The 72,089-nt window shown below is 35.7% G+C and overlaps 2 protein-coding genes across 2 annotated transcripts; one reads left to right on the top strand and one right to left on the bottom strand.

Moving 5' to 3' along the window:
• Window positions 1–17,337: 17,337 nt before the first annotated feature.
• LOC131949052 (sex peptide receptor-related protein 2-like) lies at window positions 17,338–57,370 on the bottom strand. The gene is made up of 9 exons (XM_059310816.1): window positions 57,227–57,370; window positions 40,016–40,136; window positions 29,348–29,463; window positions 28,148–28,262; window positions 26,672–26,769; window positions 26,051–26,228; window positions 21,400–21,606; window positions 20,885–21,046; window positions 17,338–17,627 (listed from the first exon to the last, which is right to left on the bottom strand). Exons 2-9 carry the CDS (start codon window positions 40,124–40,126, stop codon window positions 17,379–17,381), a joined length of 1,236 nt encoding a protein of 411 aa, XP_059166799.1. The 5' UTR covers window positions 40,127–40,136; window positions 57,227–57,370; the 3' UTR covers window positions 17,338–17,378.
• LOC131949048 (putative PE-PGRS family protein PE_PGRS54) lies at window positions 45,182–46,973 on the top strand. The gene is made up of 2 exons (XM_059310811.1): window positions 45,182–45,220; window positions 45,567–46,973. Exons 1-2 carry the CDS (start codon window positions 45,182–45,184, stop codon window positions 46,971–46,973), a joined length of 1,446 nt encoding a protein of 481 aa, XP_059166794.1.
• Window positions 57,371–72,089: the final 14,719 nt, after the last annotated feature.

Below are 72,089 nucleotides of genomic sequence, written 5' to 3'. Positions count from 1 at the left end.
TTTATTATAGAGAAAACACAAGCAAAATTTAACAAAAAATCAGAGTAATACGGAAAACTAAACATGACGTCACGTGGGACATATAGTAGGAAATAATCTAAAGCCGAGAAAGTACACACAATAGTATGGCGTCATTGATTCTCGAGTAAAAAATCAATTAAAAAGCCAATGCTGAAACAATACACAATAGTAATGAAGTCATCGAAACTCCATAATAAAAACACTGTCATTCCCGCCTAATTCTTTTGTCGAATCTTAAAAGAGTTTTTCTTTCATGCATCTCTTCGGGTAGGGGGGAAACCCCTTTCCCGGTAGAAACGTCTAATCCCCCCCACCCCCCACAAAAAGAAACATAATTTATATAGAACATATATGCTTTTACCTCCACCGCCCCGGATAATTCTATTCGCTATTGACTATGATATAAAAAATCATAAAAATACAAGTAATTTTAAATTGTATTAACTGTTAATTTATAGTATGCTTTATTTAATATAATAGTATTCAGTGCATAAAATTCACTCACACGTACATTATTTTCATATTTTCATATTTTTAATGTATTCCATTATTATTTGCAACTAACATTTTGATATATCACTAGAGTCCCATGGTTGCAGTGTAAATTGTATGTTGTTAATCTATGTAGTATGACACAAAGAAATTATATATATTCTCTCAATACAAATATGTCTAAATGATGTTAATAGTGATATGAATTTTTTCTATTTAAAATGAGACAACTTAGCTGTATTAACATCCTCAATTTTTTTTTGTTTAGTTTGACCATAAAGTATTTAAAAAGTAATTCAAAATGGATTAAAAATCATGTCTATTATTGTCATGTGCTATCTCCCGCAGTGTTGTATAAGAATATTCGAGATAACTTAGGGGTGATTACTTCGGTTTATTTTGTTTTAGTTAAGAATAAAATTATTTTTTTAAATAAACCGGGAGTGATCTTCCCTAAACTTTCTCGAATATTCTTATATTACACTACGAGGAATGGCAACTCGGGATATAGACTCTATTTTTAAGCTATTTTTATTTACCCGAACGTTTTAAAATAGAATAGAATTTCGTAGAAAAAAGAATTGCGTAGAAAGTGAACGCCATATGACACCAAACAAAATGTGTATAAAAGTGCGGAATATTATTAGTACTTTATACATTCACATGCATTTTTTGAGAAATCGAAAGAAAGAAAAAATACTACTTGCGGTCAACGGAAATTACTCAAAATTTGAAAGAAAGCAGAGAATAAGTTTTTTTACTTACTTGTGAAATTTCATTTACCTATCTGAAATAGTACTCAAGTTATCGGCTTTTGAGAAATTCAAAGTAAAAAAGTTCCACTCCCGATTACCAGAAATCGCTCAAAAGTTGATACGGATCTACGATTTTGATAAAATAATTATATTTGAAATTTCATCAACCTAGCTGTAACGGTACTCAAGTTAAAGTAATTAAAATTGGATTGAAAATGTGTATATCCCGAGTTGCAATCCCCCGTAGTGTTATATAAGAATATTTGAGAAAGTTTAAGGGAGATCACTTCCGGATTATTTTTTAAAGTATTTAAAGTGTCTAAATAAACAGCAAAATGACTAACATGAAAATGTTACAACAATTATAATTATACAGTTTCATCACACAATTAATTTCGTGTAAATCATTAAGCATTATCTTCTTTAGAGTAGCTGACTGTAATGTCAATGTTCTGTCTTGTACGACGCCACGGACGCCATGTTTTTATTCTCTCTCTCACGTCGTCAAAACACAGCCACGACAAGGGGAGTAAGCACGGGAAAGCGTCTTGTAATGCTTCATCCGCCATAAGAAATCTTAAACTGAAAATAAGCACATAATTTTGACCTAAATAAAATAAAAAATTATAAAGTCTGTGCTAAAGTAGAGAGAAGATAATTTGAGGATGGACATTAGAAAATATGTCAAATTGCAGAGTTTCTTATCTGCATCAGGTATATCATCACGCTATATGACCAGTGTTTCTTCCAGACATTTTTCTCCGGGTGGGGGGGGGGGGGCACTTGAAATTTTCGGGGGGGGGGGGGCTGTAGACTTTCTTCGGGGGGGGGGGGGGAGCGGACACTGTTAAAAGTATATATTTTCTATATAAATTATATAAATTTCATTTCGTTCGGGGGGGGGGGGGCGGTAAAAATTTATTTTGGGGGGGGGGCTAAGCCCCCCCGAAGAGATACCTGGAAGAAACTCTGTATATGGCTAGACATAATTAACATTTGCCTCTAACATTATCAGGACGAACATAACATAAGGGCTCTCACAGATGTGAACTATCAGGTACGGATAGTAGGATTTGCACATTGGATCGAAAATTCAGTGGAGCTGTAAAGTGTCCTTTTTCCTTTTATTTTATCTTTCTTCACTGACATCACTAGCTAAGCAGGTGTTTGTCATTAGTCAGGTAGACCTCAACACGTGCCAACTTGTTATGCGCCATTGAAGTCATCGATTTTCAGCCTGCTTTTTTTTTGGATTTGCTTCCATAGCCTTCGTTCAACCAAGAACAAACTACAAGGCAGCAGATGTTTGATTCTGGAGTTGACTCACCTTGATGAATTGCTGTCCCCAGCTATCGAGCCTCATTTGCCCTTAGGTTCAAACCATGAGCTTAACCAACCCGACATCACCGACCTCTTAGGGACGATGATACAATGTCCATTTTAATTGTCCCTCTAATTAAATCCATGAGTTTTATGTCGACACGTTATTTATTAGGAAATCACTGACAGGTTAGGATACGTAGAAGAACGTCCGGAAAACGTACCAGATAAGGACATGTACAGCATGCATGCCCCTATTGCCTGCAACTAGCCAGTGATACATATTTTTTTTTCGATAAGGCAATCCAAATATATATATATATATATATATATATATATATATATATATATATATATATATATATATATATATATATATATATATATATATATATATATATATATATATATATATATTGCGAATTTAAACTTTTAAACATAAATTATTAAACAGACAATACTTACGTTTCCACTATTGAACTCGATGAGTCCTTAAAATCAGAAATGACCTGTAGAGCGTAGCAAACCACACACAGACACACTGCTACAATGTAAGCCACAGGCTTGTCCACTACGGTGCCACGGTCCATTAGTTCCACACCAGCAGACTGACCAAATAGTCCCAGTTTAAATCGCCGTCGATAGCTCACAATGGCAACAACTAACAGCACAATAGCAGATAGAAGAGGGGCTATTGCGGTGATTACATCTAACTTTTGCACATCTTCTTGTGTAGTTCTTACGCAATGATAAGGATTTATCGGATTTTGGTTACTTAATATATGAATTGTTGGTGGTATTATAATGACTGCTAATAGTAATGGAAGCGACAAAACAACAACTGTTCCTATCTTAAGACTTTTATTATTTAATAATCTTCTTGGATCCAAATCTTTGAGCTTTCCAATATAAACAATTAGCAGCGCAACAATGTACCATGTGATGATAAAATCAACTAACATATGAATATGAAATCCAAAATTTATCAAATCGCAATTGATCATTGTTTCATACGACCAAGTAAAAATATATATAGCCCAACTTCTTTCGACTACGACCTCAACGAGAAAGCAAACACTGGTGATCGCTATAATTTGGTTTCTTAGCTTCAGCCGTAAAGTTGAAGACATAAGGATGGCTATTAAAATAAAAATGTTAACTGGAATCCCCAGAACCAGACCTGATATGTTAGAGCCAAGAATCACTCGATTGAATAATTCAAGCACTGGTCCGATTTCTGTATAGTCATATGTATTGTTTTCTGATTTTAATGAAAGGTTAGATTCTGTCATTGTTTCACAATTTTCTATCTGAAAAGAAAGTATAAAATAGTATATTAATGGCATACTAACGTAAACTGTACTTTTTAGTATCCCATTATGTATATTAATACACATGTAGATACTTTTTGTCGACAGCATAAATGCCTTTAAAAAACAAGTTTTACCTAGACTAAATTTTTTTACGTTTTTGTAAAGTTTATGTGCATGTTTTAATCATATAATTAATGTTTTTTATTGGTGTCTTTGTGTAAAATATAGCACATAGCCGTACACTTTTAATGAACGTGCTCATCTTTTTGTAAATTATTATTTATTTATTATTATTATTATTTAAATATGACGCAAATCTGAGGTAATAATTTAATTTAATTTATATATATATATATATATATATATATATATATATATATATATATATATATATATATATATATATATATGTATATATATATATATATGTATGTATATATATATATTTATTTATTTATTAATTTATTTATTTATTGATATATTAAAATACGCATAATAAGTTTTAAAAGTTTACATCTTAAGACGAATATCCTTACTTTCTCACTTTGTGAACTATCAAGGTGGTTCAAACGTTTCTTGTTGTATTATGTAAAACAGTTCTGCAATGAGGACGAAATTGTGTATCAGTCCAAATATAGATCGAGACAATCTCTTGGCTCTGTTCGTTCCAGCTTGTGCTGACGTCCAAAAGCCACCGCCCCCAAATATGACCTGTTATTTACTTGGCCCATTACGCAAGATTGCGCCATGGATTCTCAAATGTGGGGTAGCTATTATCATGTTTCATAAATTCATACTTGGACATCTTTTCTAGTAAACTACATTTAGTGTTTAGGTTAATAATTTTAAAAAAAATTCAATATTTTGAGAAAACACAGTGCAAACAGTTAACGAACTCAAGACCTACGGGTTAGCAATCCAGCTCTCTACCGCTAGGCCACTCCGTCCCACATTTGACCTCTTGGTTATTGTTAAAATAAACTGGGAATTATCTCCCCTCAATTTTGTCGAATATTCTTATATCACACTGCGGGGCAAGGCATCTCGGGATATAGAAACTATTTTTTAATTCATTTTTAATTACTTAAACTTTTTAAAATAGAATAAAATCTCGTAGAAAAAAGAATTGCGCACCAAGTGAACGCAAAATAAAATGTGCATAATAGTGCGGAATATTATTAGTACTTTATAAATTCACATGCTTTTTTGAGAAATCGGAAATTGCGTTAATTATTACTTCAGGCTAAAAAAAATTACTCAAAATTTGACAGAAGGCAGAGAATTAGATATTTTACTTATATTTTGAAATTTTGTTAATCTATCTGAAACGGTTATCAAGATATAGGCTTTCGAAAAATTAAAAGTAGAATAAGTTCCACTTCCGTTTATCGAAAATCGCTGAAAAGTTAATATCGAACTATAAATTTGATATAAAACCTATATATTAACGTAACTGTAACGGTACTTAAATTATCGTGTTTACACACACACTTAGACACACACACACACCCACACATCAGACATACGGACAAAATTGCAAAACTATGTTTTTCCGACTTCATCTGCCATATACATTCCTAATCTGAAAAAAAAATCATTTCTATATTATTTTTAATAGTACCTTGTTTGGTTTTGTCAATGTCATAAATACTAATATAACCCTCAGCACCATTTTAACTACGAAAAAACAGAGATCTCAATATATGTTTTAAGATGCTCTTCAAAAGATTTTTCTCTATACTTGTAATGTAATCAAATAATGTTTAGCACAAACACGAATAGCTCGGGATGATAATTTACTGTCTGGAAAATTCAATACATTTTTTTTTATTAATTTATTGTTTTTTTAAGGTATACTTAAAGAAACTGGTCAGTCATATTTTCATATTTCTTCAAAACAAAAATTATTTCAGGCGAGTTGCAAACTACGCATACAGACATAGCTAGTATGTAAATTACAGGACTGTCCACTGCCGATTCTGGTCTTTCTAGACTATCTGACTGATTTAAACTGCCTTTTCTAAATCAATGACAGTATAAGAACAGGGATATAAATAACAATAGGAAGGCAATGAGTATAGGAACTATGATGTCTATGGTTCTTATGCTTTTTAAATCTTTTTTGTCTATCAGCGTGCAGAAGGTACCGTTAGACTGCTCAGTTGAATTTTTTATAATGGGTGTTGGTATAATAACAGCCAACAGAACAGGAAGAAGCAATACAACAGCAGCTCCAAATTTACCAAACGACAAGACTAAATTTTTGTTGGGATCGATATTCTTAAGTTGAGCTATACAGACAGCGAATAGCAAAACAAAATACCATGTTGATATAAAATCCAACATATAATGTAAGTATTTGAACATTTCTATTAGCACACAGTAGTTTATATGTGTGCTAAGCTCCATCAAGCCCACACTGCATTCTACTGAAATTTCTACCAGAAAACAAACATAACTACTATAATTTGGTTCCTCAGTCTTTGTCGTAAACATGGCGATGACAAAATATAAACTAAAAGAAAAATATTCACGACACTCCCGATGACTTCACATGCTATAATAAAAGTGATGAAGAGTAGACATATACTCTAAAATGCGACACTCTCAAAAACGTGCATATTGTCAACCTTAATAATGTTGTCGTTATAGGAATCGTTCGTTGAGTAGTTATCATTATATATATGGTTTTCATAAGTTGTGAGACTATAGTCATCATAATGGTCGTTGTAAGAAACGTTCTCTGTCTCGTAGCTATCGTACTATTCGTTATATTCCTCCATTCTTGTTTACATTATCTAGAAGAGGCGCAAAATGATTTGTTATATATATACATATATGTATATACATATATAATTATATATATATACATATATATACATATATATACATATATATACATATATATACATATATATATATATATATATATATATATATATATATATATATATATATATATATATACACATATATATATAGGCCTGTATATATATATATAAAGGCCGATATATATATATATATATATATATATATATATATATATATATATATATATATATATATATATATGTGTTTGTGTGTGTGTGTGATGGCGCTAGTTTAGGTCGGATAGGTCTAGTGTCGAATTCACAATTTATGAATTGTTGATAAGTAGAAAATAAAACAACTAGATAGCGGCGTATGCTACGTCGCGGTTCAGCTCGTATTTACAATATTTTAAATACGTTTTAATTTTTAGAGTTTAAGAAGTTGGTACCCCTGTGAGCGGTTTTCATTACGCCCCCCCCATACCCCTACACAAAATCTACCCACTAAATGAATAAATTAACTATTTATACAATAACTTGTATTTGTAAATATTGAAATCATATAAGCGATCAAATTATAATATAGTACGATAAATAACCCTTACTGAGGTTTGTGTCTTTATGTGTTTCAGTGTATATTAGTGCGTTCTTGTTAGTGTGTGTGTATGTTTTTACATGTTAACTAAAGCATTAATTTAAAACAACGTACGGTTCCAAAGTTCGATACTTGTATACAGTATATCCCCTTTTAATCTGGCTACAACTATACCGCCTATCCCTTTTTTCTGGCTACACCTTTGAGAGGTAAAAGTACAGGGGGCGTTGCTAGTCGGACGAGCAAAACGTTTTACGTTGTTGTACATTTGTTTGCTTATCATCAATGTCAGTTTGATGGGACAACGAGGTCGAATAGTAGACCGTACGACTGCTAAAAGAAAAGTCTCGTCTTGGGAACGCAGGCTTTATTAAGTAGACATCCCTATGTTTTACTTATGTAAGCGGCTGTTAATAATGCTGACCTTATAATCCACTCAAATGTACATGTAAAACACACGTGAACCCAATTTTAAAATCATATCAGTCTGTGCCAGACACTCTAATCTACTAAGTCAAACGAACGACAACTCAAACATTGAAAAAAAAGTAGGCGATTCCAGTAGAAATTTGAGTTCGTTCCACTTTCAGTACATGAAGTGTTTTTGTTTACTATTGCTCAAACGAAATAAGTAGGTACAAGCTTTAGACAATTCATAACCGGTTTATAAAGTAAAAAACAATCCCTGACCTAATGCGTTTTACCCACATTGCTTATTTAAAATTGTAGAAGTTGGTGTTTTTGAATATTCCTTTTAAGTTTAATACAGAGTTCTGAATAAAATCTCGTAGAAAAAAGAATTGCACACCAAGTGAACGCCAAATAAAATGTGCATAATACTGCGCAATATTATTAGTAATTTACAAATTTACATTAGTTTTTTTTTCTGGTCAAGGGAAATTACTCAAACTTTGACAGAAGGCAGAGAATTAGATCTTTTACTTACATGTGAAATTTTGTTTATCTATCTGAAATAGTACTCAAGTTATAGGATCTTGAGTAAAAAATAAAATAAAATACTTATATACGAAATTTCATCGACCTAGCTGTAACGGTACTCAAGTTATCGTGTTTACACACACACACACACACACACACACACATACGCACACAGACATACGGACAAGATTGCAAAATTATGTTTTTCCGATTCAGGGAGGTGCAGAACGCGAGAATCTAAAATTGAGTGTTATTTGCATGTTGGCCGTTGTAAAGGCCATTGTAAAGGCCGTTGTAAAGCCCATTGTAAAGGCCATTGGCGTTACTAATCATGGCATTATCTAGTGCTGTAAAACAGGGTCTCATCTCGCAGACACACACGCAATATATATATATATATATATATATATATATATATATATATATATATATATATATATATATATATATATACTATACGTATATAGAACGTGATAAAAATTCTGCGCCTTTTTTGCTCTTTTCGCTCCCCCTACAACGAAAACCTGGATACGCCTCTGATATATATATATATATATATATATATATATATATATATATATATATATATATATATATATGTATATATAATATTCGTTAATAAATAATTTTAAAAAATATAAATACAATATAAGTAAAAATTAGAGTACACTTTTCAACTGTAAATGAGGAGTCTCTAATCTTTTTCCTGAGAAATTGTTTAAATAATGTGTTCCTTGTTTTGTGGACACCTCTATATATAAAATGTTAATAATTTGAACTGGATGTTAATTATCTTTAGTAGATGTATATTTAAGCAATTTTCGTTTCAGTTGAAAAAAAAAACAAACGAGGATGAAATTGAAGGAAAAAAATAAATGTTGTTTTGACCCAAGGAGTACTAGGTCAGCCGTTGAAAACTCTTTGGTCATTGTAACCTGACCTCAATCTGTGTCATTGCACTCGTTCTATGATCACAAAAGGGCTTGTAGGTCTACGTTCTCGAAGTCTACTAGCTGGCAAGTATGAGAACGAGAAGTTGTGACCTACTTACAAGGCCAATTATTGCACACACATCGACAGACACAGTCGTGCACATATCAAGTTACACACGCAGAAGACATGTCACACCGAGCCGCAAATACAATGTGACACAATCAGATTTTTTACACAAACACACAAGAAACACAGGCACACACAAGAAACACACACACACACGTTTAAAGAAAATGTCTCAGAGGGGTTAAATCACACATAGACACACACACACACACAGTCACATACATGAATATAAGCAGTCACAGTGTGGCACGCACACACACACACGCAGACATCTAACTTTTATAAGCTTAGTTGTATAATATATATATTTATTTTTACAGCATCATATTTTAAACAGGATTAAATGCACCGCGAAATTCTTGATATTAAAATTTGTTGAAATTAAATTAAATCAAAATTAAAATAAGATGAATTTGTTTACATTTCATTTAAGTTATTTACAAACATCTAACTTAAACAAAAATGATTAGTTCCCTTTCAGGACCACAAGGATTACAGGCATAATTTTAAATATCTGTGCACATATTTAGTAGTAAAATGACACGTAGATTTCAAAAATGTTAACGGTTTTACGATATCTTAAATAGTTTTTGAGATACAGCATGGGACATATGTGTCCCTACGGTCCTCAAAGGAAAATTATCGAAAATAGGTTATGTTGTGAGTTATGTCAATATCTTTATCCTAAAAGTGATCTAACTTGTGTTAGTTGTTCTGGTACATTCGAAATTGAAAATATCAGTATTGAGAACACATTTATGTCCTTTATGAGTGTATAGTCATCTATGAATGGAGCTTATAGAAGCACTTACGTGATGTTATATAACATACACGAACATGGTAGATATAATACCTATTGTCCGCTCTGTTCTCAATCTTTTCTGTTACACATTGTGCATAACTCCTGCGTTTTTCTTTCTTTGATTTATCAACTTCTGGTGGGGTTGAAGTGAAATTCTTGCCTCTACGAACAGGTCTTGAGGTGATATCTCTTTGATGTAGTCCCTAAATGTGAGCTCTTGCTATAATTTGCCTATATTCAAGCTTGGTTTTACATTGTAGCCAGCGTTGAATTCTTGTCAAATATAGGTATAAATGGCTTTTTGACTCCAAATCATTATCTTGGCAACAAATTATCAATGTATGAAACATGGATTTAGTTGCCTAAAATCATTAAAATGTTCATTTCAATCAACATCTATTGTCAATTTCCTATAACCATAGTCAATAACTTTTATTGGAAACTGTGTTTTCAGAAGCCTCTAGTTGAGAATAATATCTTGCTCCATTCTCCTTTTTCAATTATCACAAAAACGTTTGGTTTTTCATGTTTTGGGCAAGTCTAGTTCTATTGATGATAATGATATGTGTCAGCTTCGGGTCTAGGACATTACCACCCCGTCCAAATTCCCCTTCACCCCCTACCCCCCCCCCCCACCGATGCTGAAGACCCCTGATCTTAACCCCAAACTCCAAGCCTATAGCTAACCCCAACAAAACCCATAGCTCCAACTCTAAATCTACATTTAACCCTAAAACTAACCCTTACCCTAACCTTACCCTAGTCCTAACTTATCCATAACTGGACAAAAGGGGTAATTGCTCGGAGGTGGTAATATCGGGTAGGGGAATGTTGGAGGGGTAATTGTAACTATTAACGCTCCCTCTCAGGGGAAAACTCTAGTGTACATCGTATATTTTTTATGCGCGGTGTTCTAAAAATCTCATACAAGGTAACAAGTATTTTACAAAATGACAGCGCGGCATTTTCACAAATACTGCGCGGATCATGCAGATTTGAGGGAATATTAGTCACTATAGCATGTTACATTGACGATGTATGCAATGTATGCAAACCAGAATGACTAGAATAAGGTGTAGGCCTTATCGTAGTAGTGACAATCTGCTCTGGGACTTGAACAAGTCGTTCGATTATAGCTTCTACACTTACTTTGTCGGCATATTTCTACAGAAAATTCACATCTTTTTCATAAAGAAGCAAGTTGTTTTCATCGTCTTTATTGTAAATAAACAGTATTTGCACAGCATTTTGTTCAGTTATCGTAAATAAAAGCGTTGCAACTATTTGTATTCTAATGCCAAAACTCATGCTTAGCAACATTGTAAAAAAAGTTAGCTCCCTTCCGGACCGTAGGGACATATATGTCCCAAGCAAAAAAAATTACTTTTTAAAAAAAACAAGCAAAGCTATTAGGAAAAACAAATGTAAATGTAATACCTAAATAGTAAACCTTTGAAAAACCGCCAGTAATTTATTTCTGTTACAGTTAGTATTTTTTATTTAAAAATGTAAACTGTAGCTTTGCGAGTGGTCTAAAAATGCAAAGTTCCCATAATTATGACAACAAAACTTTCTCATATATACTGAAAGCAACTTTATTTATATTAAGTCTATCATGTAATAAATGTTTTAAATCAAATTCAACAACTCTATGTTATTCCAATTTCATTTGGTGATAATCTGAAAATTTGGGACACCGGTGTCCCTTGGTTCTGAAAGGGCTAAGAATAGCAATATTTTAAAAATCACAAACATTAAAACTTCTCAAAACTAGTCTCAGATATTATCTTTAGACATGAAACAAATGATTAAATAGTATTTTGAAATTATTGCACGCCAGTTTATGTACGATATAATATGATTAAAATAAAGTATATTTACAGTATTTTACAGTTAAATAACAAAACAATGGTGCAGCAAAAACTAAACACGACAGAAATTTTCAATATAAAAATAACACATGAGAACAAATCAGTGGTATTTCGAGAATTAAAATAGTGCGTTAAAATGTGAATTAATGTATTCCTAAATGATGTCATCTTCCTACATGGGATGTGGTGAACTCTGACCTTTGTGATGATAAGCCTAGTCTGGGGGGGGGGGGGGGGGGCAGAGTGGAGATTGTTTATATCAATATGTAATTTAAATCTCGCAAAGTTGAAAACAAAATGTTATGAAAATATTTCCGTTGTCGGAGAATTGGTCTTGGTTGTTTAATCAGGAGCGATTTTTCGGATTCATGGGTCGTATATGTATGGCGGTCAGTCACGAGTGATTGGTCTGACTACACGACATATGTATGTATAGCGGTCTATCAGGGGTGATTGGTCAAACTCCACGAGTCATATGAATAAATATATATATATATATATATATATATATATATATATATATATATATATATATATAACGATCACTGCATTTCTACGAAGTTAAACTATGTTTGCCTTTATTAAACGATAGCTTCTTATCACTGCTCAATCTTTTCATCATCATCTTGTCTATTTGAAGACTGGCGTCCATCTGTCATTAACGGTTACCGCATAGTTACAATGATTTATAATTGAAGAGAGTTGATGAAATCTTTTTGTCAACAAATGTATACCAGTTTGTACATTGCCCATCATATGTTTGAGAAAACTACTGAAGTGTATGTGTCAGTGAGTTTTTATCTAAAGTTACATTGTGCATCTCAGTGAGAGAGGGACTATGTAGATTTGGACATGATAGCATGTTCTTTAATGAACATTCAACAATTTGAACAAAAGCTTATACGTTTAATTATTAATGTATTTAAATATAATATACATTTCCTTGAAATACGTCTTAAACATTCCAATAATTTCAAGAATTTATATTTATAATGCCCCAAACAGAATTTCTTAAAAACACTAAACTTCATTTAAGGGCATTTAAATATAATGGGTATAATTTACTTCAATATTCAATTTTTTTAAAGAAAAATAATGCCTGAATCAAAAGATTGATGCCATTACACAACAACTTAGATAATGTTGAGCCTTCTTCATTGTTGTAAATTATACAAAGTCATATATGTTAATTTATCGCTAAAATTCCCAGTACAATAATGCTCGATAACAAACAGTTAACATTGCGTTTAAAAAGTTTTGAATAATTAGACATGTTTAGCCCACGCTCATAGTGTATAAAATCAGTTTACCTTCCTTAAGATAATTATCCCTTGTATGTTAGTTTCATCCCCACCATATACACATTTTACACGAAAGTCAGCGACATTATTACACAATAATTTTTGAAGTGTGTAAATGCCGCTTAAAAATCATATTTTATTAAAAAACTAACGCAACACTCACAATCAGCTACAAAATATATAAACTTATATATTCAGCTCATGTACCATAACTAGAAAATAATTGCAGAGATTTATATATTCTCTCCAACATAACACTACTATATTTAACCTAACACCAAGCAGGTACTACCGCCATTTTCATGTTACAAATTATCTCCACGACTCAATAAATCCGTGAGTGAAACAAAACTCAACATGTAAAATCATATAATATATGTTATGAGTCACAGTATCCGGAATTAAAATCAAAACGAAAGCGGCGACTAAAACTAGGTGTGATAACTTTACGCATTACAAGACACCAAAAGCTAGATTTACATTCAGGGGACAAATATTGATATTAGTAGGAAATACGGATGATTAAAAAAACTGGAACATCTTTCTGTATAACGATAGTATAAATAACGTAACATGCATTTTTAAAAAATGGGAAGGGTTAGAAAAACTGGAAAATCTTTCTGTATAACGACGGTATAAATAACGTAACAAGCATTTAAAAATAACTTGTAATTTACATTAAACATTGCTTTTGTTACAAGTTATTTGGTCTGTAATTGAGTCTTTATAATAATGTACGTTAATCCGACAAAAATAAACAACACAGAATAATCAGAGATATTCCTACTGATAATAGATTAATTCGGAACTTTGTAGAGCTTTCCGATGTCCAGAACGATAAAGACAACTAAAATTAACCAGTCTTGTATTCCGTGAATAAGGTGCAGTAAAATTTATAAAAGCCTTTATTTTCAACTCATTTAAAATTTTTATTAAACAGTACAATTATAAAAAGCAGTATAGTTTAATAATGTTTGATAACAGTAACCTTAATGTATCTAAAAAGGAAGGAATAAAGTTTAGTTACATCCCTTATACACATACAAATGTGTTATACACATTTACAATATTTTGTAGCAGAATCATAAATAACACATTTCAATTCCCTATACAACACATACAATTATCCTTTATTTCAAATTCTGGCAGTCACGCTGATCTTCCACTGAAATAATAACATAATCATGTATTGTTGTATCTCTTTAGTTACACAGAAAGCTTTGAGTCATCTATTATGAAGGTTTAATGAAAATCACCAGTATATTACCGAATAATTATTTTTTAAATATCGTAATGTGTTTGCACTTATTTATCAATTTATAGAGTAAACAATTAAGTTCATTTTGTTAATTAATATTAAATACGGTTTAAGATATTTTTTAAATTTGTGCGATTCGTGATTTGAAAATACTTAATTCGAATAAACAATGTTTATTCAAATTACATTTATGTTTAAAATCAGTGGTAATAGATATCTCTATACTTGCAGCAGATTCGAATTTTGTGCTTATTTGAAAATTTAAAAAAGAAATACTTTTCAAAGAAAGAAAGCAGTTTGGCATTAAAAACTAAATAACGACTAAAGTGTTTATACTAGTACATCTTTAAGAATTAATTGAATACCTAAAAAACGCCACGTAGCCGATAACATATAACCACGTATTAAATTACAAATATTCCACTACACATAACCGATAACACACGGCGACATATAGTCCATCACATATAACTGATAAGACGCAGCTACACAATGGCGTCACTAGGTCAGGTGTCACCGGTAAGGTATCTTAGGGTTGTCACCCCCCGTCACTCCAACTTTTTTGCATCTTCGTTTAGGTGTCACCCCACCTTTTTTAAAAAAAATCATAACTTGATAAAACATTGTTTTAACAGAAAATGTCATGATTTTTTCGGCATGATGTCACGCCATACATAGTGTCATTCGGTGCGGACCAGAACCCCCCCCCCACCCACACACACACCCCAGCCTTATGACGCCACTACCCACACATAACCCATCATACATAACCCATCACACATAACCCATCACACATAACCGATAACAAAAAGCCTCAGTCAACCCTCACGCGAACAGCTTGGTTGAGATATGAAGAAGATATTATACAGTTGTATCACAGTTTTTGCAATGTCAGTATCGTTAAAAGCTGGGTTCACGGGACATCTAAAAATAGACACAGGGATTACATAGGGTAGCAGCAATATAGGTGCGCTAGAAAGGTATTGGCATGCATACTCTGACACTCGAAACATAACTACAATGTAAGCCTTGTAGTATACAATGTTTTTAATACCCTTGTAAAATGTAACTTATTGTTATTTAAAATGGGGTTTATATTACTCTTTTGTCTATGGCCCAATAAAAAAAAATAGTATTGATGATTAAATTCCTGATTACATTTACCTGACAAAAATAACATTCTTGATGAAAAATTCATCTTTTTGAAAACTGAAATGAAAGCTAAGGGTACGATTCAAAATGAATACACAGCTAACACCGAAAGTTTTGTTACAATTCGGAATATTTAGAAATTGATTACTTTTTGTTCTTACTGAGTAAAAATCATAACTGTGTTTAAGATAGAATGTAAATAGAAGAATAAATGTTAACAAAGTACTATGCTTTTTCTTATCTTTTTAAAATTAAGATATAAAGAAAATGTACCAATATTGAATATCCTTTAATTATTTTTCGCAATAAATTGAAGTTTTATATTCTAATTACAATATTCCTTTTTCAATTAAAATCTATAACTTTAATATCAAAGTAGTGTAAAATTAAGTAAAAAGATGTACTACATGAATATTAAACCACAGTATTAGATTTACAAAGTGGGGTTGTTGCCCCTTAAAATGATCACACTTTTAAAGTGCAACAAGGAACATATATTAATCAAGTAGTTATGGTGTTGAGGTCTTTACAGTTTGCCTACACTCACCTAGGTAAACAATCTATTGCTTAAAAACTTAACATACAAACAATGTAATGTTAACACATTTTGCACTTGAAATACTGATCCTATGGTGCCCCTTAAGTCAAACAATTACAAAACAAAAACATTAAATAATACAATATTTAAGTCACAGCATTTGATTACATAGCATATGATTATGTTTAAATCAAAATTACATTTTTAAAATATGAAATTTAGATAGAAATGGTGATATAACAATTGAACAAAATTAATTTTGTATTTTTTTTCTTTTTAAAATGACATATAGTATGAACACATTTTCGAATTCAATTCAACTGTGTTATGATTTATCACTAAAATCTTTCATTTATATATATATGTATATATATATATATATATATATATATATATATATATATATATATATATATATATATATATATATATATATATATATAAAATAAAACCTTTTCTAAAGAGAAATTGTTATAGTCAAGGTAGGTAATCAAAGATAGTGCCAGTTCTCTTATATACTGAATTACTTCCCATCCGCCAATACAATGAAACATATCTGGTCAAAAAGTAGCATCGTTATTCAGTGTACCATTTTAAACATTGACGTTTTTAGTATACGCTGAATTAGTCAGCAATGTTTCCGCCTATATAAACTTGCCATGGGACTTACGGTGGGGAATTACCTTACGCTGCTAGGTTAGTTTTAGTTTTACTGCTCTTGTATCACACAATATGAATAACAAACACCACGGTAAAACTTAAGCAACGTTCCTACATTTTCTTACTCTTACTTTAGCTTCAACTTTCTGCAGAAGCGGAACAAAATTGACGCTCTCCAGCGAATACCTCACACATTTTAGATGCCTACAGACCTTGATTTATATTTTCAACAAGCCGTGAACAATCTTTTCAATATTATGAACCCCGAATGATTCTTTTCCTGGGGTTCATGTTACCCAGGGACCCCATGTATTCTGGAAACGCCCCTGCAAGCTTCAATAGCTCGTATTGAGTTATGGACCCTGATGCCTATCTACACAGGTGGCATTAAACTTAAAACGCCTTACCAGCATTAAAAAACACGTTGTATTTTTTTAGACAGGGGGTTATCTACCAGGGGCCCCTCTTAAGCTGAAAACGCCCCTGCTAGCCTCAAGAACATGTGTTGTTGTTTTCCTTAGCAACCGTGGGACTGTTCTCTATCAGCGCAGTCTGGTCCTCGTTTTTGTTGTCCAATTCCTCCAGTCGGACTGTGGACATGGCGGTCATCTCACTACAACCAGGGGGTGGGGAGCGACGAAAACAATACGGGAAGTAGGTCTCCTTGAACTGTTTCCGGAAACTGTCCCCGCAGGTCAGGTAGATGCCCAGGTTAACAGCAAAGCTCAGGTAGAAAATTAGCTGTGGAGAATTGGCGAACTATTAGGAAGTTACCGAAAAACAAGTTACATAAAAGTGCAAAGGAAATGAAAATTTTGAAGGAAGTTTATAAAATCAATGTAAAAATAACATGTGGATAAATATTCGGACACTTGTGAGACGACCTATATAACAATGTAAACGAAATGAAAATGTTTATGTTTCTTAAAATTCTTTTTTTTTAAAGTGAAGAAATACTGAAACATTCTTGAACTTTGAAAAGCAGCTTTTTAAAAATGTAAATGAAGTAAGAGTGTTTATAGAATTAAAAATATATATAACAATGTAAACGAAATGAAAATGTTGTTTATGTTTCTTAAAACTCATTTTTTTTTTTAATTGAAGAAATACGGAAACATTATCGAACTTTGAAAGGCAGCTTTTTAAAAATGTAAACGAAGTAAGAGTGTTTATAGAATTAAAAAAATATATAATGTAGGCCTACATAAAATGTAAAAGAAAAATAGGAAAACAGGAAAATTGAAAATGTCAAGAAACTTGTTAGAAAATGTGCTGTGTGATGCGGAAATGTCATGAAATTAAAGTTCACATTTGATTTAATATTGATGGGTAAAACGCAGGTAGAACGAAGAATGAAAGACAATTATAGACAATTTAAAGCTTAATAAAACATACTGGTTGGTATTTTTTTGCGGTCAAAAATTAATAATTAATAAATAGTTAGTATAAATTAATCTTCGAGGAATTGAGTACATTTATATGCAATTTATATTTATGTTAAAATATAATGAGGTTAAATAAAGAAAAGCTAGCTAAAGGTCAGGTTGTTGGACACTATAGAGATATTAGAAGGGGAAAGGGTGGGGGGATTGTCATCGTAGCTTTATCTTAATGTCTTTCTTACCTACCTATATTTATATAGTTAAATAATAAAAACGTAACGTTTAATGTAAAACTATCTTTATCTTATCAGAAAGGTTATAATCGAGGTAGAAATAAGGATATTAAAATATCCTAGTTCTATCCCATTCTTGATAGGATATTACAAGCTAATTTTATATTGTATACTTTTTGCTTTTTGTGTTAACTATCGTATTATTCAGCCTGCATATTCTATTTCCATTTTGCTCTTGAAAAGCGATCAATAAATCCATACTACTAAAACATTAAATGATTATTGAGCTAGTTATATCAAACGTCTAGTATTTTTGTCAATTGATGTATAATCCTCTTAATCCACGCAAAAGCAAGTTCAGAGATATTGTTCTGAGTTAATCAAAAGAAGTGTTGTGTATCTGACTAATGCATTTGATTGATTTTATGTATTGATTTGTGATCGAATCAAACTATACCAAGGAACAAACATCGATAAAATCAACTGCTCAAATGAAGTGAAAGAAGAGTTTTTATTTTTAAAAAAACCATAATCGAGACCAAAGTTACAGCAGCGCTTATTAACTTTAATCTTTTACTCATGTGAGAAGCGATGAAAAATATCTTGTCATAATACAGTTAAAATCCGTCAAAGAAAACTTTTGGTTCTACTGCGGCTTCGTCGTGTCCATCAATAACCGAACGTACCCGAACCTGACGTCTATGAATATTTTGTCAGCAACTTGTGTGTGGGCACTACGAATGGTTAATCAGGTGATTGGAAAATTGCGCAACGGAAAAATGCGCAACGGAAAAATGCGCAACGGAAAACTGAGCAACTTAAAACTGTGCTAAAAAAGTACACAATGGCATTTTAGTTTTCTTATATCGAGTATTATTGAAATTACAATGAAGGACTTCATGTAAGCAGTAGTATAATGAAATATGACACAATTAAAGCGTTTAGTATAATTAGTTTGCATTTGCGCATTTTTCTGTTTGCCCTGTTTTCCGAATGCGCATTTTTCTGGGAACCGGTTATCAAATACCACGTGATATAGTGCAGAAAATCTACTCCGCTAAATGCTGTAAGGACCATATAGACGCATACGTTTTATTTTTTTCTATTATAGTTATTGTATTCACATTGATATATAGTTAGGTTAGGTTAGGTTAGGTTAGGTTAGGTTAGGTTAGGTTAGGTTAGGTTAGGTTAGGTTAGGTTAGGTTAGGTTAGGTTAGGTTAGGTTAGGTTAGGTTAGGTTAGGTTAGGTTAGGTTAGGTTAGGTTAGGTTAGGTTAGGTTAGGTTAGGTTAGGTTAGGTTAGGTTAGGTTAGGTTAGGTTAGGTTAGGTTAGGTTATGTTGCAGTGAGGAAATCAATACATGGTCACAAAGTCACTGTTAAAGTAAACAAATTCGCAAATGTTTTTGAAAACACTAGTATAATAAACAGTATCGATATAAAAAATCAAAGGAACACATGTTTGATTTTATTCTGGTCAACACATTAACCCTGTGTCTAAAGTCGTTTTACCGCCCTTTTTTCGGGTTGGGGGGGGGGTGTTCCCTGCCAACACTTTCCTCCAGGTCATAACCTTTCCTTGACCCCAGACTTAATAACGTCATCAATATAGTCCAGTACTTTGATATAGCCGGCAGCTGGCTCATACATTAAACACATGGCAGCGCCTTATTATGGTCCACGACTATTAATTACATTACTCACACAGACGAGTAAGTAATTATCTTAGCTGGGCCAAGAGGTAATTTAAATTTTATAGCGCTCGAGGAAAATCGATGAATAATTAGGCACATTTATACGGCTGGCCGCTAGCGCTAAAGTTGTGGGATTATTTTTTTTTTTTACTTTTAGGTTTGGGTTAGGTTAAGTTGGGTTTGGGTTGGGTTGGGTTGGGTTAAGTTAGGTTAGGTTAGGTTAGGTTAGGCTAGGCTAGGCTAGGCTAGGCTAGGCTAGGCTAGGCTAGGCTAGGCTAGGCTAGGCTAGGCTAGGCTAGGCTAAGCTAGGCTAGGCTAGGCTGGGCTAGGCTAGGCAAGGCTGGGCTAGGCTAGGCTAGGTTAAGCTAGGCTATGCTAGGCTAGGCTAGGCTATGCTAGGCTAGGCTAGGCTAGGCTAGGTTAGGTTAGGCTAGGCTAGGCTAGGCTAGGCTAGGCTAGGCTAGGCTAGGCTAGGCTAGGCTAGGCTAGGCTAGGCTAGGCTAGGCTAGGCTAGGCTAGGCTAGGCTTGGCTAGGCTAGGCTAGGCTAGGCTAGGTTAGGGCTGGGTTGGGTTGGGTATCATCTCATCTCTTTATAAATATAACATATGTATATTTAATTTCCTAGAGCAATTGAATTACAGTGCAGAAATTCTATGCTGTTCAGGTCGTAAAAGAGAAGAGTCTTACATTGAAGATTAACTGCACCTGCTGCTCAATGGATGCAGCAGTTGGCAATTCGGTTGTTGTCGGGTAGCTGTAGGTTATGATGATGTGTTGCATGCGGATAATGTGGCTTGGTCCGTTGAGCAAGATGAAAAAAAACGATACAGCAAACAGCATCCTAGTCACCTGAAATATACAAAATAATGCATATAATAATGTATATAATAAATAAATATATATATATATATATATATATATATATATATATATATATAATTAGAAAGAGAGAGAGAGAGGAGAGAGGGAGAGAAATTAGGCCATTGTACCTACAAGAATATGATAACTACTTTTATTATAGCCGGATGTATTTTAATAGCTTGATGTGAAAAGTTAACCATACCTATATCGTACACCACTTTCTGGGCTGAATTCAGCTAGACACTTATTTTTTTTTTAAAGCTTAAAATGGAACTGTTTGCATGTTCGAGGAATACAACATTACACTTACAACTGGTTGAAACAAGAAGTGATCCACGTACCTTAGCTTGTGGCGATGTGTTGGATCGGTGTGACCTTGCACTTCCGGTCGGCTGACCGTTAGTTCCAGCATTCCTGGACGCCCCGCCCTGAAGCCGAGACTGTCGCTTGAGGCTCTTGATGAGGCTGAACGTGATAGCGATCATGAGGATTATGATGGCCATGGAGGGAACGAACATGGTGACCACGTTATCAGCCAGGGATACCCACTGAAAGGTTAACATATCAGTCAGTCGTTTTTACTAAAGAAACCGGAGAGATTTATTTAGAAATAGTTCTTATAAGAAGTAATTATTGGTATAATTTACTTTTTAGAAAAATATATTTTACAAAAGAAATAAACACAATTTTTTTAAGAAACACATATTTTAAAAATGAAATAAGGCAACATTTCTTAGTAATGATTTTTACAAAAGAAATATTGGCGAGATTATTTTTTTTTAAGATCTTTAAAAACAATAAGTGTAATACTTTTTAAAGATATTTTACAAAATAAATTGGCGAATTACAAAAAAAAAACTTTTAGTAAACAAATTTGCTGAAACTATTTTTAAAAAAGTTTAAAAAAAAAAACGTTGGAGTTATTTGTCTGTTTAAAAAAATTCCATGCTTTTTAATAATTGAATTCTTTATTTAGGTGTTACCTATCTCATAGTAACATATATATGGCAATATAAGATCATCCTCTCTGTTATGTTACTAGTGAGTGTATGTGTATGTGAGTGTATGTGTATGTGTATGTGTATGTGTATGTGAGTGTATGTGTATGTGTATGTGAGTGTATGTGTATGTGAGTGTATGTGTATGTGAGTGTATGTGTATGTGAGTGTATGTGTATGTGTATGTGTATTTGAGTGTACGTGTATGTGAGTGTATGTGATAGGCTAACTAAGGCATGACTATGACACTAGTTATTAGTGTCGGTATTTCAAGAAAAATACCCACGCAAATTATAATTGGAATTATCGGTATCGGAATGGTCAAATGTGGTTCTGGTATGACTTGAAATTGGGGAATTGCGTGATGTAGGAGTAGAACATGCGCTGGGTAACATGATATTCCACTGTCTGGTACTGGGGAGAGAGGGAGGGGGTGACAGATAGGAGAGTGGGGACAGGGAGAGAGGGGCATATGGAGAGAGGGAGAGAGGTAGCAGATTGAGTGGAGAGAGGGGTGGAGAGAAAGAGAGAGGGGCATATGGAGAGAGGGAGAGAGGTAGCAGATTGAGTGGAGAGAGGGGTGGAGAGAAAGAGAGATGGGCATATGGAGAGAGGGAGAGGGTGGCAGATTGGGTGGAGAGAGGGGTGGAGAGAAAGAGAGAGGGGCATTTGGAGAGAGGAAGAGGGTGATAGAGAGCAGTGGAGAGAAAGAGAGGGGGGGCATACGGAGAGAGGAAGAAGATGACAGAGAGGAGATTGGAGGCAGGAAGAGAGGGACATATGGAGAAAGGGAGTGGATGATAGAGAGGGGAGTGGAGTATAAAGACAGAGTGTAAGAGATAGCTTGTATTCAGAGCATCGCTGTACTTTGGTATTCCTGGTTTAGAAAACGCAAGTTTGGAGGGGGGGGGGTACAAGCAAGAATCCACTCATAAGAAAAAAACACTTTTATTTCAACGTATAGAAATAGCAACACAGTCAATAAGCCAAAGAAACGTTGGATTTTTTATCGAATTATTGATAAAATCGTGAAATCTGAATCTTTAAAACGGCTGGATCGAAGAGGAATCATTTCTTATGGCATCAGTTCCATCATTCGGTGCAATGAGAAAAAAAAACTGGCTTGGATTGAGTTGCCAGAAATGCCCATCTCACTATCCTATGCCAGGCTATCTACAGCAAGAATTCCAAATTCATTATTTACATCAATTTGTTTTTAATAAATTCGGGAAAAACATATATCTAAAACCGAAAAGCTGTACTTAATTCTACTTTCAATTTCTCAAGAATCTTCAGAATGTCTTCTTCTTCTTCTGCGTTCTTAATTTCGTTTATGCTGAAGGATTTAACAACAAGCCCAACTTTGTGTATGAACTGGACTGTGGTCTCCAGATCAGCGGGTGCCCCATACAGTTTTCCCTTGAGTGGGGTGTATAGGGGCCAGTGTTTGGATCGCCCCTGGCTATATAAGGAACAGTCCTGAAGGACGTGTTCCGTATTCTCCGGGGCCATGCCACATGGGCAAATTTCGCCTTACTCAATTTTAAGTTTTTTATGCATGTGCTGTTTGAGTCAGAATGTGATTATCTGTAATGTATTCGTATAAAGCTGTGTAAGAACTTGTTGGCTGTATGTATTTCCTCGAAACACGAGAGCTTTAAACACATAGCCTCCATATATCCCGGTTCTATTGGAAGTACCAACACTACTCATTCTTAGATTAAAGAATATTTGAGAAAGACTAAGACAACTCACTTCACGCTTTATTAAAATGTTTGTCATTAAATTGCATAATCTTTTGCTTTAATCATCAAGTTTTTCTGTACATTATGTTTATAGCAAAAATCAAAAGTTATTTGGAAAAGTTAACTTTTTAAACGTAAGAAAGAAATATTACAATTGTAAATCTGTATCAGTTCTCACAAGCCGATGATGAAAACTGTAATACTTAAGCGAACATGCAAGGCAAACTGACGCTGTAAATTACATGTCTGAGGCGAAAAAAAAGAAAGAAAAAAATATTTGGAAAAGTACATTCTTTTTTGTCTAATAAACTTTTGATCCTATTTAAAAAAAAATTTAAAAAGTTGAATAGGCGAGACAATCTAATTCTCGACAGAATTAACACATCTAAAATGTAGTTAACTCCGTTCTTGTCTCGTTTAACTTTTTATATCCCTCATCCCCCACCTTCCTAAGATTCCATCGTATCTCATTTTATCTCATCGTATCTCACTTGACATCTTAAGACGATCTCACTGACGCTGATGACCCGGCTCATCATCGCCACGCGACGGCCCTATCACGTGATTATTGACACGCAGGGTGTAGACTGGGGTTTCATAAGCCATCCATCCATCAAGCCTGTTCATATTTATACATCGCGGCAACATAAAAAACCCAAAGAAAATACACAGCGGGCTATCTTATTTCCCATAACACAGCCACTTATCAGAATAAATCTCATCTTTTTTTTTATGAAGACCTCATAATATTACATACCGAGTTTGATTATTTCGAAATTAAGCAATTTAGTCCATGAGAAACCAAGTTTACATTTCAGTAAAACAAACGTTATCCCTCAAGAAATCATAACCTACTTTATTTAACACTCACATTACTTTTCTTTTTAATTGTTCTCTCCCAAAAAAACATACATTTTTTTTTCTACAAAAGCACACTTTTTTGTATACAAAAACTACATCTTTCTTATCACAAAAAATACTGAAAAATTACACAAAATACACAATTTCCTTCAAACATATGGTTACCCCCCCCCCCCCCCCCCCCACACACACGCAGGTTATTTCGGCCACCTATTTAGCTTAACCAGTACTGAACCCCAATATATTTCAATACCATCTATATGAACTTAGTACACCAGACAGTCGAACCCACGCGAACTATACAAGTATATTGTAAAGTTAACCTTATGTTGAATAACGTAGTTCACACATTTTAAAAAAATTCCACCAAAGGCAACATCGTACTTTACAAGAACCAACAATTAATTCAACAACCTAAAAAGCATGTGAAGTATACTCACACTGTCTATATAAAAGGGCAGTCTGTGTTAATAATTGTGTAATATTTAACTCATCGAACGAGAGTGAGCATTTTTCTTGTTGAGAGTTGCGTCAAATGTCAGGTTAGTTAAATACAAGGAAATCTACGTTAGCTTTTTAGTGAATGGTCTTTAATGAATAGTTCAGTTTTGAGAATACAGAAACACTAAGACTAGAGGTTTATAGTAGACAGAGTGGAAGATATTGAACGCACAAAACATTTATTCGGCGAGCTGATAAAGAAAGGCACCAAGTTTCGACGTAAGTTATGTAGCGTTTATGGCTATATAAATAATAAACCGGGGCAGATGAAGTAGATTTCATCTGTTTCAATGACCTCTGAATACAAGACGATTGTGTATGCAAAGCCGCCATTGTTTCAGAGAGATACTCATCAGAGCTGGTTAGACTTCTTGAATTCCAACCCGGGATCCGAACACAAGACTTTGAGCTAAGCAGTTGTTAGCTCTACCATTCTACAATATATATATATATATATATATATAAATATATATATATATAAATATATATATATATATTTATTTATTTATTTATTTATTTATTTATTTATTTATATATATATATATATATATATATATATATATATATATATATATATATATATATATATATTTATATATATATATATATATATATATATATATATATATATATATATATATATATATATATAAATAAATATTTCATCATCTTCATTCACTACATCCCCTACATACGCCTCTGTGCAATCCCTCATTATTTGCTTGTGCCATAAATCTTGGAATACTACAAAATTAAACAGCTTTATTTTGTGTTAAAACGTCTCTAACAAAAATACACCTCTTCCCAACTGTTCCCAATGATGAGACAACTCAATCCAGCACTCCGACATCCAGATTTAACTGATACTAAAAAGAGAAACAACTGACCTTATCCAGCATGGCATATTCTAGCTTTGTTAAGCAAACGGCTGTGGTCGTGTTGTTGCCTCTAGTAGCGTACGTCACCTTGGTGATCCAAATATGGAAGTTGTTGAAGGCTATACTAATGATAAACAGGCCCACGATAGCTCGCTTTGCTATAATAGTATTGCAAAACTTTTGGACGCTACAGAGAAAATGAAAAAAATATTAAAAGATATGAAACATAAACATATATATATATATATATATATATATATATATATATATATATATATATATATATATATATATATATATACATATATATATATATATATATATATATATATATATATATATAAAATATACATATATACATATCAATGTACTTATGCTACGTGATTTGGACAAGCCGAATTTATTAAATGTGAGTGTCGGTATTCAAGGACTTTTATACACGTATGATTACTATAGACAGGTAAACATTTATCTTTATGATTCAAGGTTTAATGAACTTATATTAAAAAAAAAATCAACACCTGTAAAATGAACCAATGGCGAAATATTAAAATTACACTGACAAAAGGAATTCGAATAAAACGGTCCCCAAAAATTAAAGTTTAAGTAAAAACAATTTAAATGAGGTACCTAAATGGCCGGCATATTCTGATGTAGTTCTCCACTGTAACCACCACAGTCAGCCACACAGAGATGAACGCAAAGAAGAAGCTCATGAAGATTATTGTCTGCAGACAATAAGAAAACACATCAAACCAGAATTGATTGCAAGGGAAACAATACATTTTAAATAATTTCAACACATATTTATAAACAAAACAAAACGATTGTTCTTTTTTTTTCAAATTTCTACATTTAGAAATAATGCATTTTTAAAAACTATTTAAAAATTTTTAAAACCATAATCTACTAGATTAAATAGTCAGAAGTCTTACGGTTTATCCGACGGTTAGTAGTAGTTTAAAATATAAAAACAATGCCTTCTTCTTGTGCTAGCCTTAAGGAGATAACAAAATAGTTAATTTTATATTCATTTGGAGACGAAAGTCTCGAGTTGGAATCCTGGACTGGCAACCTTAGACGATCTTTGAGCCAATCCAGCTCTTTTGGGTACCTAGACTACCTCAGGGAAAATAAAGGCGGTTGGCTATAATGTAGAACAGATTGACTCTTCTGATGCTGATATTGTAGACACGGATAAATTCTATATAACCTTCTCCATGAACCGTAATGTTAAAGTGATACTTAACTTTTTCTCATCCATTTCTCGTGTGTAGTTTATAGAATGATTGTCATTACGGATGACTGTCTGTAGTGTTCATGGTCAGTGGCGTAGCCAGGATCGTCTCAAGGGGGTTTCCAATTTTTACCCGGGGACAAACTTTCGATTTGCACCCCCCCCCTCAAACTTTCGATTTGCACCCCCCCCCCCTCAAACTTTCGATTTGCACCCCCCCCCCCTCAAACTTTCGATTTGCACCCCCCCTCTTACTTTTTCTATATACCGAGGGGTCTATGGGGGGGGGGCGTGGGTTTATGACCCCCCCTAACCTCCCCTGCCACTGTTCATAGTATTAGGTGATGTGGTAGATAATAAAAAAACAACAGCTGACACTATTCGGTTTAACACGAATTCTCTTGTATTTTATTTGATTCACTGTGTCTTGAGTCCGTGTGATGATTGATCATTTTTTAAACTAACTCAACATTACAACGAAGGGCACTAATTTGATGATAATAATATAGCCCATGGCTGCTGTGTTTTACCCCCCCCCCCACCTCCCCCATGTATATCTTGACATTCTACAGTGCAGATGACGTCTAACTTAACACATCCCTATGACGCCATCGATTCACAAGACAAAATCCTGTGAGACCATTAACTGACCTCGCACATCCCGCTGTCGTCATCAACTGACCTGACAAATCAATATGACGTCATCGTCGAACCTGGCACAACACTATGACGTCACCAACCGACCTGACACGTGATTATGACGTCATCAACTGACCTGACTCATCCTTATGACGTCATCAACCGACGTGACATATCCCTATGACTTTCATCAACTGACCTGACATATCTCTATGACATCATCAACTGACCTGGCATATCCCGTCGACATGGAAGTAGCCGAGCCTGAAGACGTCAGAGAGCCACCCCAGCAGATAGAAGACCAGGAACCCACCGTCAGACACCGACCTTGCTGCCAGGTACCAGCTGAAACGTGGAGGGGGCGGGGGTTTGGGGAGGGGGGGTGACCGAAATTACTTCAAATACATATTTTTTTAAATTATTAGTTTTCATTTTTTTTTTTTATGTTATGAGTTGTGAATAATGAAATTAACTCTTATCGGCAAATATTGTAGCTTAGATTTAACTTTTGTTTAGATAATACTCAATGTCAACGCAATAGTCGGTGCTTAATCGGGACATTGATAAATTGTTAAAACTTAATTTTCCAGTCATTGTAAATAACTTATCTGGACAGTGCATTGAAAGTAACTTCGCAAATTTGAACTAGCCACTTATTCATGCTTAAGTATCTGCGTTATGATGCTTCCAGATAGTAAGTGATATCTGGTGTGGTGTACTCATTCAGCCCCCCCCCCCCACATACACACATGTGACGCTATTGCTTTCCGATTTTTTTCTTATTTTTATACCTGTAGCAAAAAGTGCGTCATGATTTGTCAAGTTTATTACGACTCATTGAAAAAAGTAAGCCTATATATTCGCGAAAAACTCGAAAGTTGCTTATGAAAGATAACAATTTATTTGAACTTGTATGCAACACGTTGAAGTAAGCAAATGATAGTATATAGCCCAGTAAGCTAAATTAATGCTATTCATTTATAGGTTGGAGTTACCTATGTTATCTATGTGCATCATCGTTCTAGTTAACATTATCTTTACAGTGCATCGAAATATAAATGTGCATGAACAATTCCGTCATTTCATATTAAGATAATGGAAACGGGACTTAGTCATCTAGTCTTCATTACCTCAAAAAATTAATTTTAAAACCGATAGCATGGAGTGGTCGAATGGTAGAGCGTTCGACTTCTAACCCGGAAGTCTCGAGTCCCTGGCTAGAATCGTAGCTCGTCTGTGGGTCCATTCGAGTTATGGTCAACTGATGTAAAGGCGAATGTGCATAGTGTTGACCACAGTATACTTACATGAGCCGAGGTTATAGAAATAGGGGAACTCTACTTCACAAACCCCAAAGGGCCGTCAGGCTAGAAAGGGAACTTGTCTTAAGTTACCTACCACGTGATGTAAACAGTGTGACCTTGACCTACCTGCAAGAGGTTCTCCTGAGTGGCTTGGAGACAAAGACGAAGAAGGCCAGGACGTTCCCTATGATAGCGGTCACGGCAATCAGGGGCGGAGCAAAGAGATAGAACTTGTTCAGAAACTGTGGAAGGAAAGGGGGTTTGAGATAAGTAAATAGTTGAATGTTTTATATAATGAATGTTTTTTCTATCTCATCCTGGGGTAGGGGTGGTAGGAGATAACTAGTGTGTTGTATGTAATGTAGGCTTATTCTATTTCATGCTAGGGTGGGGTGTAAATTAATTCCCCTCTCCCCCGCCCCCCCCCAACCCTGAAGAGATGCTTGAAATAAAGTGTTTGAATAAAAAGCTACATCTTCCTTTTTAAACAGAATAAAATATTATGTATTGTCTAACTATTATATCGTATCTTATATATCTTAACACTCAACATTTCAACTAGTAGGAATGTATATTTTTGAAAACATGTAAATATATTAAAAATATACTAAAGATAAATCGTAATTAAATATAAAATACCGCTGATACAAAATATTATTTTTTTTTCACAAAGGGATGCTACTCGTATCAAAGAATTTTTATTTATTCTGTGATCGATTTCTTCATAAAATGATGATCAGCATCATCCCTTGTTTTCTATTCAGCAATTGTACAGTTTCAAAATATTAGTTTTGACACCCATTTTTAATCACTCAGTCACCAAAGTATATTTTTATTTATTTTCTCCTAATTATTATTAAAGTTTGTTAAAATTTCAACCAATCACATAAGCTTAATATACTATTGAAGTTAATTTTAACTTATCATTAACTTCTAGACTTTACCTTTCCTTTATCGGTACCAGCGAGTGGTACCAAAGATTCAATATCACATTTAAATTTAAAAAGTTCAACTCGGATTTTTTTTTTACTTTACCAACGAAACAAACTAAATGGCTTCATGACGTGACTTCGGTAATTGTTATCTAATTACTTTTCCGATAGTCATCCTTAGTACGTGATGGTCTCAGACTGCATCGAATACAACAGAAAATTTATAATCAAGGGAAGTAACCTAAAACGTATATATATATATATATATATATATATATATATATATATATATATATATATATATATATATATATATATATATATATATATATATATATATATATATATATATATATATATATATATATATATATATATAACTTTTTTTAGGGAAAGTTTAGTATGACACTAAATAAATAGTTTTTTAAAAAATTATCTATAGCTGTAAATTACATGTCTGATGCTAAAAAATAGGATTGATTTGTATTCTAGTTTTAGTTAGAATTTAATAAAACATGTTGGTTTTTTTTTATTTCAATTAGAAGCTCAAGTTAAGTATAAAATTTTATTTGTGCGAAAATATTGACGAATTAAAAACATTTAAAAATACTTTAAGATTATTTTGACATTTAGTGAACTATATCATAGATTTAAATTCATTTTCGAGAATAAAACAACTTTGAAGAATAATTTGATGTTATCACGTTGATATCTATTTTGCCCCAATTTACATTTACGCTTTCCGTTTTTGTACTGAAAACTTAATCAAATGGAAAAAAATTCTAATGTAAACAAATGATCATCAAGCTGTTGAACAAAGCTAGACACGCTTATTTATTTCCAAGGCAACACATTTTTTATAAAAATGTACACATGTAATTAATATGATGAGGTCAAGAATAATTTAAGGCTAAAAAAATACCCCCTGGCAACAAAATTCATTAATTGAGATGTATGTTAGCCAAGGAGAGCATACGTTCGCCAGACATCAAAACATATTTTGGAGCCGAATCGTAAATCGGGCAAAAAAATTTTTAACCCGCAAGGGGAGTTAATTCGATCGAAAAATTATACAGTTTTATGGTTTCCGTGTAGAGAGATCAATGACTCAAGGGATAAAATAATCCGAAGCTTGGCAACCGCCAATTATACAGAAACTGAATCGGAAATTATAGTTTAAAAAAAAATTACGTTCTACCACTACATTTAACTAACCTTAAGCAAGGCAAACTCCGGTTTTTAAACTTATAAGGAACAAATAAATTTAGTCTAGATTATAGTACGCAGGGCTAAAAAAAACATTTAAAAATGTTATATTTGATATTTGTTATCTATCCCCAACTTCATGAAACTTTACACAGTATTTACACAGATAAGCACTTTCAATTGGCTATATGAATATGTAGAAAACACACTTCAAAAAATTACATTCTTGGTTTTTTATAAAAATAATTACTTAAACCACATAATTTTATAGAAAGTACTCTTAAGCTGATTGGTTAACCCCCATATACAAAGCTACACATAAGGAGTACATAAAGTCCATTACATTATGATTACATAAATATTGCGTAGGACTGTCGTGATAACAAATTCATTTAAAACGTTAGCCTAAATTTCCGTTTCGATAGAAAAAACAATGAATGGCATCAGAACATTTACACTTCTTTTTCGCTCTTAGTTGTAATGTTGGAACGGATTTCCGCCAACAAAATTAAGTATTACGTGTCAACTTATTATGCGTCATGTAGGCCGTTGACTCAGATTTCAGCCTGCTTTTCTTTCTCTTTATTAGCTTCAATAACGTTTGTCCAGCCAAGAACAAACTACTCTAGTTGCTCGATTTAGGAGTTTTGTCTTCAGATGAGTTGCTGTCCCGAGCTATCGAGCCTCATCCACCGCGGGTTCGAACTCGGGACTTTTTGGTCAACAGTCATGAACCAACAATCACTCGACACTATTGTCTGTTGTCTCTTCCCTATAGGGCTGGTAAGTAGGTCATCAACCAGTTCTACGGCTCAATAAAACCTGCATGAGCCATAGAACTGGTTGGTGACCTACTTACCAGCCCTACACACAATATAACAAAATCTAACCTTTCACCTCCTTGTATTAAGAATGTATACTCTATCCAGTCATTCATATATATTTAACCTTAATCCCTAAAAATACACAAAAAATATCACAGTTCATTATAAGATCTAGGTAGGATATAATAGCTAACCTGTGTGAATTTTAGTTGCTTGAAACAGCACGTATAGTAAAATATATTTTTAGCATTCCTTTATTTACATCAGATTACGTGGACTTAAATAGCAAGCACCAATTTTTAATTAATGGTAAATTTGTTTTCGTTGTAACTAAATCCAACTTTTTGGACTTCACGGGACTAATGTTTTTTTTTTTAGTTGTTTCATCCAACACATGTTACTTTAACTTAGTCATGGACTTCAATTTCCGCGGTCGATTCAAAAACAGCATGCAGTATATTCAGCTAGCTACAAAACAAATTAAACCTCACGCATAAGCTTCGAGTAATACAAAAAGTACATCTGTTTGTTAAAAAAATGTTTTGGGAAACAGCTTGCAAGACCGTGCTACATACGGTCGATACAAAAAAAAATGGGTTATGTGTAGTCTTTTTTTTCAGAATATTTTTTTAAATTTTTGTTTTGTTTTTCTATATACAATTTTTTACTAGGGGGGAGAGGGGGGGGGGGGGGGGGGAAGCGGCGGTAGACGAGTTTTTTCGGGGTGGGGGTGACATAAAAGCCTCCCCCTGAAAGAAACATTGATTATCACATAGACTGTAAATCAGGGGTTCCCAACCTTTTTCACTCTAGAGCACATTCTAAAATATCGGTAGGGCGGCGGGCACCACCTTTTTTAAAACGACAAACTCCTTCCAGAGGCGTAGCGATTTGCAGCCCCCCCCCCCCTCAAACTTTCGATTTGCACCCCCCCCCCCCTCCCACCTCAAACTTTCGATTCCCATCCCCTTCAACCTTTCAATAATGTTTATGAAAAAAATTCTGTCTCTGTCGAATAGTGAGAGGCGGGCACATGCGAATCGTTCGGCGGGCGCCATGGCGCACGCAGGCACAGGGTTGGGAACCCCTGCTGTAAATGATAACACCATTTCCTGTATGCTCTGGTAGTAAATTAATTTTGTGTGTCTATAATGTTATATATATATTTTTTTCTTATATAATTCATTGAAAACTTCACGTAATTTTGTAGTCTTTCTCTCTCTCTTTCTTTATATATATATATATATATATATATATATATATATATATATATATATATATATATATATATATATATATATATATATATATATATATATATATTGGCCCCCTATATACTTCAAATTTTATTTTCTAGCAAGGCCCCAAAAAGATGAGCGGAGTGGGGGGGGGGGGGGAGGGGACAATTCTGACCATATAAAAAAAATAGCATAGATAATATTCTGAGTTTTGTACCCCAATATCTAACCAATCAATCAGAATGATAAATGCCCGAGCAAATAGCGTGAGTTGATTCTACACGCCGGCCACTCGCTTAACAACAATAACAACATTTCTTGACGCCGGTCATCGTTTAAGGTGGTCACGGCACGTGATCCGCGCGAGACTCGATTGGCTGTAAATCTTCATAGATCACGTGATATTGTCACGATATCGTGCTTGATTCGGGGATCGTGTGGTATGGCACATCTATTGCAGCTTTAATGTGTGTTACACATTATGTGTATGTGTAATTGGGGGTATTATCCCTCTATTGAAACTATATTTGCATTATGCAATATTTACAATGTAGTTAGGGGGTGGAATATTTTAAAACGTCACTCTGATTGTGTATTATACAATCTTAATATACATGTTTCTTAATTTGGGGGCGGGATGAATATATTGTGTGATTTTTATAATTCTATTACATCGCGTGTGTATTATACAACACATCCGGTGAGGGGGAGGGCAGGTGATATTTTTAATATATTACAGGAGGCGCTCATTTATCATATAAAATCAAATAGATGCTGCACTTTTGTAGGTAGTGGTTAATGTCAGGAGTTTTAATATATATCAGCATGATGGCGGGTTGCCCGGGGAGGGAGAAATCTATTCTAAGTGAATTTTGGGTACGGAATCTTAAAAGTGACATAGGCGCAGTTAGTTGCCGCGAGAGAATTTTAAAAGGATGGTCTTATACAAAAGCTATCTTGGTGGGTTATAAACAGAGAATAGGCTATAAGTCTACAACGCTAGAGTGTTCCGGAAACTGTAGTTTGGCCAAAGTATGTTTCGGTTTTGGGTTTTTCCCTATTCGGGTATACAGAATGGCAAAATATTTCGTAATTACTGATTGCTTATCTTCACGTTAATATTATTGGGCAGTGTTCTTTTTTTAAAGGATTTGATAAGATTGTTTATGTTTACTTCTAAAAATAAATATCACAACCACAAAACCCACATCTATTACTAAAAAATAAAAATAAAATAAAAATATCAATGCAAAAGTGTGTGAATCTATAACGTTTAATTCTATTTAAAATGTATTTATGGTCGGAATTTGAAAATGTATTTACGGTCGGAATTCGTTTCCCTTATACCCCCCCCCCCCTTCCCCCCTCGCGGTCATTGACGTTTTAGCGGCACTGCAGTGCCACTGACAAAATGCCAAATATTAAAAGTGCAACGCTGGTTTTAGAAAATCAGAATGTTATATGTATATTTTTTAATTAAAAAAATACCAGACACTCCGAAACATCACGCTGTCAAGGACTTTAATAAAATACTGCGCTAGATCGTAGGAAGTGTTACGTCAAGCCGAACATCTGCATCGCTGGAACTTTATTGGATCGCGTGTTTATCAAAACTTAGCGGAATTACGATAGGTCAGCTCCTAGGGATGTGGGATGTGTTGTCAGTCATACTGAGCAGTGAGGCCGAATTTGTCAGTCTGACACGCACATACACACACACACCACACACACACACACCACACACACACACACATGCACGTATACACACGCACACACTAAAGCACACATACACACATACATGGCCATCATATGGCTGCTCTTAACTTAAGGCCCATGTTTTTGCTTGTATTTTTAATGCGCAGTCATCCAATGCCCTATTAAACTACGTAGCCATATTGCTATTGAAAACCTTACTCTACCCATAACTTGAGCCGTAACTTAACCTTAGTTTTGAACTTCAACTCAAGCTTCAACTCATACTTAGCTACACACATACATTAGGCAAAACCCTTTTATTAAAACGTGCTCTCAGATCATCCAACCGTTTCCAAAATTACTAATTAACATTCAACATAAAAGCAGCAGAAAATGCAAAACGAACATTCAAAATACAACACAATTATGATGTCAAAATTCTTTATAACCCAACCACATGTTATCAGACAGCTGATCAAAGAACGCTTTGAAACACAGAAAGGGAGGAAAAACATTAATACAAGAGAATACGATGCAGAGTCCTAGAACTATGAATCGAACCACTCACTATCGATTGTGAAGCTACTAATACAAGCAGCCAACCATGTATATACTTTTATAGACTGGTACATCTAATACTTGATAGGTTTGTATAGTTGTTAACGTGTCTAGTTGACGTTGATGAAACTAAATAATTGACTTTTGGAGCTAGACATAATTTATAAGTAACACATTGTACTACTCATGAGACATTAAGATAATTTAATCTTTACCCATCTTGTATCATAAAGGAGCACTTTGATGTTTTATTTTTAAAACTTTTTTTAACGTAAATAACATCATTAATATAGTTTTTTTCAATAAATATTTTCAAAATTCTTGATTTTTTCACAATGTACGATCATAATATAAATAAATGCGTGAATGTTTTCAATAAATAATAAACCGGGAGTGATCTCCCCTAAACTTTCTCGAATATTTTTATACGAGAAAAATGGCCCGTTGAGGAAGGATACACCGGGCGCTAGGTTGATAGTGCTGTCTCTTTTCTCTAAACAAAAACCACCCCCCCACACACACCACCCCCACCCCCACCCACACCCCCACCCACACCACCCCAACCCCCCCCCCACCCCCCCCCCCCCCCCCCACACACACCACCCCCCACCCCCACCCCTACACACACCACCCCACACACACACCACCCCCCACCCCCCACCCCCCACCCCCCCCCCCCCCCAAAAAAAAACATGTCTACCGTCCCATTCAACGAAATATAATTATATACTTTTTCCAGTGTCCGCCCCCTCCCCGAAAATTCTACACCCGCCCCCGAAAATTTCAAGTACCCCCACCCCTCTCCGGGGAGGAAAAAGTCTAAATTAAAACCACCCCCCCCCCACTCACCCCCCATCCCCCCCCCACACACACCCCCCCTCCCCCCACCCCCCACCCACAACCCCCCCCCCCCCCCCTAAAAAAACATGTCTACCGTCCCATTCAACGAAATATAATTATATACTTTTTCCAGTGTCCGCCCCTCCCCGAAAATTCTACCCCCGCCCCCGAAAATTTCAAGTACCCCCACCCCTCTCCGGGGAGGAAAAAGTCTAAATTAAAACCACCCCCCCACTCAACCCCCCCCCCCCCCCACCCCCCTCAGACGTTCTTACGCGGGGGTGGGGCTTCGCCCCTACCCGAAGAATTGTATGCAAGAAACTCTTCACGCAAACCATTTAGATTAGACAACATTTCCTTTTTTTCAATGTTTCAATGACGTCATTACATTACTGTGTGCACTCTCTGGTTTGAGATTATGTTCTACTCTACGCTATATGTGTCGACGTCATATTTCGTTTTTCGAATTACTGTGCAGGTTTTTAAATTCCTTGTGTTTTCTCTAGAGCGTTCTTGTCAGACAGATAGATAGATAGAGAGACAGCGAAACTATTATTATAGATAAAACTAGGCATGCTGCCCAGCTTCGCTTAGGCTTTAGAAAACATTGAGATTTTGCATGCTTAATTAATTCACCCGAGGGTCGGTCTACGACCTCAAGAGTTATGAAGAGGTTCCTCCGTGGACATTTTTTTTCGATTTATAGCTCATATAAGGTACCGGTCAGTCGAGGTCAGTTTTGACCCCCTCATCGTAGACTTTTCGGCCAACCGGCCCCCGTGTTCTGTCGCCCCAAGGCAAGATCCTGCCAAATTTGAAGCGCCTGCGGCGCCGGGAAGTGCCCTATCGGACACCCGACAATCTAGATCTAGATTCCTAAAAGAATTTTTTTTTTAAGTTTAGCCCGAGCATAATAAAAAAAAAATATATGAACCAAGTTGACTTGGTGTGTCTCGAACCCGCACAACCTGCGTGGTTTATAGTACACTAACATCTCCGCTATTTAGGTACCTTATAAATTACGGAGAATGAAACACGTATTTTAAAATCTTAACTTACGCGAATATGCCTATTCTTTCAAATTAATTTTTTTATCCCAAATTAGCCAGTTCCAAACAAAGATTTTGTATAAAATAAATAAGTCTTGAAATAGTTTAGTCCTAATATAGAAATTTATTTTTGGAATTGATTTTAGAGAAGTTAGAGTCTAAATCTAGATCTTAGCGTCTACGTCTAGATCTAGTTATTGCGTAGATTTAGTCTAGATCTAGAATCTCTAGATCTAGAATCCAAATACGTAAAATAAATTTTATGAGTTTAGGCCGGAAAAATTGTATTGTATACATTTCATAGTGTACGTAGATCTAAATCAAATTTGAATGAAATAGTTCATTTCTTTTTATTCAAAACACGGCAGATGACGTCATTAGTTAATGTATAAGCAATAGTGACGTCACAGTTTTATGCGTTCTTTTTCACATTTATTAATGCTTTTCCGGTTGCATAAATAATACTGTTTCTCTACATTCGAATACGCCTTTAATTTTTATTTTTCTTCTTTAACTAAAATTGTGGTTATACATTTAAAACATCTAACATATTATTTTCAACAGAAGTCCGTATAAAGTTCTCCATATATCGCTGCCGTTTCTGACGTGATGTCCGGCGAAAATTTTTTGCGGACAGACAGAGAGAGAGAGAGAGAAGAGCGCACATGGCGTTTTATATATTAGGATAACAGGGGATGGGAACTCGGGCTATAGACATGATTTTTAATCCATTTTAAATACTTAAAGTTTTAAAAATAGAATAAAATCTCGTAGACAAATTAATTGCACACCAAGTGAACGCGAAATAAAAAAGCGCATAATAGTGCGCAATATTATTAGTACTTTTAAAATTTACATTAGTTTTTTTGAGAAATCGGAAGTAGCGTAAATTACTACTTCCAGTCAACGGAAATGACTCAAAATTTAACAGAAGGTAGAGAATTAGATCTTTTACTTACATGCGAAATTTCATTTATCTATCTGAATTAGTACTCATGTTATAGGCTTTTGAAAATTTCAAAGTAGAAAAAGTACCACTTCCGGTTATCGGAAATCGCTCAAAAGTTGATACGGATCTACGATTTTGATAAAATACTTATATATGAAATTTCATCAATCTAGCTGTAACGGTACTCAAGTTATCGTGTTTACACACGGACACACACACACACACACACACAGACACACAGACATACGGACAAGATTGCAAAATTGTGTTTTTCCGTATCAGTGAGATGCAAAACGTCGAGATTTGCAAAAATCTCGATTTTTTTTTTGCACGATTACAAGACTTTCTCTATACTTCGTATATACGAGAAAGTAAAAAATAAAACACGAATATTAAACTTGTTCTAAAAATATTGTTTAACTTATTGCTTGTGACCAAGTCAACAGTTTAATATCATTTTAAATGGAACAAAAGTACCCACTTAATTTAGTATCAATTTCTACTTCGGCCAGACTAAACTGATGAGGTGTATATTTCAGAATAATGCAGTTTCCGTTTACTGTGAAAATAACTCAAACGCAATATACGACAATAAAAGATACCATAAATGTTTTTTCCAATTTGTTTTAATTTTTCATAACCCTCCTGTTATTTTATTTAATATCCAATAAATTTCAATATATTTTTCATGTGAAAATGCATATTTTCTGGTTAACGTATGCACCTTTACAGGGGCGTAGCGAGGGGGGGGGCGGGGGGTGCGGACCGCACCGGGTGACACCATTTAGGGGGGTGACACCAAGGCAAAAAATAGCAAAATAAATAGAGAAAAACTCGAGGGGGGGGGTGCAAATCGAAAGTTTGAGGGGGGGGGTGCAAATCGAAAACTCGAGGGGGGGGGTGCAAATCGAAAATTTGAAAGTTTGTCCCTGGGAAGGGTCTCTATGCCTCTGGGGGGGGGGGTGACACCATTAAGTGCCGCACCGGGTGACACCCGACCTCGCTACGCCACTGCACCTTTAAACTATCATTACATGCTTTAGATTATTACAGTCATAAGGATTACACAGTGAGCGACATAGTGTTAATTTAGGTAATGTATTAGTCATCAACTATGACATTGATGACATCACATATTCTGACGACAGTTGGGTGATTGCTTTTAACCCACTGTGGGTGACTCATGAATGATTGCTAATTTATAAGTATGTGGCTTTAAAAGTGTTTTATTATGGGCTCATTTGTAATACCTCTAACACATGTATACGTTATCAGTTGTGAATAATAAATCGTATATATATATATATATACGATTTGTATACGGATTGAAGGACACTTCAACCAACGCGTTAATACTCGAAACACATTGATGGTCTACAGTTCTATTTTCATTTCTCATACGTTTTCCGTATAGAATACAAAGAACGGCATTAGTACACTTAGGGGAAGCAAGCGCTGAAGGTAATCTACACACACCAAAAGGGGTAAAGTCCCTTATCTTACCAGAGCAAAGCCCGTCCTGGCCGTAACGTTTCCTGGGTGATAAGTGTTTTGGACTGAGCTCTGATTACCAAAGTAGCTGTAGAGAGTCGAGTTGAGAACGGCGTCTTCCATCGTTTCAGACCTGAAAATACACAGCGCATTTTTCTAAATTTTCAATAAACATAATTGTATTAACATATGTTCTTAATACCCTGGTGGAATTTTTTTATATTTAACTAAAATATCAGTTTGGGGCAGTGTGGTCGATTGGTAGAGTATACGACTTTTATTCTGCAAGTCTCGAGTTCGAATCCAGGTTCAAATCCGTAGGACGTTCCTGAGTCCACGCAGCTTTGATACTTACCTGATACACGTTATGTATGGTGCTGACCATACTATCCCTTCAAATACCTAGGTCACAAAACAGGTGAACTCTTTTTCACTTTCACCATAGACCGTCAGGTTGAAAAATGGAACTTTAATAACATAGCATCAGAATGTCGGTTTACACAGATAAAATAGTAAACAATTACAAAACGCATCGCTTCCAAATAACCAGACTGTTTTTACTCCAGTTTTAAAAGTTTTCACAACAAAGTTTTAAAGCTTTGTTTAAATTTACATTTTCGTATTAAACATTTGATAAAAAGGAATTATTGTGTAATTCTGGCAACATCTATTGCCAAACATTTTTTTACAATGATGTGGGTATATATATTTAGGTGTATACATCTTGAATAAATAAATAGAAAAGATGAAATAGAACACTTGGGTTAAGTGAAAGCCGTAAATATTGTAAATGTATAATGTACTATGATTAATCGGCTGACTTATTTGCTGGCGTACTAATTCTAATTTGACTTAATATTTATAACAGAGTCTATTTTTAAAATAATACAACATTAAAAGCCTTAATGTGACAATCATAACTGCCGACAATTCAGTGTAAAAAAATGTATTGTTTACAGTAAACTCGGTAGTCTTTTAACTTTGTTAAATCGATAAAAGATCAACAAAGCGTTACATCAAAAATTCATACTATCTTTCCCCAAAATCAGTCATCCGTGACTGATTGTTATTGTGGGCTATTTGCTCGGTTCTAGCCAGGAGTAAATGAGTGAATGATTGTTAGATTAGGGCGGCTATCCTTTCAATAGATCAGCTAGCATTACACCGCGCAGGTGTGTGGCATGCATTTCCGGCGGATAATGCCACGTGGTGAAGATGCAATCAAAAGTTGTAACAGCTTAACATAGTTTAGTGAAACAAAAAGAAATCACTGAGGGTTTATTTGTAAAAAAAAAGTTATCTCTCTCTCTCTCTCTCTCTCTCTCTCTCTCTCACACACACACACACACACATACACACACATATACCAAATTTGTCATCAAAATATTGACACATCTTTTATAGAACGCTGCTATATTAATTTTTAATGTAATGATTTATAATGTACTGTAAAGAAAAATGTTAAAATATTTACAAAACTAATGCGTATTTTTATAAAAATATACTGTTGTGATTTTGTAAATATTTTCAAAGGTTAGGGTTAGGTTAGGGTAAACAAAGTGAAACATTTTCTGCCCCCCGACTATCACCACTCTCAACCCCCATCCCAAATGATTCACCTGAACTAAAATCCATATAGGCCTAGATGAACACATAAATAGCTGCTTCTTTACCAATAGGTTAGTTTAACACGAAATCTTAACACTTAGATGAAATATAGATCTAACTTCTTGCATAACCAGCACTGTATAATTCCTTACAATTAATCATGCATAAAAGTTTTATAATGTGTATGTCGTAAATCACCGGATTTTTAAAATTTCTCTTGATAAATAATAACTACTTAAAAACGTTGCTATACGCCTTAAATGAATTAAAATATTAACATCTTCCAAAAATATCACTGAAAGCGGTTTGAATGGTAGAAATTGTAAAGAATATCCACGGAATATTAATTTGGCGCTATAATTATATGTGGTACTTGACCACTCTATTCGTGGCCAAGCACATTATACCCCCATCCTTCCCCGTCTCTACAGAGTACATAGTTATAGCTTCCCGATTTAGTGAGATAAATGGGGATTACTCTCCCCTGGGTGATTACATGCCCTCAGAGTGCTTCCCCATTTTCCTGTCACTGCTCAGGATTTGAACGATGTTGGTCTGTTGTTAAAAAATTATCCCTGTTGTAAACGCTGTTTAGAGACAGACAATCACGGTTTTAAACCAAATTTACACCCCAAAACACACAACCTAGCCAAAAAGGTTAGAGGAAAACTAAAAAGCTATAAAGTACGAAAAACAAAACAAAACAACAACAACACTATTCTCGGACAATATCCCTGTATCAATAGCGTAGCGAGGTCGGGTGTCACCCAGTGCGGTGTCACCCCCCCCCCCCCAGAGGCGTAGCAACCCTTCCCGGGGACAAACTTTCAAGTTTTCGATTTGCACCCCCCCCCCCTAAAATTTTCGATTTGCAACCCCCTCAAGTTTTCGATTTCCCCCCCCCCCCTCAATTTTTTCTCTATATATTTTGCTATTTTTTGCCTTGGTGTCACCCCCCTAAATGGTGTCACCCAGTGCGGTCCGCAACCCCGCCCCCCCCCCCCCTCGCTACGCCCCTGCCCTGTACTGCTGATCTTCACATTTCACCTCCACACTTCAGTATTAAGTCTTTAAAAATGTTAGTTTTCTTTCTTGTGTAGTTATAAGAACATGTTATAAACTCGCCGATACAGACTTAACAACCCTCGGTATAAGACAAACACCAAATAAGAAACCGCACCCCTATACGCCTTATTCCAATCATACAAGTTGTAGTCGATTTGATAAAGCGATGCGTCTTTCAAATAGTGATTAGATTAATCGTAATAGTCGCTCCGTTGTTTTTCTCTTTCTCGTGTAACGTCAAAGCTATGAAGTACTAATCATTGTTTACTTTCTTTACTTAAAGTTAATGGAAAGTGATACACATAATTGTTTATGTAAAAAGTACTTCAATGCCTTTGGGAGTTTTATGTGTTAAAATAATTGCGCAATAATACACAATGAAAGTTTATAATTTATGTGTCTATCCTATTTTTGTGTAGGGAAATCTTCTTTACAAGGGGTATTATGTTACACGTAGTAAATTATATTCACAAATAGCTCACGCTAATTTTAAAGTTAAACCTATCGCTACCAATGTACGAACTGTCGTAAATATGTTCCCAACACTTACATTAATATCAAAATTACATGGGCGATTACAAAATTAATAGCCGGAGACAGCTTAAAATAGAAGGGTTAGATTCAAGTCCTATGTTCGACAAGTAGCAAAGATGACTTAAATCAAGTCTAGCTACACCTATTTTTGGGATAGTCCAGTATGGACACTGGAAAGAGGAAAACCCCCATAGTAGTGACTCTATATATTGTAACAATTACATGTAACCGTTTGTGTATATCATCACTCGTGTTAAACAAAGGAAATAAAACAATATACAACAGGAAACATCCAATAATTCCACTTTATTAATATGTTCAGCTTAAATATGAATTTAAATTTCAAATTGGGATTAATGAAAACAGTAAGCTGATAAAATACATTATAATTTTGTGTATTGTGTTTTATTAAATGGACATTATAATTCCTTGGTCTTGTGTTAATTAATTGAAAATCTAAAAACGAAAAATGTGTAAAACAAGTTTGCAAATAAGTATAGTGATATTAATAGGGTATTATAGGCAGAGGCGTAGCGACCCTTCCCGGCGTTGGGGACAAACTTTCAATTTGGCGCCCCCACCCCATATATTTTTTTTAAATATTTATAATGCAAAACTGCAGCTTAAATGAGCTTTTAATTTTTTTCCAACCCATTTTGGCGCCCCCTAGGGTCGGCGCCCGGTGACATATTACCCCCCCCCCCTGCCCCCTTGTTACGCCTCTGATTATAGGGGTTGGCGTGGTCGAGTCGGTAAAGCTCATGGTTACTAAACCGAAAAGTCTCGAGTTTAAGCTTTACGTTTTCTTGTTAATCTTTGTTAACAAGAGAAAATGTAAAATGTTTAACCATTGCTGCTAATCTATGTGAACTAAACAAAATATAAAAGACGCACAATTCACTTACTAGTCGTTGGCATAAAAACAAGAAGAAAATACACATTTTATACAGGGAAAACAAAACAAACCACAGTTTATAAGACCAAACACACGATTACAATTCCGAAATCAGCCACTTGTTGGGGGTAGTCGAAGACAACGAAACACAAAATAAATTAGAAGTTGTAATACAAACGCAGATTATGCACCGGTGTGTCCCAGACGTGTAATTGTCTTAACCCCGTGGTATCCAAGGACGCGGTAGATTTCCCCAAAGTGCCGTGAGATCTGGCTTGGACAACATCAAAAGTACATGCGTGTTACCGGAGATTTTCTTACGTTTTTTTTTATATACAGCTGGATCGGTTTTAGTTGTCTTGACCTCCGAATGATCCGTTCGAAAAAATGTCTTTCAAGGTTGTTTTTGCCATAAACACGAAACACGTTCGTTCATGCAATTTAGTTGTTTTTTTTTTAAATGAAAAAAAAAATATCTTGTATATTTTAGATCGAGAATGAAACATTTTAAATTCAATGTGTAAACAGTCATTTTTACACATAAAGTTTAATAAGTCTTCAGGTAAATTTAATTTACTTTTTATTTGCAAATATCCACTGTGAACAGTGTTTCTTCCAGTCTTCTAGACTTTTTTCTTTTTTGTTTTTTTTTTTTGGGGGGGGGGGGGGGGGGGTTTGGCACATGAAATATTTTCGGGGGGGTGAGAGGGGTGGACTAAATTTTCCGGGGGGGGGGGCGGACACTGGTAAAAGTATATGATGCCTGGAAGAAATACTGTAAACTAAACGTTGAAATTAAAATCATTTAAAAAAGATAATTATGCACTGATTTATCTAGCAAAGAGCAACACAGGGCTATCTCAGAGAGTTCCCAATTTAAAAAAAAATTGGGGACGGCGTAGTTGAGTGGTAAAGCACTCTACTGCAAGTAAAACAAACACGAACTATTTAAATGTAAAATGTAGAACTTCATAATTCTAACTACAAAACCTTCACAAAACAACTTCGAGCTCAACATATTTGGCTACTTTGATTACAAATGTTTCACTAAGCATTAACCCTAACCTCAACACTACATGTCGGTACTTCTAAACCAATTGAACCAGAAACTTCAAGTGAGTTCGTTAAATCGATTTCAACTCAGTTTAAAAAAAAAAAACTGGAATTAAAAATAATTACTTCATGTCTGGTCGCTTCTGTTAACAAAATACTAAATGCATTTTCGTTCTTAGCTTAAGGCACCGGCATTAACTGCGTACGTTTCTGCTAGCTTTCCAGTTGACATAGATGTTAGGAGAAGTGCTTAAGTCGGGTATTTCAGCCCTTAGACCAGCCCGCGTCTTCTAAGTTCTAGATCGCCTTAGCTCCGTGCCGTCTTCAGGATGGACGTTCAATGGGATTAGACGGGGATTAGCTCCCACTGTGGTCTATAGCTGAGTGGATGTATTGTGGGGATAGTAGGAGGATGGGAGGACTGGTGGGGTGGTGGAGGATGGGAGGACTGGTGGGGTGGTGGAGGATCGGAGGACTGGTGGGGTGGTGGAGGATGGGAGGACTGGTGGAGTGGTGGAGGATGGGAGGACTGGTGGAGTGGTGGAGGATGGGAGGACTGGTGGAGTGGTGGAGGATGGGAGGACTGGTGGAGTGGTGGAGGATGGGAGGACTGGTGGAGTGGTGGAGGATGGGAGGACTGGTGGAGTGGTGGAGGATGGAGTAAATGGTGGAGTGGTGGAGGATGGAGTAAATGGTGGAGTGGTGGAGGATGGAGTAAATGGTGGAGTGGTGGAGGATGGGAGGACTGGTGGAGTGGTGGAGGATGGAGTAAATGGTGGAGTGGTGGAGGATGGAGTAAATGGTGGAGTGGTAGAGGATGAGAGGACTGGTGGAGTGGTGGAGGATGGAGTAAATGGTGGAGTGGTGGTGGATGAGAGGACTGGTGGAGTGGTGGAGGATGAGAGGACTGGTGGAGTGGTGGAGGAGGGAAGGACTGGTGGTGGAGTGGTGGAGGATGGAGTAAATGGTGGAGTGGTGGAGGATGAGAGGACTGGTGGAGTGGTGGAGGAGGAGGGAGTAAATGGTGAAGTGGTGGAAGAGGGATGGACTGGTTGTGGAGTGGTGGAGGAGGGAAGGACTGGTGGTGGAGTGGTGGAGGAGGGCGCAACTGGAGGAGTGGTGGAGGATGGGAGGACTGGTGGAGTGGTGGAGGATGGGAGGACTGGTGGAGTGGTGGAGGATGGGAGGACTGGTGGAGTGGTGGAGGATGGGAGGACTGGTGGAGTGGTGGAGGATGGAGTAAATGGTGGAGTGGTGGAGGATGGAGTAAATGGTGGAGTGGTGGAGGATGGAGTAAATGGTGGAGTGGTGGAGGATGGGAGGACTGGTGGAGTGGTGGAGGATGGAGTAAATGGTGGAGTGGTGGAGGATGGAGTAAATGGTGGAGTGGTAGAGGATGAGAGGACTGGTGGAGTGGTGGAGGATGGAGTAAATGGTGGAGTGGTGGATGAGAGGACTGGTGGAGTGGTGGAGGATGAGAGGACTGGTGGAGTGGTGGAGGAGGGAAGGACTGGTGGTGGAGTGGTGGAGGATGGAGTAAATGGTGGAGTGGTGGAGGATGAGAGGACTGGTGGAGTGGTGGAGGAGGAGGGAGTAAATGGTGAAGTGGTGGAAGAGGGATGGACTGGTTGTGGAGTGGTGGAGGAGGGAAGGACTGGTGGTGGAGTGGTGGAGGAGGGCGCAACTGGAGGAGTGGTGGAGGATGGGATGACTGGTGGAGTGGTGGAGGGAGTAAATGGTGGAGTGGTGGAGGAGGGAGTAAATTGTGGAGTGGAGGAGGGAATAACTGGTGGTGGAGTGGTGGCGGACTGGTAACTGGTGGAGTTGAGAAGGATGGGAGTAACTGGTGGTGGAGTGGTGGAGGAGGGAGTAACTAGATGTGGAGCGTAGGAGGATGGGAGTACTGGTTGAGTTAGAGGAGGGGGAGACAAAGACTGGGGAGATCAGAAGGATTGAAGGCTAACCAAATTATAAGATTGGGGTGAAGACAATGTAGTTACAGAAGGGAGTAAAGACTGTTGAGTTATGGGATGATGTAGAGAGATGGTGTTACTTTCTGTTGCTTGTGGGAAAACACAAGAAAATAATACAGATTGTTTATGGAGCCTCGAGTTTGTGAGTAGCGTTATGGCAACAATAAATAAACAATTACTGATGTTTTTCTTTTTACTTTTTAACGTGGCAGTGTGAGTTAGTATGAGAAGCTCATTCTTGTTCTATTGTTGTTGTTGTTGTTGTGTTTGTTTGTTTGTTGTAGTAGCACTCACTCGATTTTTGACAAGCAGAAGATTTTTTTTCTCTAGGTTACAGTTGGCCAAATAGATTCAGGATTCTGATTCACATTATATTAAATTAAATAAAACTTAAATGTGTAGAGTTTTTGAGCGGGCGCATATATCCGTGAAAACATTAGCATACCATACAAAACAGTAACAGCTGTTAACAGTTATAACATTGAAAATAGCCATTGCGAACTTAAGCAAATGCTTTTCTTTTTTATGTGTTGCGGACGATCGAATGCGAGAACTTTATTTTCTAATATGTTTAGTCCAAATATATTTTAAGTCCATAAACACTTTATTAGAATTAGATGTTATAAAACCATTCACGCAATGTATTATAGCACATCTATGCTCTAAAAAATAGTTAATTACTTTTATGTTTGTGTACTATTTAGCAGATTATTCTAGTTTTTCCTTTGTAACCGAGACAAGGTATGCAGATAAAGTGGAGTTTTCCTATTACAATGAGCTCTGTATAGAAGATGATAGTGTGGTCAGCGCCATGTCCATCCACCTTAGTTTCTATAACGTGAGATAGGTACCTATTAGAGCTGGGTCAACTCAGGGGAGTCAAAGTAACTGGAGCTTGGGATCCAAACACGAGACTTTCGAGTTAGACGTCTTAAGCTCTATCATTTGACCACGCATATACTTCCACGTAAATGTTAAATAAAAGCAACCGTTGATTATATCAAATATTACTGAAATTCTTAACATCTATCCTAACTGTAAAATCGCATGCGGTGAGTTTTTTTTTAAAAAAAAAACGTTTTTTTATAACAGAATATCCAGCTTCCGTTTTGTGTATCTTAAAACCGGAAGCAGTTTTACCTGGATCTAGCGTACGTGTGCGTGGAAATAACACGGGAGTGAAGGGGCACTACTCTCTGCTTAAACCATCTGTCAACAAAACAATTAAAATGTTTTAACGTTTTTGATAACGGGATATATGATGTTGTTGACACCGGCATTATGGCAGGGTAGATAAGGGTTTTTGATAATTTCTGGAATATTTCTTGTGTAAATTGTGCTTATTTCAAAGAAGCGTGTGATTTTTTAAATTGTTCAAATCAAGATACGTAGAAAATCGCTAGTTGTAATTCTTCTTCTTCTTTCTTAATTTTAATGTTGAAAGGGATTCCCTCAAACACAATTAACTGTACGTGACAATTGGTTATACTCCATTTATGCCGTAGACTACGATTTCAGCCAGCTTTTCTTTTTTGATTTGATTCCACAGCCTTTGTCCAATCAAGAACAAACTACAAGGCAGCAGTTGTTTGATTTTAGAGTTGTCTCTCTTAGAAGAGTGGTTGTCCCCAGCTACCGAGCCTCATCTGCCCGGGGGTTCAAACACGGGACTCACCGGTTCAGCAACCATGAGCTTTTACCGACTCAACCACGCCGACCCCTCCCGGGGCTTCAAATACTGAACTTATCGGTTCAGCTACCATGAGCTTAACCGACCTGACGGCTACGAACTCCATTTAGTTGTAATCCGGAGACATCGATACCTCTGAGAGATTCGATGCTGCATCCGCTGTCCAACCTACTGATACCTTACCACAAAAGAAACCTTACTTTATGCCACGATACCACATAGCGATACAACTACCATGGCATAACAATGCACCGATGATGTACATTGATACCATATATTCTAAGAGGTTACTGTATTAAAATTATTTTTAAAAAATGCGATTCTTCGTAACGACTCTAAATAACGTTTAGGTACTAAAAACTAGATATGGTTCCTTACTACGTGAATAAAACCAGTACCGTTCCGAAATATCACAATACATTACCTAAAAATGACATCCCGATATTTGCAAAACTGATACCTCCAGTACCATATAACAGAACTGCACTATCATATTGTTCAAAAATATTTTGAAGCAATCTAGCAATTCCACGATACCTACACAAACGATACTATTTATATTGCTTACGATACCACACACTAACAGCACGCACAACTGCAGTGATTCGATACATGAATGCAGCGATACCTACACAAAACGATACTTTTGTACCATATACAATACCACTCATAAACACCACGCAAAACTGCACTCATTCGATAAAAAATACAACGATACCTGCACAAACGATACTATTTAAACCATATACGATACCACACAATAACACGACGCAAAACTGCAGTGATTAGATACAATAATACCACGATACCTACACAAACGATACTATTTATACCACATACGATACTACAAAGTAAAACCTACCTTGAATACACTTATTCGATAAAAAAATACAACGATACTTAAAAAAAACCGATGAAGTACCTACGTAATCACCACTACACATAATTAATACAAGCAACAACTCTCCCGCTCATAAACTTCATTACACCATAATATAACCTACGGTCTAATTAATAATTATTATAATGTAATCAAGCCATTGTATTAATCCTCTCTATCGGGATATGCTTATAGCACCATATGTCGTCTACTGAATTGGGTGTTGGGTTGTTGGCTCCGTGTACATGATCGTATTGATCAGACGATAGGATGTACTTTGGGCTGGTTGGCTGCTAGTACAACTATCCCAACGCTAAACTTAGGTCTGTATGCTTCACCTAACGGCCATCTTCGTCTTTCCCGTCTATGCCTAATACACTGGGGGCAGTTGAAGTAAAGTTGATCTATTTTCCATGACTCCGGTTTATGAGATTGGTTGTACAGAACCAACCCCAGCCGCCTTTGTTTCCCTAATATCAGTCGAGTACCCATCAAAGCTGAGTGGATTCAGAGATCTCCGTCAGAATAGATCTCGGGATCCGAACTCGAGACTTTCATGATAGCAGTCTTTGGCTCTAAAATACGACCACTCTGTCTCTAAAGCGAGACATAAGTAAAAAGCACATTCATTCAACACTTTTTTTTCTCTCAGCGATTGTAAAATAAAACATGTAAAATACACTAAAAAGCACAACCGTAGAGTTAAGATTATACTATAGTTAAGATTACACCAATTAAATGAAGAGATTTCAGTGAATTAGAGTTCAGAGGAAGAACTTAGTGTCATTCCTCTGGTTTAGATAAACTAGGTAGTTGGAGAGCTACCATTAAAAAAATAATAGAACGGTTAACTTATCTAATGAGTACTCTAATTTATATTATACACGATCTAATTTTATAACTCTTTTCTGATAATGGTTAGACGATTAGTGATATTAACCTTAACCAAAGATTGTATGTGTGAGAAAAAAACATACAGTCAGTTGTCGAACTTTAATCAGGTGAAGCAGATTGCACCTATTTTAGTGACTTCAGCATATGAAAGTAAAGTGTAACCAACACTATGATCAGCTACCTTTACTTTACCATCAGAGTTGGGTGCACTCACGGACGTCGCGTAGACTCTAACCTGGGATCTGAACTTGAGACTTTCAAACAACTATGATTTTAAAACCACTAAAACAATCAAGCAGGTATATTAATATATGCTCAGTAATTTATAAAATGATGGAGGAAATAGCCACATACAAGTTACGTTTTAGTTAGATACTGGGTTAGGGGTTCGAGGAACACACGTGTATGTCGTACGTTGGTGTGGGAAGACATGCGACAGGTAGAAAATAGACTATTCAACTGAAGGTGTAAGACATATAGTAACATTATATTTTAATCATATATGTGAGTCCGGTTGTTAACGCAAATTTAAAACATTGATAACATGTATTTTTTTTAAGCCAACAACATGTTTTTAGATAAACAAAACTATTTCTTAAAAAAATATTTTCTTATCAGTCAATTTGCAAGCTTATTATCATCAACCAATGTTTCTACATGTTTCGTTTCATTGTTTTGGAATTTAGCATTTATTTGACACGTAAGCCTTTTCTCAAAACGATTTCCTATTTAAAAAGTAAAATTCTGTAAAACGAAACACGCATTAGAATCTTTAAAAAATGCAAAGAAAAAAAAAACCAAACACCCCCCCACCCCAAATGTTTTAAACGTGAAAGAAAATCTGGCCCTGCGACAGGCTGGATCCAAAAGTTGGACTCCGGGAATTCCCAATTATAAAAACGAAATGACATTTTCCTTGCCACAGAGTTCCTGTCGTTAAAGGGTTAAAGGAGAGAAAATAAGGAGAAGGAGATTTCTGGGGAAATGGGGAAAAATGACTTGATTGCCATGTATAAAAAGAGTTTATGTTTGTTTAGCTGATGATCTTTTTGTTTATGTTTTACATAAATATATATATATAATTTATAACTAAAAGCATCTTATTCAATACAAAAGAGTTTATCAACTAAAGACTATCAAAATTTCAATTAATATTTATTAAAAAAGCACGTTTCCTTAAAATTAAAATAGCCAATTAATCCCGTTTGGAAATCCACTGAAATACTGATTTCTGATATAATATAGCATCGCTTGTCTTAATTAATTACTATAAATTTTAAATGAAGGCATTTAAATGAAGGCAATTGTATTATTTATTACGGATGTGATTTTGGTGTTGTTTCAGTTAGATAAAAGCAATTTCGAAAAGAAGTATAAGATGTTATATTTTGATTACTTTCAACTTTTAAGTGACTTTTCATAGCCAGAAGCGGTACTTTACATATTATGGTTTATAATATACCGAATGCATCCATACAATTTTAGGTAGAAAAATGAAATTGCGCACATAATTATAAAAAGTCAAGGTACGATCAGTCCCGCTTCATTTCACTCAAGAAAGATAACCGTTGAGTTACCTATAGTGCTATATTTCTTGGATAGCCAAGTACTAGATATTTTCAATTTCTATAACATAATAAATTTCACGTCTCTTTATTTCAAGTTAAAAGTTGTAATTTTTTTCTTCATATGACTCTCATCATTTCCTGTTTCTTACAGTACATATGTCTGTTTTTGACGAATATGTCATATTTTTTTATTATACCTTGAGTTTTAAACGGTATTGATCAGTTACTTTGTTAGTAATATAGCTATCGTAAATGTTTTAAATAATTGAACAGATTTCATTTGATTTATCATACAAAGGCTTGTAGTAGTTCATGGATCACTAGTATCTCTTTCACGTTTACAACTGAATAAAAAAGCCACACAAATTTCCACACAACGATTGCCTGGAGTCATCATTTTATATTATTCTAAAATAAATCAGGCGTATCATTCATAAAAATCAAAAGTTAGCAAAAACCAAACGTACAAAGCACCTTTGATATATAGGACTGGTGACAGCACAAATGATCATTTGTCCATGGTATCATTTGTCCTGAGATCATTTGTCAGGGATATTTTGTCTAAGATCATTTGTCATGGAACCATAGGCGCAATATATATATATATATATATATACATATATATATATATATATATATATATATATATATATATATATATATATATATATATATATATATATATATACATATATATATATATATATATATATATATATATATATATATTTATTTATTTATTTATACACATATATCTTACTTTATATAGTTATGATCCAAATAAAACCTACGAAGTCGTAGAACATCTGTTAGAGCTACTTAATCCTTCGGGTGAATAACATTGCACGATGTTGATAAGCCTAATGCATAAGCCGTCATTGGAGTGTAATCTCCTCCGAAGCATGCGAGTAATACTTTACATTGTGGCAGGCGACGCTTAGCTTATTTTTTTTTTGTTAGACTTGGGCATACCATTAAATATAAAGGGAAACACTATGTCATGCTAACTTTACAAACCCTTAATTTAAGAGATTTACACATATCTATTGCGGAAGGACTTGGTAGAATGGTAGAGCTTTTGGCTGCTAACCCAAAACTCTGGAGTTCGGAGCTCGGTAGCGACGTGTGCATGTAGGGCGTCATAGCTATGATGGGTACATGAATTACGTTGGGGGAAAGTAAAGACGGCTTGGGGGATGCCGAGTTCAAGAAAAATATGAAATCTATTTCATCTTCCCAATGGATCGCTAGGTCTAAAGAGGAATCTTTACTTCACAACTAAAAACTGGGAGTTTGATATTCTACAAAATTTAGCCACGGATTCGAACTCTAGACTAGTGGCACGACAATGTGATTACACATGGTCACAGTGAATTATCAAGAGAACATCTGGAATTATTTTCCTGAAAATTTAATTAATTTGACGTTAATCTAAAGCATGGCTTCAGACAGCTTCTGATAGTTTGTATGGAAAAATTCATGATTTATTACCTAAAATATTGTATATAAGATATTACATTTTCAGTATGCTTCTTTAAATAGAAGTTTAATTTGTTATATAATCTGTTAACCCCTAAATAGATGTAAATGCGATCATTTATTTTGTCGTTGCAAAATTAATACAAAATGATCGAAATGATTGTATTATGTAGGCTATTTATAATTAGAAAGTTATTATTTTTATTTGAATTTGGGCTAATTTTAAAGATGACAACATCCTTTTTATTTGTTTTGACTCTATGTTTATAAATTATTTTTAATTTAAAAAAAAATTAATTTTCATATTGTGACATTTACATCTTTTATCGGATAGTCGTGTTTTCTAAATCACCACTATTATTTTCTTTTTTCTTTTCATATCTGGCATCAGACAGATATATCCACAGAGATTTCAACACAAAGTTTATTTGTCCAGACAGCTTTGACCTGTCTATCTGACCAATGGCATTTCGACAGACAACAAAACGAGGATTTTAATCAACGGCGTTTTGACATTGATGTGTTTGACCCAGCCCCTGACGATCCGGGATGGTGTGACCCCGACGTCTAGACAACTGACAAAATGACCCCCGATTCTCAGGAGATATAGACCCCTATTGTTGCTTTACTACAAAATATTCTTGTTTTCTTTTTCGAAAAAGAAAGTATGATAAACATAGATGTTATTGTGCGTATAAGAAAGCGGTTGATTGGTCGATGAGTACAGTTCAGTGTAGTTAACGTGAAAGTGTCAAGCTCCTACCATACTCTAGTCTTCAGAACAGTTAGATGTTTACTCCAGTCTTTAAAAACAAATGGTAGCTGCAGTGGGAACCCCACCCCTATACGGTGTCCAAGCGTCCTTCTCACGCGTCTTTTCTTTTGGATATCGCGGCTTGTAGACAAGACGTGTTTACACTGTCGGGGCTAAGTCCAAAGTTGTGTTACTGTTTGTCTTTATTTGTCTAATCTGTAACCACACGGTTGTGTACTGACAAAGACCTTGGGTCGAAACGTCCATAGTACTTGTAACTGTCTTTAACTTGTGAGGTAACTAACACTATCTGTTTTATTACTAACTCTCCAGTCTTTAGGACAGATAGTTAGATGTTTACTCCATTCTTTGGGAGGAAATGACTACTGTACAAATAGCTGCACGCAAACGCCTACAGCATCGGATTTCACAGAAACATAAAATTGCTACATCTGCCAGATACTACTTCAGATGTGTGATGGCGTGGCTGGGTGATAGAGCACTTGGCTGGTACCCCTAAAGTTTCGAGTTCATACTTCAGTCCGGACTTCAGGCTGTAAAGTGTTCCTTAGTCCATCCGGCACTGGTGGGTCAGTGAGTCACGTGGTTGAAATAAAGGTGGCTGGGCATAGTGTTGACAACATTATCCCTTCATAAGCCGAGGTAAAAACTAGATGGTCTCTTCCGCATCTTCCAAATGGATTGATATGTCTAAAAAGGGAACTTTGAATTTAACATCTTCCAATAAAACTGGCTTCTAAAAGAATAACCCTCAAGTTGACTACACCATTCTTTCATTAAGCGAGATATAAACTACATGGTCTCTTCTTCATCTTCCCAAACGACCGTTATGTCTAAAAGGGAACTTTGACTTTAACATCTTGTATCTCAAATGGCTTCTAAAAGAGTAACCATCAAGTCTACTACACCATCCCTTCATAAACAAAGGTAAAAGCGAAATGGTCTCTTCTTAATATTTTCAATGGAACTATTCCTTTACTTTAACATCTTCCACCTCAACTGGCTTCTAAAAGAGTAACCGTCAAGTTGACAACAGTATCCCCACATAAACCGAGGTAAAAACAAATTTGTCTATTGCTCATGTTCAAAATGAATCGTTATGTCTGAAAAGTGAACTATTCCTCTACTTTAACATCTTCCACCCCAACTGGTTTCTAAAAGAGCAATCACCAAGCAAGAATCAAATGTGCCTTGTAAAACTGCCCACCCTCAGAGGCGTTTAGCAACCCTTCCCGGCGCCCGGTGACAAACTTTCGATTTCTAACCCCCCCCCCCCTCGAACTTTTGATTTGCTCCCACCCCCTCAAACTTTCGATTTGCACCCCCCCCCCTCTCAAACTTTTGACTTGCACCCCCCTCAAACTTTCCATTTGTTTTTCCAACCCATTTTGGCGCCCCCCCAAGGTCGGCGCCCGGGGACGTATGCCCCCCCCCCTCGCTACGCCCCTGCCCACCCTACAGTATTTATCTTGTTTAACCCTTCATCAACCGTGAGCACACAACAGGCACGTGCACTCAAGACAAGAACAGACTCTAATTATTTGCACGTAGTTCCGCTCTGCGTGAGAACCACGTCTAATACAACCGCCAATCAAGCCCCTTAGCGATAACCTGATTTGAATTGTAATTACATTTTTATCGGTATCTTTTTTATTGTATTTTTTAAATTTTTATTTGCAATTAAGATGAATTAATTATGAATCTGCCATCGGTGTTTGTTATTGCAAACGTCACATCTTTTATCTGATGGTTGGGGATTAAAAATGTTCCAACACGCTAATTAACTTTTTTTTTTCATTGTTGTTGCTGTTTTAAGAGTGAGGATGGTACTAGGATAAACGAGAGATATGGGCTTAACGATTGTAAATATTATTTTCTTCACAGGTAAATGATCACTGGTAGAAAATGGTGGATCATTCTCGAACTTAAATCATAATAACAAATGCCAAAACTATGGTAACATAATAGGATTTTACATTATACTATTTTTACTTTTTGAAAACAAAAGGCTAAGCTACAATTTCATTGAGCAGGATATACTTCCGAAACAACGCAGAGTTTTTGAACATGTACTTTTGGAATTAGATCTTTTACTTACATATGCAATTTCATTTATCTATCTGAATTAGTACTCAAGTTATAGGCTTTGAAAAATTGAAATTTAAAAAAAAAATCCCATTTCCGGTTACCGGAAATCGCCGAAAATCTGATACAGAACTACAATTTGATATAATACTTATATAAAACATTTCATCAATCTAGCTGTAACTGTACTCAAGTTATCGTGTTCACATACATATATCCACACACACAGACATACGGACCGAATTGCAAAACCCAGTTTTTTACTACTCGATTACGCATAAAACTCCTAAATGTGTATAAATCTGGATTTATTATTTTGCGGATTAAAATAAGTACCCTATACTTAGTATATGATGAAGTGCTGAAGTGTAAAACGGGGAAAACTGTCAAAATTTCATGTGATTTTTGTGAACGATTACAATACTTCCTCTATACTCTGTATACGAGAAAGTAATAAACCTAATTGGAAACAAATGTGGTAACGGTTAGCTGTCCTCAGTAAAAGGCATATTCAAGCACACACACAAACACATTATATATATATATATATATATATATATATATATATATATATATATATATATATATATATGTGTGTGTGTGTGTGTGTGTGTGTGTGTGCGTGTGTGTGTATGTATGTGTGAGTGTATATTGATAGAGAGAGAGAGAGAAAGTGATCCGGAAGAAGAGAAACAAACAGTATTTAACTCTGAGATACACTTACCCTTTTCAAAGTTTCGATCGTGCGTATTACGCTTGTATAACTGACACGGCAACAGCAAGTCACAGAATCGACGTCAACACTCTAACTTGTTTTAAGTTCACCTGTAATGCGTGTGCCCTGTGCTTGTCAAATATACATCCCCGCGTTCACTTCTTCATTTCGACGACACAAAAAAACAAAAAATCGAATGCAGAAACGTAACAGTTTGCTTAGCAATCGTGCGCTTAATCCTCGCCACGCGTCATGCGGAGTGAGCCAAGTGTCGCTCACTCTTAATCCATTCAGTTCCCCTACCCCCCCCCCCCCCCCACCACCTACCCCTCACCCCCCACCTACCCCCTACCGTCTGGCTTACCACACTCATTCCATTTTGTGATACGATCGCTTGAATTCGCTGTTTGGTTTCGCGGGTTAGGCGGCTAGTGTGGGGGGAAAAGTAGGGGACATAAACCTATCAGGCAGAGTAAAATTTAGGTTAGGAGCTGTATGTAATGAGCCGTGGATGAGCAGTAATTTATGCGAGCGAGAGCGTGAGAGAGAAGAGGGGCCTGTTGTGTTTCAATTAAACGGGTGGGGACGTGAATAGATTTGAAATACGATATTGGAGTTTGGTCAAATGATTGAAAAAATAAAACATTTGCTTTGGGACAATGGCTGTGAAACGATGAAGTCGACTGGAACAAATGCTTCACAGGTGCATGTATATAGACATAAACACACACACACACACATACACACACACGCACGCGTACACGCACAAACAAACATACATAAACCGCCATACAAAGAAACATTTACACGCTTAAGTGCACACGCATTTTTTATCCGATAGCAAAACAAACGCCCCGTTTTTCTAAAAAAATATAATATTATGATAAATATCTACCTAACAGAAATAGCGAGAATAATGAAGACGATGGTGAGTTAAGTAAGGTGAATGAATTGCATATTTAGTGATTAAATGCATTCCTCCATAAAGCAAAATAGGTTCTTTACACTAAACCATAACCTTTCTGTGTTTACCCTTTTCAAAGTTTCGATTGTGCGTATTACGCTTGTATAATTGACATGGCAAGTTTGCTTTTCAATGGACATCTACGCACAAGAATCAGCCATTGAATATTTCTGAGTGGCTAAATACTCTACGGTTGAATTCATTTACCTCTTGACATGCTATAGAGAACATTGTTTTAAATTAGCTGTTAAATTTCTAGTATTCTATAACTATAAACCGTCTGTAAATACCGCTAGGTTTATGTTTTTGATGTAAATTGTGAATATAGCTCTTGACGAACGCTATTCACCTGTTGACCTGGCAGAGAGTTAAAATGGGACACTAAACAAAATTCCGTCATGTCGTTTAAAAAATGTTTTGTTAACAATATTAATAAAGAGTTAAAAAACGCAATATGTTCAGCGATGAAAGTCTCTGTGTCTACCATGCTTTAATCTAACCGCTGCTTTTAAATCGGATACAATCTGCGGAGAACGTAGTTAACCATCTATGTCCTTGTAGTGGTCTCATAGAAATAATTAAAGGTAGAATTCTACTAGGGGTCAGCGTGGTCGAGTCAGTAAAAGCTCATGGTTGCTAAACCGAAAGGTCTCGAGTTCGAACCCTCGGGTAGCCGCTCTTCTAGGAGACAACTCCGAAATCAAACAACTGCCTTGTAGTTTGTTCTTGGTTGGGCAAAGGCTATGGAAGCAAATCCAAAAAGGAAACCAGGCTAATTATTAATTGTGTTAGAGGAAACCCTTCTAACAGTAGAATTAAGAACGAAGAAGAAAAATTCGACTTACATCGTAACTCTTACCACTGGGCCAAAAATTATTATGTTGGTATTTCTTCAATAGGAAACTAAAGTTTTGTAAAACTACAGCAGTGGATCAGTTCTTTGACATTTTTTTGTGTGAACATAAACAACCATTATTCGACCATTCACGATGACCAAACCAGTGGCGTAGCGAGGTCGGGTGTCACCCGGAGCGGCACTTAATGGTGTCACCCCCCAGAGGCGTCGCGACCCTTCCCGGGGATAAATTTTCAAATTTTCGATTTGCACCCCCCCCCCTCAAACTTTTGATTTGCACCCCCCCCCCCTCTAGTTTTCGTTTTGCACCCCCCCTCAAGTTTTTCTCTATATATTTTGCTATTTTTTCCCTTGGTGACACCCCCCTAAATGGTGTCACCCGGTGCGATCCGCACCCCCGCCCCCCCCCCCCCCCTCCTCACTACGCCTCTGGACCAAACCACTATTCACATAGACACGTCCAATTTTCGACCAGATTTGACCAATTTTACAGGCACGACCAACATTCCAACAGAGAAGCATTCGCTACGCTTAACTTTTTTTTTTTTCACTTATCGCTTCCGAACTAAAAAAATAAAAACAAAATGTATTGAAATCCTTCGTATTCCAGGACAGGCTGACACATTAAATCCATTGTCTGGGCACGGCAATTTTTAAAAAGCAAAATCTCCGACAGGTGGTACCAGCATCAGAGTCGCAGACAGGCGAATTAAGGAGCCACGGCGATATATGTCTTCCAGGTTGACGCCCGGCGTAAATTTTCAGAAGGAAACAAAGTGATCCAGGAATAGACTTGTCACAATGGCCGGCTAGCTCACTAGAGCCCGGTGCACATGCGTAGGATTTATAGGGTATTCCCGATGGTAAATGTCATCGATGCGCATTCAGAGTGAGTCGAGTGGGTGGTTAAAAATGGTAGCATGATAATACAGTACCGCTTCAATTTCTTTTTTTTTTTGGCCGGTATAACTATTAAGTTCCGGAATGGCTTGGTCGTATGGTAGAGCTTACGACTAGTAACTAGAAAGCCTGACGTTAAGATCGAGTGTTAAAGCTAATCTTAAGTTTAGATTTACTTACATTATAGTAATTTTAGTTAACATAGGATAGCGTGGCCAAGCGGTAGATACCAAGGCTGCCAACTCGAATGTCTGGATTTCGAATTCAGGTTCAAGTCAGTAAAATGTCCTTGATTCAACCCAGTTCTGATGGGTACCTAACTCACGTTAGGTAAAACAAAGGCGGCTGGTCACACTATCCATATATATGCAGATGTCTCTGAAACAGATGAACTCTACTTCATCTGCCTCGTGTGCATTGGACACGAACACGAAAAGATGTTGAATTCTAGTTAAAACATAACAGACTACGAGTTGTTAACAAACTTCAAGGTGTAATTTTTTACTTAAGGTACAACATAAGAGAAACTGATACTTCACAGGATTGTGTGATAGATATGTTCAGATATACTTTCTAGCGTTATTAAAAGTATTTTAAATCTGGTCTATTTTTGCAATGAGATAGTTTTGAAGAAGATATAAAAGTGCGTTTTTTTGTGTTTGTAAAATTTTAATTGTAAATTTGATCCACTCAGTTGATTAAAGTATGATAATGATAAAAACATTTAACAAAGTTTCTTGATCAAATTGAGCTCCTTTGAAACGGGTTAATTTTTGCACCTAATAGCTTTACCTTATTGTAAAAGAAAACTAGCATTAAAGAACTTTCAAAAAGAGTATAATATTTTGCGATGTTGTGAACAATTCCAAAAAAATTCTTTTCGAATATGACCTTCAAAAAACGCATAGAATGCATTTAAAAAAAAATACTAAATTAATATTTAATAACCCATCATGGCTATTATTAAATAGCTGTGTTGAATGATCTCAAATTTAATTAGTTTTCATGAATTTTTATTTAATGTTTGAATATTTTTTAAAAAAAAGACTATAAAAATTAAAAAAAAAATATTTTTCATTGCATGTGGTGTAAACTTAGCAAATCACATGCACCTATTCAACGCAGATAACGTCAAAAAATATCTTAACAAACAAATCAAGCAAATAATTTTACCACCAATAACATAATATGTCCTAGTCCTCAATTTATCGTTGTTTGTGTATATTGCTTTTGTAATTGTATGTACAAAATATTGTATACGAGCCGACCCGCAGCGTATCATACGCCGCTATTTAGTTGTTTTATTTTTTACTTTTCAGTAATTCATAATTTGTGAATTCGACAGTACCAATGCTGCCACTGAAAATATTTGCTTTAAAACACTACCCCCCCCCCCTTTCCCCTAACCTCGACCCTACACCCCCCCCCCCGTGAAAGCAGCCTCCTCTTAGTTATTTCTTAGTTACCTCCTGTAAGTTTAAAATCGAACTAAATTATCTGCCCCTAATAGAAACCCGGCTCTACGGCTCTACGATTTGTAAACATTTAGCTTTGTAAACATTTAGAGTGAACACCGCTCACCAGATAATGTGGGGGTGGGGTGGGGGTGGTAGTGATAGTGATAGAGAGAAAGAGAAGGGACTGCAAGGAGGCGCTTGCAGCTTGTTTTCTAACGGCTCCCAGAAGAGAATTATATATATAGATGTGTTCTATTAACGTCAATTTTCGTCCTTTCACGAAAGTAATAGTCGCTTTGCACCAGTAGTTAATTTTGATTGCTCTTGTTTGTTGCAATTAGAACTTTCGAGTAGAAAATTCAGTTTATTTGCGTTCTTCTAGTTATGTATTTACAGTATTGTGTGCACGATGTACAAACACGGATGAAAGTATCGCCCTCTGTTAATTAACATAATAAAGTGATGATATAAAATACACTTCAGAAGACAACTCTCTGCCTTGTGTTAATAAACACAATGAAGTTATTATATCAAACTTAAGAAGACAACATTCTGCCTTGTGTTAGTAGACACAATGAAGTCATTATATCAAAATTGAGAAGACAACATTATGCCTTGTGTTAGTAGACACAATGAAGTCATTATATCAAACAAACTTGAGAAGACAACATTATGCCTTGTGTTAGTAGACACAATGAAGTCATGATATCAAACTTAAGAAGATAACATTATACTTTGTGTTAAATGAAGTCATGATATCATGCAAACTTGAGAAGACACCCAACCGGATTTTAGTTGCGCCAAACAGCGCCCACATCCCCAAACACACCTCTGGGCTATTGAGGAAAGTCAGAGGTGACAACCTCACACATGCAATGAAGTCAGCCAAAGCTGACCTTAATCCCCCCTAAGCTGTGTTGATCCTTGTGATTAGGTCCCCAGTGATAATTTTCGATAGTCACTAACCCAACCCCGTGATCCCCCCCCCCCTTTTTTTTTGTCCTCACCACTTTGTAAAGAGATGAGGACGGTGGCTATTTCTATCCCCCTCTAAGGACCCGTCATTAACGCGGGGGCAGGGATATTAATTGAGTCTTCGTGAACAAATAGAAATAACTTTAGCCACGGGAGTTAACTGCTACTCACATTGGGAGTTGCTTCCCTTTTTTTGCTCAACCCTACGGTGGTGGTTGCTTCCCTTTTTGTTGATTTTTTTTTTTTTCTTGGACCAAACTCCAGCCATTTTTTTTTTAAAATACTGTATCGTTTTTTTTTCTTCTTTTCTCTTATTGAGTTCACGAAGTACATAAAATAGGGGCATTTCCGATCGATTCGATTAATTCCGGGTCAAATATCGTACGAAAATAACAAAGCATTGTATTTCGAAATGACACTTTGGAGATTTAAAGGCCAGTCATACCACATAAGTTAGCATGTAATGTTTAATAAAAGTGATATACATCTGACGGTTGCTATCGATTTGTAGTAATTCCTTATTATATAACCAGTATCTCCAATATATCATTCTGGTCTTATATAAAGTACTGCATGGGGTACAGTAGTTTCGAGATGTTTTGTAATTTAGTATGGCCTTTAGGTTTTAGTTAGGAGAGGGTAAGGCAAGGGCTTATTTTAGACGTGTATATGATATCGTTATATTTTGAACTATGTATTGGGTGAGAGCTAAGGTTACATTTTTAGTAATGTTAACTTATTGGATGAATTAATTAAATTAGCAAGCCAATAAACAGATATATCTTTAAATACTTATAAATATGTGTCTGAGAATCTAACTAGAATTTAACACTCGTATTTAAACGAATATGATTATCAGTGCATATTTAGTTAAGATTAGATTTAGGTTTTTAATATTTTTTTCCGGATAATACATTTTATAATTTATTTTCAGTTATATAAACCTTCAAATGCGTTCTAAATCTCTAATACTAGATTCCTTTTAAACTTAATTCCTCCCCCATCTTCATAAGGTACGGAATATGTTATGACACTGAACTTTAAGTTTTTCAAGGGATATTTCGAGGGAAGTTTATAAAACTTCGAGTTTTCACGGTGACTGGCTATGATCCTACTGAAGATAATTTCTCAAGTCTCCACTTTATCTGTGGTCGTTCAAATCAAGCATCTTGGGAGAATCTCACGCTCCGGTTATTTCTTTAATTTGTCTGGCTCTAAAGTTCATTCACACTCTTCTTAACAACTGACGTTTGATTTAAACAAATTAGATGCCTTCATGTATGAAAAAATATACAGGGGTGTACTAGTCCGTAAAGCAAGGGTCTCCAAACTACGGCCCGCGGGCCGGATGCGGCCCGCGAAGTCCTCTCATCCGGCCCGCGGAGATCTTTTTGTCCACGGAAAAAAACGTTTGTTGGTGCTGGCAGAGGAACTTCGACCAGAAAAATCAAAGACATGCCTGGAAGAAACTGGCCCCCGAACTGAAATTTGATAGTTAATGTGGCCCTCGGACTGAAAAGTTTGGAGACCCCTGCCGTAAAGGATGGAACTTTAAGTAAGGCGATTGTTATCCCACCTTTCAAAAGGTCATCACAAATAGCTAGACTCAAAGACCCTCATCTTCTGTAACAAAATGACGTTATGAAGATGCACTTCAGATAAAAACAGCTCTACATTTAATAAAAAAAGGAAACGTATATTAGGTCTCATTTAAAATAAGCTTGCAATTTTCCCAATCTTCTCTCCCCACCCCACCCCCATCCCCACTCGCTTGACGTCGTTTATGGATGACCTATTGTACCTGAGTTAAGTTCTACAAGTGTAATTTCGAAAACAAAATCACTTTATAAGCTTAGCACAGACTATGGCTGAGATATATCTATACAAAGACTAATTATCTTATATGTCTTCTTATTTTTTCTTCGTTGTAAATTGTATTATTTAAGGAGATTGTCTCTAATACAATTTACTATTACGTCAGCCTGCTAGATTTGCTTCCTAGGCCTTTTTCAACCCACGTAGCTTGTGTAAGGCAGCAGTTGCTAGCTTTGATAGTTTTTTTTCCTCCATAGATAGGTTGCTGTTTCTGGTGGGTACCTAACTCACGTTAGGGTAAGTATAGGCGGCTGGGCATAGTGCTATCCATTCATATGCCGAGGTCACAGAAACAACTGAACTTTAGTTCATTTGCCTCTAGACCGCCAGGTTTGAAATTGCCTTTTACTTTTAGGTTGCTGTTTTTAATAAACTTAATAACAATTTGATTTGTTTTTCTGTACTTCAATATCATTACTTTCTTGTTAATAAAAACAAAAACATCCATTAACGTTTGGTATGTTTTTAACATCCAGGGATGTCTATGATGGTGATATTTTTAAAGATTATTATGATGGTGAAATATTTACTATTTACTTTGTACTTATATTCTTAATATTCCATACCGTTTAGTTAAGTCGCTTTCTTTACCCAATGCGTCTATAACTACAGAACTAATATTTATCAGATAGATATTTTCACCTCTCCTGTCGCTGTGTTCAACTCAATAACTTGGTTACTGTAACTTAATTTAGTAACATCAAATTACTTTTCACGCTCATTAAAAAAAAAAAACAGAAAATTAGTAGCGTCCACACTTGATTGTCATTAATTACACTAATTACACTAAATTGTACTTGAAAGTCAACGCGTTGATAATGTAATCTTCATACTTAATTTTCGGGCAGTACAGAAAGCAAAAAACATTAGACCGACTTTTTATTGAGTTTTAACCTTGTTATTGAGGTCCGTGTGTCAAAGACTATCAGGACTTTATATCCCTGCGGAGAGTGCTAAAAAAATCATTCGGGTATGGGCGAGGTTTTTACAAAACGTCACCGCGTTCTATCTTGCTCCTTGGAGATTATTTTGTTTTATTTTTGGCGTGGGCGTCCTTACTTAAAATACGCAAAGGGTCCTAATTATAATGTGCTATAGGCAGTTTTAGTGTAGCAAAAAATATTTAAAAGAATTAAAAAAAACAACAACACAATGATGATAAAAAAAAAGAAATATAGCAAGACCGTGGGAATTATTAACGAATAGGACATCACCTTATAATTAAACAATGAAGACGTACGAGAGATAAACATATTCACATATCTGGGAAATTGATCAACAAAATTGGGGAACCAGACGATGACGTAATAAATCGTATCAACAAAGCCCTCTGTGTCTTTGACTCCCTCCCCGGGCACAGTAATGTCCCTTGAGAAAAAAGATACGAGTAAACACAAATGTCAAAGTCATACAGCTGGATTGTTACAAAGTTAAATAGCAACGACGAATTGTAAACTAAATGCCGACGATCTTCTTCTTATTCGTTCTTAATTTTAGTATTGGAAGGGATCCCCTCCAACACAATTAAGGATACGTGTCAATTGGTTATGCGTCATTAAAGCCATTGACTCCGATTTCAGCCTGCTTTTCTTTTTGGATTTGCTTCCATAGCCTTTGTCAAACCAAGTACTACAAGGCAGCAGTTGTTTGATTTTGGAGTTGTCTCTCCTAGAAGAGTGGCTGTCCCCAGCTAACGAGCCTCATTTGCCAGAGGGTTCGAACTCGAGACTTTTCGGTTTAGCAACATTGAGCTTTACCGACTCGATGGCCAGAAAAAAACTCCGACTAACAGGTTCGGCTAATCACAAGACAACAGTCGATAGATATGGATATTAAAGTTTCGAAGACGGGGATGAATAGGAAAATTCCTGTAACAAGGAGATGAAATATTGTTAGGGCAGCGTTGGGTTGGAACTCTCGGAGACACAGGAAAGTGCGCCGGTTTAACAATCCTGGAGAAAGGCATTGGCAGGCAAAACAAGGTCTGTGGGTTTACATGGGCTTAGCTAAAGAGGTGTAGATTTGTAGCAGCAGCCCTTTGTTCCCCAGTGTAGATGTGTGGACGTAGGCCTTTGTTCCCTAGTGAAGATGTGTGGACGTAGGCCTTTATTCCCTAGTGAAGATGTGTGGACGTAGCCCTTTGTTCCCTAGTGTAGATGTGTGGACGTAGCCCTTTGTTCCCCAGTGTAGATGTGTAAATGTAGCCCTCTTTCCCCAGTGTAGATGTGTAAATGTAGCCCTTTGTTACCCAGTGTAAAGGTGTAGCTATTGCCCATTGTTCCCTTTCTTAACCCACATGGATTTCGAAGGTGTATATACTTACAATAGTTAAGAAAAACTGTTGAAATATATCACAACCTTCATAAAACTCTTAATTTCTAGTCATTGATATTTTTTTAATAAAAAAGGTAATATATATATCCATACGTTTTTACATATTAATTTTTAAAAATAAAACATTGGACATATTATTTGAGCAGAAATTTGAGAATTATTTTCAAATGATGTTTTTAAAATAAGTTAATAATTTTTTGTCTGAAAATTTTCTCTGCTTTAATATTTTAAAAGTTTCATTCAAAATTTGAAAATAGAACACCTAAAAACATATCTGATCCTGTATTACATATTTTTACCCTTGAAAAAATTGTATAACATGATTGCAATCCTAGAGGGTATTAATAAAGGATGTCCACTGCCTCTTTTATGGATGACGTTTTTTTATCCAGTTTTAATAATCCGACCTCCACTTCTTAGATATTTTTATCTTTAATATCTGTGTTAGCTTTTGATATTTTTTAAGTTGAAGATAATATTTTTTGCATCCCTTTTGAAGCCCAATACATGATGTTTTTACCCACGGTTTATGAAAAGCCGAGCCTTGTATGAGGGTCAATTTAAAATATATCTGAAGCTCTAAACATGCATGCAAAAAACTTGGGATTAATTGGGGCAAATGTCCGTCCAATCTTATCATTCGGGTGAGGTGGTTCGGTGTATAAGTCCTCTAGGATTATATTTTATGCCACAAAAATATGAATTAGGAATAATTCAAATATTTTTTTTTTGGGTTGCATGCTTAATTTATTTTGTTAATTAAAATGTTATCGTTTATTTTTTTTAACCAATAAGCACACACATTAAATGCAGACTTTTTTGTGTATTAATTTGCAAGAAAATGATCATAAGCGCACTAATTAACAATGATTTAGTATCGAAATATAATTAATCAATAAACAGTTTTTTAGGGTTAATAAAAGAAAAAAAGGTTAATACATAAAGTACTGATTTTCTTTGTTTTGTCAATATTGATACAAGAAATGCTCGCTGCCCCTGTAGTGTTCTGTAAGCCTCGAGTTCGAATCCGGATTCAATGCAGTAGATCGTTCCTGAGTCCACCCAGATCTGCTAGGTACTTAACTCACGTTAGTGAAAGTAAAGGCGCCTATGAATACAATTTATCACACTATCTCTTAATACGCCGAGGTTACAGAAACAGGTGAACTCTACTACACTTGTCCCGTGGACCGTCAGGTTTCGAAAAGGAACTTTATCTCGAACGAGCCGGCCCGCGGCATAACATACGCCGCTATTTAGTTGTTGTTTTTTCTACTTTTCAGTAAATCACAATTTGTGAACTCGACGGTATCAATGCTGCCATTGAAAATATTTCTTTAAAACACTATAAGTAGCACGTTAAGAACCATAACCCCCTCCCCCCCCTACGTTTAAAATCGTTTCAAACTAAATTATCTGCCCCTAATAGTCGTCACTAAACCCGGCTCTGCTTGTAAACATTTAGAGTGAACACAGCTCACTAAGACCATGTAGGGGTGGGGTGGTAGGGAGCGCGTTTACAGCTTGTTTTCTAGCTATTACTTTGACAGATTTACAAGTATCTATGCTGAAGTATTTATTTCAGGTCATCTTTAAAATAACCATAAAAACGTGCTAGATTATATGTCTAATATGAATTTGCGAACTATTTAACAATTTTAATGTTTATTTTGTTTGACTTTAGGCACTTCCAAAACTCAGTCTAATTCCCAAAAGGCAAAATATGACAAATCCAATGTCGTAAAAACAGGAATTGGTGAGTACGTTCTCTAGCCTTCTCGTAGTTGCCATATTTAGAATATTCTAGCTCGTCCCCTTCAAGAAAACCAAAAATAACTCAAAAGCCTGTCCTACGAACAATGGTTACTTGAGAGACGTTTTTTTATACGGCTAGAAATGAGGTTTTTTTTTAAGGTTAGTGCTTTGTCTTGTCTGATGTGCTGAGAATCAGGTGCTTTGTTGACGGTAATGACGACGGCAATCAAAGATCAAGGTAAGGACGTTGATTAAATTAGGTTAAGCAGTGCAGACCACCTTGTCAGAAATTTAAAAAAAGTTCACTTAGGATTTTTTCTCACTATTTAGTACTGAGTGTTATGTATATATATATATATATATATATATATATATATATATATATATATATATATATGTTTATATGGGGAGCAAATGGCTACAACAATAGTACAGAGTGATATGTAAAAAGGCTGCCTTTTCGTCAACCAATTCAACTTAACTTAGACTTCTCGCTAACGTACATTATGACACATCTAATTAGGTCAACGAATTACCGTTTTTAGCAAATTCAAAGAATAAATGTATTTGATATAGCTATATTTTTTGAAAATCCTATTCTGGTGTTTTTAAATTTTTAATAGCCTTGCACGCTGCGACCTTTTATTGAAGTGATCTCGTCCAGCGATGTTAGTGGTTATCACGTGATTTAATCGTCATTACCTTCAGGCGGCTTAGAGGTAGGTGTAGGCTGGTGTGATGACGTGGGTGTGTCTGTATGTTGAGGGATATAGGTATATGCGAACTTCGAATTTCAATCCAGCTTTTGAAACTGCACTTTCCTTTAAATCATCCTAATTTGACGTAGTCAGAGTTTCTTCCAGGCATCTCCGAAAAGTTTTACCGCCCCCCCCCCCCCGAACGAAATGAAATTTATATAATTTATATAGAAAATATATACTTTTAACAGTGTCCGCCCCCCCCCCCCCCCCCGAAGAAAGTCTACCGCACCCCCCCCCCCCCGAAAATTTCAAGTGCCCCCCCCCCCGGAGAAAAAAGTCTGGAAGAAAAAGTTTTTTTACAACATAAATGCTGAATGTGACTTTTGACATATTACTTTTTATCCGTAGGTTATAGGTAATTTAAATACTGGAAAAATAAAATTTGAATTTTGAAGTTACCCTAGAGCATAGAACACATATGATAATTAATCACAGACGTTTTCCCAAGGGACATAAAAATATGAGACTAGTTCTATGGCTTTCTAAAATAAGGGAACCTATTCTATGACTTTCTGTAGTGTAACATACAGGTATTGTAACGTTTCTATTGGAACCACTGTCCTGGTATTTGTTACGTGAAGCATACATAAGAGAACCACTGCCCTGGGATTGGTCCCTTGCACCTAAAAATGAGAACCGCGGCCCTGATATTTGTTCCATGCCACCTACATATAGGAACCGCTGCCCTTGACCTGTGTTCACGTGATTTTGTCGGACGCAGCTTAACTAGCAAGGATTAGCAGAGCCTGTCTTAGCCGCGCCACAGAGAGCCGGCATTATTGCCGGATCATGCCGGTTAAATCCCTAATGGTGAGAAAATGACCGGATCACTTCCGGGGTTAAGGCACTACCCAAATAATTTGACAGAGGGTTACAATAAAAGAGGGCAGAAATAACAGAGGCTAAAAATAGCACAGTGCAAAAATGACAGAGGGCAATGATTTCTAAGGGCGGAAATAAGAGGGCAAAAATAACAGGGTAAATTTAGCAGAGGGCAGAAATAACAGAGGGCAATAATATATAAGGGCAAAAATAACAGAAAGAAATAATAACAGAGGTCAAAAATAATAGAGGGCTAAAATAAGAGGGCAAAAAATATAGAGGGTAAATTTAAGAGAGGGCAGACATAACAGAGGCCAAAAATAACAAATAGTGAAGATGGCGTAGTAGAAAAGAACAGAGGGAAAAATACAAGGGAAAAAACAGAATAGAAATAACGGAGGGTAAAAATAGCATAGTAAAATATCAGAGGACATTATAAGAGATGACAATAAACATTGTTTATGGGCTACTTGTGCAGACAAGAAAAAAAAAAACCTAGGAAAATGTTGACAATTAATCTAGACCTACGTTCAACATTTTAATGTAGACATTTTGTGATACAAAATTAGGAGTGTGACAGGTACACGGCTACATAGGCTAGACGGAGTAAGCTAATACAGGCTATACATACTTCATATGTTAAAACTCTATTAATATGGATAACCTCGACATATAAGTCAAAGCTAAACTGACTTTTCATTATAATTATATACAATTATATACAATTATAACTCAACATAATACATTTTGTAAATAAGATAACCTAGGTAAAATATAGACTCCAAATAATGTATTAACATTTAGACCAGGGGTCTCCAAACTACGGCCCGCGGGCCGAATGCGGCCCGCGATGTCCTCTCATCCGGCCCGCGGAGATTTTTTTGTCCACGGAAAAACGTTTGTTGGTGATGGCTGAGGAACTTTGCCCAGAAAAATCAATGACATGTCTGGAAGAAACTGGCCCCCCGAACTGAAATTTGATAGTTAATGCGGCCCTCGGACTGAAAAGTTTGGAGACCCCTGATTTATACGAATATACCTAAGTTAAGTATATAACGACATCATAGCCTAGAATAGAGGTTCTCAATATGGGTTCGATTGAACCCGAGGGGTTCGGTGAGTCAGTCTTAGGGGTTCGGCGGAGATCAAGACTAACACCCGACTTATATGACTCACGATTACATATTTTCAGTGTGAACAATGGAACTATTAAGATGGCTTCATTGACTTCAAATGAAAATGGTGGAGTTTGGTACCTCCAAAAAAGTTAAGAACCACTGGCTTGAATAGCGGGCATTGCTTTAGACTAGACATATCATACGAAAGAAGAAAAAATAAAAATCCCGTCTAAACCCCAATACAGCACACGATCAATGACACCCATAAAACAATAATGTAAAAAGACCAACTACAAAGGAAATCAAAACAGTTTCCGTCACGTGATGGTAAACGCTATGGTAACGGAACCGGAAATACAGCACGATTAAGCAGCTCTCTTTAATAGCCAATCGCTTACATTCTACATTGATCAGCCAGGAATAAATACATTATTCTAATTTGAAAATATTACTTGAGTCATACCAAAGCGCTGTCGATATAATGGCGTAGCGTACACACATTTTAATGTAATTATAATCATAATGTAATTTAAGAGGAAATATATATATATATAGGTTGAGTAATCAGATTATGTAACTGCTGCTTGAGTAACAGTTGTTCTTCACTTGAGTTCGATCGAACCCCAGGGGTTCGGTGATTCAGTCTCACGGGTTCGGCGGAGGTCAAGACACACACCTAGCTCATAATATCCACGACCGATTTGTGTCAGTGCAGAACCATAAAAAGGGTTCGTTGAATGCGCATATGAATTTGGTGGTGTTCCGTACCTCCAAAAAGTATCAGAACTACTGTACTATAATATGTAGGCATTATACAGTTTTTTTTATACGGGACGTGGAAGGCCAAAGATTTTAATGTTTTATTTATCGCGATAATTATTGGTGTTATTAAACAAAACATAATAAATAGACGGTTTGTAAAAAGGGAAAAAACGTAAAAATGTTAAAAATGGAAGTATGCTTAGGTGTTTATATTTCAACCAATTTATGATTACCTATATTAAAATATTGCATTTTTAGTTCCAGCGACCTAAGTGTGGTATAAAAACATTAGA

This window comes from Physella acuta, unplaced genomic scaffold (assembly GCF_028476545.2).
Source record: "Physella acuta isolate Inbredline_101_S28 unplaced genomic scaffold, ASM2847654v3 ptg000671l, whole genome shotgun sequence".
NCBI lineage: Eukaryota > Metazoa > Mollusca > Gastropoda > Physidae > Physella > Physella acuta.
The sequence above is the reverse complement of the archived record's forward strand: the minus strand, read 5'-3'. Positions and strand labels throughout refer to the sequence as shown.

Coding starts and splice junctions, on each gene's coding strand:
- LOC131949052 (XM_059310816.1), bottom strand. CDS start 40,126: ATGGAAGACGCCGTTCTCAACTCGACTCTCTACAGCTACTTTGGTAAT. Junction 29,464..40,015: donor CCAGGACGGGCTTTGCTCTG/GTAAGATAAGGG, acceptor TTCCTTCCACAG/TTTCTGAACAAGTTCTATCT. Junction 26,770..28,147: donor ATGTCGACGGGATATGCCAG/GTCAGTTGATGA, acceptor TATTGTCTGCAG/ACAATAATCTTCATGAGCTT.
- LOC131949048 (XM_059310811.1), top strand. CDS start 45,182: ATGTCGGTACTTCTAAACCAATTGAACCAGAAACTTCAA. Junction 45,221..45,566: donor AATTGAACCAGAAACTTCAA/GTGAGTTCGTTA, acceptor TGGGGATAGTAG/GAGGATGGGAGGACTGGTGG.